Raw genomic sequence first — 72089 nt, 5'->3', positions numbered from 1 at the left:
GGGCTAAGAGGAGAAGTGAGGGAAACTGGAACCACAGTGTGAAGAAAGGCTTTGTGGAATGCTAAGGCCGTCTGGATGAAGCATGAGAGAGAGAAAATGAAAATATTTCACTTAAATCGCTTTTACTTTTCAACTACTAGAGTGTCTAAATATGCTCATGGGAAACTGGTAAAGGTGATCAATCCTGACTTACATGTTCACAGGGTTTACACCGATGCTTAAGTAGAACAAATACTATTACATATTTCTTCTTTTCATGCTGGGGAAAGGATAACATGCTCAAGTAATTTCTCTTCTAACACATAAGGAAATTCTCACTGAAGAATCTAACATGGACAAACTACTTTAAACCCAAGTATCTAAGTAACTGAAGTAACGATGTATAATGAGAACAAAATCATAGAAAATTGTAATATCTGCATTTTCTGTCACAAACACAAAAGGCTTCTGTAATGTAGACACCTACTTTTAAAAGCTAGTGTGTTTGTAATACAAAACAACTAAATATGCATTATTTTCCAATATGTAATTATTAAAGAGAAATTATCTATAAAATGTGTGCTTCTATCGGTGTCCACAAGCAATCAAAAATAAGCAGGTACACATAGACCGCAGCAACACGTAAGTCAATACTATCATTTTTTTATCAGCGCATACAGGAAAATATTTTTGATTAAAAGATTTGATGGGCTTTTTTCTTGCCGTATTTTTCATTTGCCATGAGTTTTTAAAATGTTTAATTATTATGGGTGTGTAATAGATGTATATATTTATGGGGTTTTGATTATTACATATTGTATGCCTGTATCAAAACATCACATGTACCCCTGGGTTTTTGTTTGTTTGCTTTGCTTTTTCTTTTTAATCTTTAGAAACAAGTAAAGCATTCCCAGTTACCAAAGTTGCGGAATTCTCTTTGCCTCCTGTTTCTATTCACAAGCGCAAAGAACCCATTTTTATTCGCTTGTATGAGTCTTCTCTGTAGCTCCTGACATCCTTTTAATGCATTTTCTCAGGGACAACAAGAATGACATTCCTCTTCAAATCTTTGTCATTGTTCTTTAAAGTCCAAGCTTTTGCCATAGCCTTTTGTAGAAAGAAGATTCCCTATCCCACAGCTACATTCCTTCAGTTCTACTTATTATCACTTGGAGGCGGCCTCAGTTCCTTAGTATATTCATCTTTCTTTGGTCCAGATCAATAGATCATTTTAAATCAGTGCACTGAAGACTGAAAAAACCACCTTTTATTGCAGGCTGGTAGTTCAGATGTAAGAGAGTGAATGATTTCTTGGAGTTTGTGGTCCATAATTATATTAACCTTGATCCCACACCAAGCTATTTGAAACTTCTCACACCTCATTACCAGTCAGTGCGTCCTTCTCTGTATAAGAATTGCATTGTCTGACTTTGAAAGACATGTTGTTAAAATCCCTTTACAGGTTGGTGATGTTTCTTTAGAAGAGTGGAACAAATTTCATGGTCAAAGCCAAAATTTTAGCACCCTTTTTATAACGAGGATATCTAATCCTGTGAATCCCAGAACAGCCCGTATTGTCACAAGTGAATCAGAGAAAAAGAAAGAAGTAAATTATTTTAACCATTGCCATATTAATAATGTGCTTTACATTTTAGAAAGTAATTCTAATATATATTTATGTTTGGCATTTTCTAAGTAAAAGGTATCACCTTAAATTGTAGAAATCAAGCTAGTAAACATAATAAATAATTTATGTTTTTTAACTACTTTGTGACCAAAGGCCTTAATCCTGCCTTGCGTTTAAAAAGACCAGTCATCTTGGGAGGGGAAAGAACAGTTACTAATGTGAATGAAATGGTTCTTTCTGGTATATTTTCTTGGGATTGTACTGAACATCTTTGAAATAAATGAAGGAGTTAAGAATCTATCCTAATAAAAATCTCATTAAACAAACCAAACTACATTATATGTATTTTACTAAGCCCTAGTGAAGTAGACAGCTTTTCCATAGTTTTAAAAATAATCTAGATGGGAGATTACATGTTTGATTTCATCTGAATGATTAAAAGGCCTAAAGCCTAAATGTTCTATTTGCTCCAAGAGGAAAGCTGGGAGACAAAAGAGGAACTATATAAAATCCCAACTGTTCCTTTTTACTAGAAAACAGTCAAACGAAGACTTGATGAGCAAAAAGGCAGTTGATTGTCAGGGGTATCACTCAGAGAATTAGTTTAAAATATAGTACATTCACTCGGCATATGAAAGAGAGAACTTTTGCTGTTCTACTAGATGGGGCTGATAATTCATCGTTGGAAGAAAAATGAGAAATTAATGCCAACAAAACCAATAATGGTATGACCAGTTAGAACTCACATAGTTTGAAATTTTCATTCGTGAACTATCCTGAGCATGTAAAAGGTAATCAATATGTTTTCCAAAACTTGGGGAAAAGGATACAAGTCTAATTAAACAAATTAATCATCAACTCAACATTTCACTATTTATCTAATCATCTCTCAGGCATATAGTTTTCCTAAGTAGTACAAACTAATCATTAGAAAAAATATTTTGGGACATAAATGCCTCTAACAAAATAAAGCTCATCTTAAATTATCACTAATACAGGTTTTCTAATTCACATAATTTTCTAGTTAACTCAAGTATTATTTGTGTTTTAATTGTTATTGCATTATAAATATCACTGTAAAGTGTATTGGGCCAACTTCATTCCCAAATAAGCATGGTATAATGATTTATATTTTTAAGCATCTTGTAGGTCTTGGGGTCATGAAAATAAACATAATTTTTCAAGCTACATCCCTACAACTTTAAAACACAGGTATCTTTTAGTATATATTTTAGGCCAAAGAAAGGTTCACTTCTATCATCATCAATACAAATTTGCAAACTGATTTAATATTTTAAGTTTCACTGTTCAATTCTGAATTGAATTTAGGGAATCTTTCCTTTTATAGACATCTTATGAAGCTCAGAGTTATTATAGATAAAATTATAGCTGAAATTGTCCTATTGAAGCTATTTTCATCTGTTTCTGTATTTAAATGTTTTCCTAAGTAGTATAGACTGGTTTCATTGGCAGTATAACTGAGATGTCTACATTAGTACAAATACCTGCTCCCTGGCCCTTTAACTTCTTCATACTGTTTATGGTGTTGTCTCAGAGAAATTAATTTTTTTTTATTTGCTTATGTCTATTGTGAAATTTTCTAGCGTCCATAATATTATATTTTCTAATCTCTGTTGGGGTCATATGATGTTTATACATGTTGAGAATTTTGATGCAGTCAGTAGTGCTTCAAGTAAAATAACACCTTCATTCAGTCACTTGCAAAGTAACATAAAGCATAGTGATTTGCCATGTAATGGTAAAACAGCCTAGTGCTCACACAGAATATAGTAAACATTTATTTTAAAAACATGAATAGATACTTTCAGCATAGCTTTCTTTTTTTTTTTTTTCTTTTGAGACAGAGTCTCGTTCTGTCACCCAGGCTAGGGTGCAGTGGCACAATCTTGGCTCACTGCAACCTTGGCCTATTGGGTTCAAGCGATTCTTCACCTCAGCTTCCCGAGTAGCTGAGACTACAGGTGCCCACCACCACGTTCAGCTAATGCTTTTGTGTGTGTGTGTGTGTGTGCGTATTTTTTAGTGGAGATGGGGTTTCACCATGTTGGCCAGACTGGTCTCAAATTCCTGACCTCAGGTGATGGGCCCCACTCGGCCTCACAAAGTGCTGGGATAACAGGTGTGAGTCACTGCTCTTGGCCTCAGCACAGTTTTCTGGAACACCCATTTATTATAAAGAACTATGTGTAAATTTTTCATTATATGCCTGTAGCACTTAGAAAATGAAAGAATAATAGTTACATGTTTACTCAGCTGCCCAATTATCCAATATTGCTTATATTTTTTGAAGTATTATCTATTGCCTAATGGTTCACACTAGTCATGTTTTTGGATTTAGCAAATAATTAATTTCAAGGACATTTAAGGGGTACTCTTCACTTTATTTTTCTTTACACCATCAGGAATTATGACGATTCAGATGTGATTGCTTCAATGCCCCTTCACCCTCAGTTACAGCAGAGGGCTGTGGAATGAGCAGTTTATGTGGAGTCAAGGCACCTGGCCTATATTCCAGTCTCACTCTCTGCCTTCAAGTGTAAACATAAACTAACATCATTCAGTACCCTGAGACCTCCCCAGCAAAAGTGAAATGTTAAGCTGCACGAACTCCCAAGTCTTTACTTTCGTTTTCAGAGGAATAACATATTTGCACACAATTGAGCAAAAATTTAATTCTGTAAAAGGTAAGTCACTATATTGCTTTAATAATTCCCTCTTTTTCTCTAAGAAAAGCATTTTTTATTAAGTAAAATAAACTTTTAATTCGTAACTTTTGATGTGTAGGAATTGCAGGATTTTACACTTTTATAATTTATTTTTTCCTTCAGATTACCATTTTCCCTGCTTCGAAGGAAACTTCACTCCCATGACTCCTGAAGTCAATTTCTTTTCTCATTTTGAGGTCTTATGTTACACCAATTCATTGGAAGGAGGTATTGGCTATATAGGTCCAACAAAATTACCACTGACACATGTTTTTGCAATTTCATGGAAAAGTATACATAAAATAGAGAAAGAAGAAAACAAACTAATGCAAGTAATAAAACACTTGTATTGCATCGATGTCAAAATTAAAGAGTAAGTGAAAAATAAAAATAATATGGCGTCATTTGAAATATAGATGTAAATACACAAAAATACTAATTCAGTGAACCTAACAATACATTTTTAATTGACAGATGTAAAAATTGCTTGTCTTTAATATCACACATTATTAATCATTATCAAATTAATCATAAAAGAAAAATTACTTCAAATATTAAAAGTATTTGAAAAATGTAAAACACTTGCATATGTGTGTGTGTATTAGTAATCAAAGCAACATTTCTTTAGCCAGAAAATGGTACCTATCAAACTATAAATAGCATTTTTATTAGTGAAGCTTTAGATTTATTTTCTTTAGTATCAGAATGAGTGTCTGCTAGCACCATTTCTTAGTCAATATTGTACTTGAATTCCTAGGCAATGCAATAAAGCAAGAAAAATATGACATATAAGGATTAGAAAGAAGGTAACAAATTTCATGATGTATTACCCATATTATTTCCAGAGAAACTATCCAAAAGTTGGTTAGCCAATCTACTGAAATTAGTAAAATTACAAATGAAATTTTGAAAAAGCTCAATATGTGAAACTAGTGACATCCCCATTCCCTAAAAAAAAAAAATTGAATATGTTATTAAAAAGTATTTAACTCCCAACAGCAAAAAAAAAAAAAAAAAAAAAAAAAAAAAAAAAAAAAAAAAAAACATTTGGAAAGTATTTTGGGATAAATTTTATGACACAAATGATTACAAAAGCAAAATCTCTATAAATCTTTTTTTGAAAAATTATTTTATTGGGATATATCACACATCAAGAAAAATGTATAAAACTTGGATACAGTTTTAAAAGTAATTACAGATAAATATGCATATAACCACTTCCCAGGTTAAGAAATAGAACATTTCGTACCTGAGCAGGCCCTCCCAAATAGCATCCTCCTCAATCCCCAAAATAACAACTACCTGGACTTTTGTGATCGTTGTTTTCTTGTCTTTATAGTTTTGCCAACTATGTGCAATCCCTAAGAACACATAGTTTAATATTGCCTGTATTTGACTTCTACATACCTGAAAGTATGTTGTGTGTATTCTTTAGTGAATACATACGTGTTCCTTTTTTTTAAATTTTTTTTATTATACTTTAAGTTCTAGGGTACATGTGCATAACGTGCAGGTTTGTTACATATGTATACTTGTGCCATGTTGGTGTGCTGCACCCATCAACTCGTCAGCACCCAGCAATTCGTCATTTATATCAGGTATAACTCCCAATGCAATCCTCCCCCTTCCCCTCCCCATGATAGGCCCCGATGTGGGATGTTCCCCTTCCCAAGTCCAAGTGATTTCATTGTTCAGGTCCCACCTATGAGTGAGAACATGCGGTGTTTGGTTTTCTGTTCTTGTGATAGTTTGCTAAGAATGATGGTTTCCAGCTGCATCCATGTCCCTACAAAGGATGCAAACTCATCCTTTTTTATGGCTGCATAGTATTCCATGGTGTATATGTGCCATATTTTCTTAATCCAGTCTGTCACTGATGGACATTTGGGTTGTTTCCAAGTCTTTGCTATTGTGAATAGTGCCGCAATAAACATATGTGTCCATGTGTCTTTATAGCAGCATGATTTATAATCCTTTGGGTATATACCCAGTAGTGGGATGGCTGGGTCATATGGTACATCTGGTTCTAGATCCTTGAGGAATCGCCATTCTGTTTTCCATAATGGTTGAACTAGTTTACAATCCCACCAACAGTGTAAAAGTGTTCCTATTTCTCCACATCCTCTCCAGCACGTGTTGTTTCCTGACTTTTTAACGATTGCCATTCTAACTGGTGTGAGATGGTATCTCATTGTGGTTTTGATTTGCATTTCTCTGATGGCGAGTGATGATGAGTATTTTTTCATGTGTCTGTTGGCTGTATGAATGTCTTCTTTTGAGAAATGTCTGTTCATATCCTTTGCCCACTTTTTGATGGGGTTGTTTATTTTTTTCTTGTAAATTTGTTTGAGTTCTTTGTAGATTCTGGATATTAGCCCTTTGTCAGATGAGTAGATTGCAAAAATTTTCTCCCATTTTGTAGGTTGCCTGTTCACTCTGATGGTGGTCTTTTGCTGTGCAGAAGCTCTTTAGTTTAATTAGATCCCATTTGTCAATTTTGGCTTTTGTTGCCATTGCTTTTGGTGTTTTAGACATGAAGTCCTTGCCCATGCCTATGTCCTGAATGGTACTACCTAAGTTTTCTTCTAGGATTTTTATGGTATTAGGTCTAACATTTAAGTCACTAATCCATCTTGAAATAATTTTCATATAAGGAGTAAGGAAAGGATCCAGTTTCAGCTTTCTACTTATGGCTAGCCAATTTTCCCAGCACCATTTATTAAATAGGGAGTCCTTTCCCCATTTCTTGTTTCTCTCAGGTTTGTCAAAGATCAGATGGCTGTAGATGTGTGGTATTATTTCTGAGGACTCTGTTCTGTTCCATTGGTCTATATCTCTGTTTTGTTACCAGTACCATGCTGTTTTGGTTACTGTAGCCTTGTAGTATAGTTTGAAGTCAGGTAGCGTGATGCCTCCAGCTTTGTTCTTTTGACTTAGGATTGTCTTGGCAATGCGGGCTCTTTTTTGGTTCCAGATGAACTTTAAAGCCGTTTTTTCCAGTTCTGTGAAGAAACTCATTGGTAGCTTGATGGGGATGGCATTGAATCTATAAATAACTTGGGTAGTATGACCATTTTCGCGATATTGATTCTTCCTATCCATGAGCATGGTATGTTCTTCCATTTGTTAGTGTCCTCTTTTATTTCACTGAGCAGTGGTTTGTAGCTCTCCTTGAAGAGTTCCTTTACATCCCTTGTAAGTTGGATTCCTAGGTATTTTATTCTTTTTGAAGCAATTGTGAATGGAAGTTCATTCATGATTTGGCTCTCTGTTTGTCTGTTACTGGTGTATAGAATGCTTGTGATTTTTGCACATTGATTTTGTATCCCGAGACTTTGTTGAAGTTGCTTATCAGCTTAAGGAGATTCTGGGCTGAGACAATGGGGTTTTCTAAATATACAATCATGTCATCTGCAAACAGGGACAATTTGACTTCTTCTTTTCCTAACTGGATACTCTTGATTTCTTTTCTTGCCTGATTGCCCTAGCCAGAGCTTCCAACACTATGTTGAATAGGAGTGGTGAGAGAGGGCATCCCTGTCTTGTGCCAGTTTTCAAAGGGAATTTTTCCAGTTTTTGCCCATTCAGTATGATATTAGCAGTGGGTTTGTCATAAATAGCTCTTATTATTTTGAGGAACATTCCATCAATACCGAATTTATTGAGTGTTTTTAGCATGAAGGGCTGTTGAATTTTGTCAAAAGCCTTTTCTGCATCTATTGAGATAATCATGTGGTTCTTGTCTTTGGTTCTGTTTATATGCTGGATTACATTTATTGATTTGCGAATGTTGAACCAGCCCTGCATCCCAGGGATGAAGCCCACTTGATCATGGTGGATAAGCTTTTTGATGTGCTGCTGAATCCGGTTTGCCAGTATTTTATTGAGGATTTTTGCATCGATGTTTTTCAGGGATATTGGTCTAAAATTTTCCTTTTTTCTTGTGTCTCTGCCAGGCTTTGGTATCAGCATGATGTTGGCCTCATAAAATGAGTTAGGGAGGATTCTCTCTTTTTCTGTTGATTGGAATAGTTTCAGAAGGAATAGTACCAGCTCCTCTTTGTACCTCTGGTAGAATTCAGCTGTAAATCCATCTGGTCCTGGACTTTTTTTGGTTGGTAGGCTATTAATTATTGCCTCAATTTCAGAGCCTGCTATTGGTCTATTCAGGGATTCAACTTCTTCCTCATTCAGTCTTGGAAGAGGGTAAGTGTCCAGAAAATTATCCATTTCTTCTAGATTTTCTAGTTGATTTGCATAGAGGTGTTTATAGTATTCTCTGATGGTAGTTTGTATTTCTGTGGGGTCCGTGGTGATATCCCCTTTATCATTTTTTATTGCATCTATTTGATTCCTCTCTCTTTTCTTCTTTATTAGTCTTGCTAGCGGTCTGTCAATTTTGTTGATCTTTTCAAAAAACCAACTCCTGGATTCATTGATTTTTTGGAGGGTTTTTGTGTCTCAATCTCCTTCAGTTCTGCGCTGATCTTAGTTATTTCTTGCCTTCTGCTAGTTTTGAATGTGTTTGCTCTTGCTTCTCCAGTTCTTTTAATTGTGATGTTAGAGTGTCCATTTTAGATCTTTCCTGCTTTCTCTTGTGGGCATTTAGTGCTATAAATTTCCCTCTACACACTGCTTTAAATGTGTCCCAGAGATTCTGGTGTTGTATCTTTGTTCTCATTGGTTTCAAAGAACATCTTTATTTCTGCCTTCATTTCGTTATGTACCCAGTAGTCATTCAGGAGCAGGTTGTTCAGTTTCCATGTAGTTGAGCAGTTTTGATTGAATTTCTTATTCCTGAGTTCTAGTTTGATTGCGCTGTGGTCTGAGAGACAGTTTGTTATAATTTCTGTTCTTTTACATTTGCTAAGGAGTGCTTTACTTCCAATTATGTCGTCAATTTTGGAATAAGTGCGATGTGGTGCTGAGAAGAATGTATATTCTGTTGATTTGGGGTGGAGAGTTCTATAGATGTCTATTAGGTCCGCTTGGTGCAGAGACGAGTTCAATTCCTGGATATCCTTGTTAACTTTCTGTCTCGTTGATCTGTCTAATGTTGACAGTGGAGTGTTGGAATCTCCCATTATTATTGTATGGGAGTCTAAGTCTCTTTGTAAGTCTCTAAGGACTTGCTTTATGAATCTGGGTGCTCCTGTATTGGGTGCATATATATTTAGGAGAGTTAGCTCTTCCTGTTGAATTGATCCCTTTACCATTATGTAATGGCCTTCTTTGTCTCTTTTGATCTTTGATGGTTGAAAGTCTCTTTTATCCGAGACTAGGATTGCAACCCCTGCTTTTTTTTTGTCTCCATTTGCTTGGTAGATCTTCCTCCATCCCTTTATTTTGAGCCTATGTATGTCTCTGCATGTGAGATGGGTCTCCTGAATACAGCAGACTGATGGGTCTTGACTCTTTATCCAGTTTGCCAGTCTGTGTCTTTTAATTGGAGCATTTAGTCTGTTTACATTGAAGGTTAATATTGTTATGTGTGAACTTGATCCTGCCATTAGGATATTAACTAGTTATTTTGCTCGTTAGTTGATGCAGTTTCTTCCTAGCCTTGATGGTCTTTACATTTTGGCATGTTTTTGCAATCTGGTACCGGTTTTTCCTTTCCATGTTTAGGGCTTCCTTCAGGGTCTCTTGTAAGGCAGGTCTGGTGGTGACAAAATCTCTAAGCATTTGCTTATCTGTAAAGGATTTTATTTCTCCTTCACTGATGAAACTTAGTTTGGCTGGATATGAAATTCTGGGTTAAAATTCTTTTCTTTAAGAATGTTGAATATTGGCCCCCACTCTCTTCTGGCTTGTAGAGTTTCTGCCGAGAGGTCTGCTGTTATTCTGATGGGCTTCCCTTTGTGGGTAACCCGACCTTTCTCTCTGGCTGCCCTTAAGATTTTTTCCTTCATTTCAACTTTGGTGAACCTGGCAATTATGTGTCTTGGAGTTGCTCTTCTGGAGGAGTATCTTTGTGGCGTTCTCTGTATTTCCTGAATTTGAATGTTGGCCTGCCCTACTAGGTTGGGGAAGTTCTCCTGGATGATATCCTGAAGAGTGTTTTCCAACTTGGTTCCATTTTCCCCCTCACTTTCAGGCACCCCAATCAGACGTAGATTTGGTCTTTTTACATAATCCCATACTTCTTGCAGGCTTTGTTCATTTCTTTTTCTTCTTTTTTCTTTTGGTTTCTCTTCTTGCTTCATTTCAGTCATTTGATCCTCAATCGCTGATACTCTTTCTTCCAGTTGATCGAGTCGGTTACTGAAGCTTGTGGATTTGTCATGTATTTCTCATGTCATGGTTTTCATCTCTGTCATTTCATTTATTACCTTCTCTGCATTAATTATTCTAGCTATCAATTCTTCCACTCTTTTTTCAAGATTTTTAGTTTCTTTGCACTTGGTACGTAATTCCTCCTTTAGCTCTGAGAAGTTTGATGGACTGAAGCCTTCTCTCATCTCGTCAAAGTCATTTTCTGAGCAGCTTTGATCCACTGCTGTCGATGAGTTGTGCTCCTTTGCAGGGGGAGATGCGCTCTTATTTTTTGAATTTCCAGCTTTTCTGCCCTGCTTCTTCCCCATCTTTGTGGTTTTATCTGTCTCTGGTCTTTGATGATGGTGACGTACTGATGGGGTTTTGGTATAGGTGTTCTTCCTGTTTGATAGTTTTCCTTCTAATAGTCAGGACCCTCAGCTGTAGGTCTGTTGGAGATTGCTTGAGGTCCACTCCATACCCTGTTTGCCTGGGTATCAGTAACAGAGGTTGCAGAAGATAGAATATTGCTGAACAGCGAGTTTACCTGTCTGATTCTTACTTTGGAAGCTTCTTCTCAGGGGTGTACTACACCCTGTGAGGTGTGAGGTGTCAGACTGCCCCTAGTGGGGGAAGTCTCCCAGTTAGGCTACTCAGGGGTCAGGGACCCACTTGAGCAGGCAGTCTGTCCGTTCTCAGATCTCAACGTCCATGTTGGGAGATCCACTGCTCTCTTCAAAGCTGTCAGACAGAGTCGTTTGGGTCTGCACAGGCCTCTGCTGCTTTCCCTGTTGTTTTTTAGCTGTGCCCTGTCCCCCAGAGGTGGAGTCTACAGAGACAGGCAGGTTTCCTTGAGCTGCTGTGAGCTCCACCCAGTTCGAGCTTCCCAGCAGCTTTGTTTACCTACTTAAGCTTCAGCAATGGCGGGCGCCCCTCCCCCAGCCTCTCTGCTGCCTTGCGGTTAGATTGCAGACTGCTGTGCTAGCAATGAGGGAGGCTTCATGGCCATGGCCCTCCCGGCCAGGTGTGGGTATAATCTCCTGGTGTGCCCGTTTGCTTAAAGTGCAGTATTGGGGTGGGAATTACCCAATTTTCCAGGTGTTGTGTGTCTCAGTTTGCCTGGCTAGGAAAAGGGATTCCCTTCCTCCTTGCACTTCCCAGGTGAAGCAATGCCTCGCCCTGCTTCAGTTCTCGCTGGTCGGGCTGCAGCAGCTGACCAGCACCGATTGTCCGGCACTCCCCTGTGAGATGACCCCAGTACCTCAGTTGAAAATGCGGAAATCACCGGTCTTCTGTGTCACTCGCGCCGGGAATTGGAGACTGGAGCTGTTCCTATTCTGCCATCTTGCTCCGCCCCCTCTATAAATCTTTGAAAACATGAAAATGCTTTTAATAACTACGCAGATATTTTATGTTCTTAAATAGGAAGATTTATTTTTTTAATTATTTCTTCCCAATTTAATCTCAGAAAAATATGAAGAATATTTAATAACTTAAACTGATTGCCAAATGTATATGGATGAGTATGCAGCAATAATGGCCAAGATAATTTTGAGGAAGGAGAGTCAAGAAGGAGATAGTGGAGAAGGAATAAAAAAAAGAAAGTGGAGAAAAAGGTGAAGGAGGGAAGAGAATATGAAAGAAGAAATGAAAAGAGAAAAGGGGAAGAGAAAAATAACACATAGGAGGAGAAAAAAAGGAAGAGAGTACAAAGTGGTAGTAGTAATATTGAACATCTGTCTACTAATTGTGCATACAAATTATAATACTACCACAGATTAAGGAAAGTATTGATACCAGGAAAAACAAATAAAATAATAGAAGTTATTGGAATATCCTTATATACAGTTGTTTATTTATATATAGATAGTTGTTTATATATGTATAGTTGTTATATGCTAAAGTGGTATTACAACTAAGTAAGGAAGGATGTTTTGTTTAATAAGTTGGAATGGGAAAATTGATAATTCATTAAAAAAATAATAAAAAATACTCAGAAAAAAACACACATAACTTCCTGATAGACATAAAGCACACTGAAAAAATTTAAAAAGAAAAAAAACTTATTAGAATATATAGAAAAATCAATTTCACAAATAGCATATAAAAATTTTATAACAAGACATTTTAGCAATATCTAGTGTTAAAATGTAAATATCTGGTATGCCTTATACCTCCTACAGAAAGCTAACATCGGCACAAGGATATTTGACCAAGATAGTTTACTGTAGCAATGTTTTAGCAAAAGAAAAACGGTGAACAATTTAAAATGCCTCTCAAAAGGAGAATGAATGAGTAAATTGTAGAATCATTGAAATATTAAGCAATAAATGTAAGATACTAGTTGTACAAAAATTAATATGACAAATTTATATTTTTGTGTGAGAAAAACAAGGTAGAAGGGATATAGTAAGAAATTGTTTCTATAAATTAAAGATATAAAAAATAATGTTTTATAGCGATATGTGATTTTATGGTAATACTTTAGTAATATTAAAGAGAAGAATGCATATCTAATGTGAGATATTTGTTTTCTCTTAAGAATGGATGATGGAGAATGAAATAAAAAGGATGACTTCAGGTGTGTCTCTAAAATTTATTTCACAAAAACCTAAATTCTGAAACAATATGACAAATTATTAATGTATAGGGAGGGTACCTAGGTGCTTCTGTACTTTTATATATATTTGATATATTACCTAATGAGAATATTTAAAAAGATTTATGTTTCCACATGCATCAAGAAGAATATTAAACAAGTTTTTCAAAGAGTTTTCAAGAATTATTAGACCATGAAAGTTATATTTTGTTCTTCAAATGTTCATTGACCCAAATTAAATTACAAATGCCATTGCTTCAGCTTTCCATTCAACCATACTCTTTTAGTGTTCTAGTAATCAGCAGGTTAAAAGAAGACAACCTTCTTCCTGCAACAAGTATTCTCAGGGTTCCAACAAAATGTAACTTGTTATAAAACCCAAACTGACAGGAAATGTGAACAGAGTGCACCAAATTTATTTTAGGCACTGAGCATATGGGTCAATGCTTATTTACATGACTGTCAACAAAACCGTTCTTTGTTGCTACTTGTAACTTTCATGTATTCATTGTCTTTTAATCAAATTGAATCTACCCTTAGTCAATCACCTTTCTTCTTTATCATTATCAATTAATATTTTTGAGCTCTTTGAACTATTTCACTTCATGTTGAATGTTTTGATAATGAGTAACAAATTAAGTCCTCAGTATTCCTTTTAGAACTTGATTTCACATTCTCATTTGTCTTCAAGAGCAGTCCAAATCTTGTCAGTCTGCCTGTTTTGTTTTGTTTTTTTCAAAATTAATTCAAAACTTGTCCATGCATAAGTTGTTCTACAGCTGATCTGAGGACATGAGCTGTCATTGTAGATGAGTTTAATACCTGTCTTTAAGTTTACCTCGGTTTAAGGATATTTTTTGCCACTGTAAGTAAGCAAACAATGAGAAGAGGGGGGAGTTTGGAAGCTGATCATTGGAACATGCATGGGGAATTTCATGGAAGATGAGGTCTATGGATAATTTTGTAAAAGTTATTTCTACATGTAATCTTAAATGTCTATGGAAAATTTTCTTCAGTATATCCTTTTTTGCATTCTAAAGAAGACTGTTGCCTACCTGTCAAATTATACTCAGCCATGATATAATAGCAGAAATCATATATTTCCTTCCTCCCATAAGAGGAAGGAATTTTCAGAGCTCTCATTCCTGAGCACAGATTCTCAATGCTAGTTTTTGGCTCCATTTTTGCACATATATATTTAGCAGAATGCCAAAGTATACAATAGATCCCGTCTCTAGAGACGATAATCTAAAATGCGGTTACATTTGCTTTTGGAAAAGTGTCTAGTACATAGTAAGCACTTAATCCAGGTTAGCTGTGGCTGTTGTTGCTAGTCAGTGATTAGTCAGTCTTGAGCACATCATAAGACCCCGACTTGTCTATGATAAGTAATTTCCAATTATAGTTTTAAGGAAATTGATATATAAATGGTTTATTATGTGTTGTATTTTAAAAAAATTCAAAACCACATTTACTCCCTATAATGAATGACTCAAGAATAAAAGTAATGACATTCACAAGCAGGTCTTAATGCTTTCTCTGTTAAACAAAATCCAAAGATATTCATCATAGATCTCTATGAAGAGGAACCCACCACAATTGTGGCAAAATGAATACTCCTTTAGCCTAACCTGAACAGTCCTTATACAGAAATGCAAAGAAATCTAGAACCCCCTTAAATATGGTCTAAAAGCGAGGACTAGTCAAGGCTCACCTCAAGAAATAAGAGCTAGACATTTTATTTGAGTTATCTCCAATAATGTTCTGTAAACTATGAATATGAGAAATTTGTAATCTCTCCTGAGCCTTGCAAATACTTCCATTTAAAATGTTACCTATTTTACTATTGAAATAAAAGTTAAAAGCTTTAAGACAAAAAAGGTGTACAGATATGTTTTTAAGATAGCAAGGACAAAGTTGTTGAGAAAGCTGTGTGACTAGTCTTCCAGGAAAATAACATCAAGGAGATGCGAGTGGTTCCTAGAGAGAGAAAAGCAGTCTGATTATCTGGGGTGGTGGTAAAGAAAGGAAAAAATTAGTCAGGTGTTCTAACTTGTACTTAACTTGGAACAGCCCCAATATGTTGCATTTATGTTGTAACTAAAATAAGTTGATATGGTCCCAATGGGCAGATGGTGTGTACTGTTTGGATTCCATGAATACCCCATATTTCTTAGGTATTTTCATATATTTATGTAAATATTTCTTATGTAAAAATAAGACTAATGCAATAGTGCACATGTTATTTTAATACCTTACTTTTATTTAACTTTATTTTGTCTGTCATTGAAACAGCATTTTAATGCCTGCGTTAATACTATGTAGATAAAGCTTAATTTATTAAAGCTATGTATTATTAATTAAATAAGCATTTAAGTTAAGGTTGGCAGAACACAGGGTGTTAGTTTAATTTGAATTTCAGATGATCAAGGAATAATATTTTTAATATAAGTATGTGCCAAATATCACATTGAACATTCTCATGACAAAGTTGTGACAATATATTGTGCAAAAGTCTGAACATTTCTCTTAAATCTTTGGAAAACATCTATAAAAATTATTTCCATTTTTTTTTTTTTTACAATTTCTTTCATTACTGCCAAAATGTAAGTAAAATGATGGCAAGATTTCTGTCTACTTTCTTCACTGCTATATCCCACTGCCTGTCACAGAGGAGACACTCATGAATATCTGTTGCCTGAATGACATGGATTGGGTTGAACTGTTTTTAGGTGCTTCATATTCATTTGTATTGTTTTCTTTAAAATGTCTCAAACACCTTAAACACATTCCTCCATCAAAAACAAATTAAAGTATTTGATATTTATTCATAACCAGGGAATCAAAAAATGACCAAGGCAAGTCTCAAATAGTAGAGAGCTTTACCATGTGTTTTTAGGGAAAAAAAATCATTAACAATTACTAAAGAAGGCCACCATAACCACCTCAAAGAATTATAAGAAACGTGATGTTGAAATTTAGAAGAAAGAACATTTAATTCTGATTGGAGAATGGCAGAGGTTTCACAAGTCTGAATTTGTAAGTGGATCTTAAAACAATGACAAATTCACAAGTTAAAAATTTTCCAATAGGTTAAAGAAAGGCAAAAACTCCTGACAGGGCAAGTTCTATTCAGGGAATGGAGACTCAACTTACCTGAGATGTAAAACAAAAGGACAGAGTTATTGAAACATGAGGCTGGAGGAAAGGATGTGACTAGACTAAAGAAATGTATTACTAGTGTGAAGACAATCACATGTCAAAAAATAACATTGGTAGAAGGAATGAAATTCTCTCTATATTCACAAGCCATTAACACCTTGATAGTCAAACTAGAAACCTTTAGCAAAATTAGCTATTACTAAGGGCAACATCTTCCATTGGGGTGCTCCATTTTTAAATCATGTCCCCAACTCCCATAGTAATGATATCCTTACCATGATGCTTCAATGCCTATATTTCAGTGGAAGCTACTTGGAAAGTGTTTCCCTCAGCAACTTAAGCTTAGGAAAAGTATAAGGATTGATGTATTTAATTTGCATTCCACTTGTAACACAATATGGCCCTCTGCTTTTAAAGAAGCAATGACAGTGTGAAACATAATATTACTTTGTGTTATGGAAGCTAGTGATGGAGTAGGGCACTTTTAATTCAGAATTCCAGAGCTTTTGTTAACACATGGTTCATACTTCGCCTCATTTTGATATACAGGATGGAAATAAAATTATATGTCAGTATTAGAGTTTTGCATTAAATTGTATATATATTTTTTGCCCCCATCATATCTTTCTGCAAGGGGGATAGACTTGTAGAGGACAGCATTTTTCTCACTTGTGGCATATCTGCACAAAAACAATATATAATTTTGCGCAAGAATATTGTCCTATGTGAAGAAAAAAAATGCCCTGGGTTATTATTTCAACTCACAAGTCTGGATGCTGTACTTTGATATTATTTATTTGAAGTTTATGTAGCATATATTACTTGAAATTTGAAAGCGGCTTTATTAATTCTAACAGTCAAAGCATTCTAAGCTAAGAAAAGCTGTCCTTACACTTAGTTGAATGCTCAAGCACAAAATTATTAAAAAACATCATGTGCACAAAATGCAGCAGTAAGCTGATTTGTGTGCACAAGAGGGCTGTTTGTCCTCAAAAGTACATTCTTAAATAAGATGAGAGTTGGAAAGAAAAGGCAAACAGCACCTTGAAGTAAAAGAACAGGAGCAGATGTCCTTTAACTGTGTGTTTTATTGATTTATAAACACTCAGTCAGGGCCCCTCATCTCTGCAGAGTAATTTAGATATGGGAAAATATCTGTGAAATATATTGATTGTGTTATTGATTGAAAAGCCCATTGCTGTTGCACTCCTGTTTTACCATTTAAGTCCTGACACATTTTGACATAGGAGCCAGCTGTGACTACTGCCTCGATTCTGCAATAAGATAATGTGAAAGCTGTCATAACCACTTCTCTGTCAGCCTTGAGTATTTACAGCCTGGTGGTGCTGCTATTTAGCTTGCTCTGTAACTACCTGAATAATGAGGGTTTGTTAAAGCTCTTACTCTAGCACTGTGCGTGTTTGCATCGGGCATGTCTTTACATACACACAAAACCTTGCTAGCTTTTGTTTCATCTGGTAATCTGCTGCTTGATGACATTTTAAAAAATACACAAGGATTCACCTTCTTAGCATCTTCATATTTAAATCTATGCACACAGGAATGAATGAATCTGGGCAAACAATTTTCTCTTTTTCCATGGGAAGTTTTGATTTTGAAACATTTATCAGGGTAATTTGTGCTTGTTTAGGAGATTATTTTCTACCCAGTAGCAATACAGAAAGAATGGGGAAAATCCACTTATTTTAATTCACAGATTTGTTATTTATTTGGGATATTTGGTAAGGGAAAAGGAAGATAATTTACATGAAAATTCTCAATACCCCTGACTTAAAAAAAAAAAAAAAAAAAAAAAAAAACTAGTTTCTGAACCTTATCTATACAAGCTCATAAAAATTCATATAAACATTTCTCCAAAAAGTATGCTTTAAAAGATCTACATTTTAAAAAGGAACTCATTAGATGATTGAAATGGCAAATACTGTTTCCTGCTTCTAGTCACATAATCATATTGTGCAAGAAAAACTCCTCTAAATCACCCTTTCAATGCATATAGTCAATATGGATCTTTTCCAAATCAGGCTGTTTAAATGTATACTATACATTATTAAAGTTGGTGTCCATAATATTCCTCTTACATTCCAATGCATCTTCTCATTGTCACACAACTTCTGATTAATCACAAGCAGCATGTTGATATGTTCTTTCCTAGTTTATTTAAAAGCATCCCTCAATTTATGTAAACCGGTGAAACAGGTCCATTGTAAGGGAGCAGTGCTGATGGAAATAGCCTGGGAACAATGCTCCATATGATAAGGATGGACAGCAGATCACTCCTCTGGGAAATGAAAATGTTCATTTAACAGTATGAATGGCACAGCATTCTGGCAAATGACTGACATATCAGCAGTGTTAAGCCTTAGACTTGAGATTGATTTGGATCCAACTTCAAGAAATTCAACATTTCTTTTCAATGTACAGTCTTGCTGTAATGTGAAATCCTTCAGAAGTATATTTTTCAGTCTCAATATCATACTCTAAAATAGATTTCATCTCAATATAAAATTATGGGCAAGCTTTTATGTAAGTTAAAAAAAAACAAACAACAAAAAAAAAACAAATACATTCCGAAAAGTTAAAATCTTTTGTCCAAAGGTGCAAGAGACTGCTTTACAATCTGGCACCAGTTAAAAGTAGGTGAGAGACAGACAAACTGGCTGTCATGTCAGGGTTGCACATTACCTGCAGTGTGGAAAACCAAACTGTGATGCTGGAGTAGCCATTCCTGCTGAGGCCTTATATCTGTAACTACACACTTTCTTTCCATCTTGTAGGTAGGATTAACATGAGACCCATTGAGAGACTCTGTGTTGTATAAGTTTCTCCTGAACCTTAGTGTGCAATGTAATTACCTGGAAATAGGTTGAATATGCACATTCCTGGCCTAACCTCAAACGATTTTGATTTAATAGGTCTAGAATAGGCACCAGAATAGGGTCTTATTAAAACTAAACTTTTAAATTTTGAACTTATTTTACTCTTGCAGGAAATTCATAAAATTGTACAGAGTCCTTTTATTTCCCTCACTTTATTTCCCCTAGTACTAACATTTTGCATAAACTTGGTACAATTTTTTAGATTAGAAAATTGCCAGTGGTACAGTATTACTAATCTACAGAGTTCACATGAATTTCACCAGTTTTTCTATTTATACCTTTCTCTGTGCCAAGCTCCCTTTTTAGACATTTCTCCTTTTCTCCAATCTGCAACAGTTTCTTGGTAATCTCTTAATTAAGCATTTTAGGTTTATCTGATATCAGCTGATTTGCAATAAAGTTGGAGAAGATTGAATTAGAGGATCTTTGTCTATCATATGCAGAGGCTGAGAGGGGAAATTCCCTGGAATACCTCTGAATTACTATAGATACTATTATTTCTAAGGATTGATTACAGTTGTCTTGGATACATATAACTTCTCCTTTTTCCTTTTGATTATCTTTTGGTATAAATTCTACAATATGCTTTTATTTGAACAGGAATTGTACTCCATAGGTACAGCTTTACTGAGTGGGCTGTCATTATGCTGACTTGGCTTATTCAGGTGGTTCATATGAAAATGATTTTATAGAAAACATTTTTGTGCACTTTGCCTGTGTCTCACTGCTCTAGACCTGTGTTCATGTCTCAAACGTATCAGTCAATTTTTGGATAAGCTTGGATAAATATCTATCCTTTCTACTTCTTATTTCCTAACTATAAAATGGAGAGCCTGCAGTGGGATCACACCTGTGAATAGCCGTTGCACTCCATCTTGAAAGACTGCGAGATGCACTCCAGCAAGACAGCATCTTGAAAAAAAAAAAAAAGGGGAGCCTAACATTGCCGTGGAATGGTAGCTGTGGTCAAGGAGACCACAGGCAGTGTTGAGTGCAAAGCACGAATTTAACATGTAAAAAAATTGAGACACAGTAAGGGTATGAACATACTAAGGTCAGCCATCCATTATTGAGAAGAAAAAAAGTGAAACCCCAGGTCTCCCTACCGATATGAACTTTTTCCATAATCCCTATGCTCTAACGTACCCGCAGCATTATTACTCTTTCAACATTTTCTCAGAGGAAAGGGATCCCTCCTTCCAAGGTTTGTCTCTGCCTCTACAAGAGATCCTCATTCCTCTAACTTTGATCTCTTTATGCCTTCTTCTCTATCTCCAAGTATGTCAAGTTTTGTTGTTTTCCTTTAGCAAATGACAGTAATAATGAAAAAGAAATATTTTCTACCATCAATTATTCATACCATTGCATTTTCCATTTGTCCCCAAATCTCTTGAATATCTCTGCTTCCTTAAAATTTGATTACTCATTATTCCATTTTATTCTGTCTCCTTCCTTAAACTATTTACTGAAACATCACTTATTCATACCACTGGTGACCTACACATTTACACATTCAAAGGTTCTTTTTGTTTTGTTTTGTTTTTTGTTTTTGGCTCTTCATCTTTTTTCACCTCTCCAAGGTAGTTAAACTGTTAACCACATACTACTTCTTGAAACTGTGGTCTCTCGGCTTTTCTAGTATTCCTCTTTCCCTGGTTATCTGTACTTTCCAGCTGTCTTTCACACTGATACTTCACCATTTTTTAAATATCATCATCCATCTGGTTACATTATTTTATAGTCACTGGTAATACACTTACTAGATGTTTGTCTTAGTTTCTGTGCCAGAAATTCAGCTCCTTCACCCTTTTTTGTCTGCTCGGTGAAAATGGATTTGAGACTTTTAAATATTTTCTTTGCCAATTGGTGTGACATTAAGCTGTGTCAGTAGAGGGCACTGGAGTGACATTTCAGAAGAAAAGGGTTTTTTCTTACTGGCTCAGTGCTTGCTGAGAAGACTCCTGCAATCAAGTTGGCTTCTCCAGTGTCCAGCTTCTGTGGTGTCCTCAAGTTTCCCAGGGCCCAGGGCCTAGGTGTGGCTTTTGTATTTTGGCAACAGGCTCCTGCAGTCCACACAGATTTTTCGCACCCTGCACCCACAGCACTGACTTCTTTGGTAACCAGTTTCCTGTGGTGAACAGTGGTCAGCAACATCCATCAGTCAGCAATGTCCCCTAGCAACTCTCTAAGGTGATTTTTGTAGTGGGGTACCGTTAATAAAATACCTCCCTGTGAACAGCTTTTCCCAGGACTCTAGATGGCTGACTTCTCTTTCATTCAGTGAGCCAGGGTTGTACCCTCTCTAACAAGATCTTGTCAGCCTGGGGAACTTCTGCTTGGGTGCTCTAACTTAGTCCTATGGGTTGTGACTCTTTACACCTATGCCTATAAATTTTACATTTCAGTGTACTTCTTCCTCAATTCTTTATTACTCTAATTCCTATTATAATTAATAATTCTTTACATTAAATATTTTCTGTTTAAATTACTGAGTGGTTTCTCTCTCCCATTTGCACTCAGTATGATACAGCTTTCCCATTGTCATACAATCTGGTTTTCCCAGAGAGTACTACCTTAGATAATGTTTCAAGTGCTACTACTTCTATTAGGAAGTAGAATTCTAAGGAAATAACAGTGAGGGGAAGGGGAAGTGAAATAAAGAAGGAGAAAGAAGATGGATTTGTAATTAAGCTGGAGATAGCCATTGTTAACACATGTGCCTTTGATGGATTAGTAGATTAGTTTGGGCCATGTTTTGAAAGTCTGTGTGAACTAATGGAAGTCTATTTTGAGAAAGAAGAGAAAATAATTTATATGCTGGCTCTTGAGTTTCACCGACCACTGTTTCCCTTCACAGTGCGTTAGGTTCCCTGTACTGTTTGTGCCTGCAAGGGTGCCAAGAAGATCCCTTCTGTTGTCTCACACACAGTGCCAAAAGGGATGTCTCGAAGCAAGAAGGTAAAGATACAAGGTGCGGGCACTAGGAGCAGTGCCTGCATAATGATGCTCAGTGCCCCTGCAGCCGTTATGATTTTAGTGGTGATTTGGGTGAATCAAGTAGCCGGGGTCCCAACAAATAAGAATAAAAGTATGTGAGGAGGCACATAAAATCCAGTGTACTTCACATAGAATTTTATTAATGTCTGTGACTTGAACTACATTCTACAAGTAAATGAATCTCAAGTCTCTATCCTACCTGTACTTTCCCTCCTGAGAACCAGGCTATAGCTGTCCTCACAAATGCTTAAACAACAAACATGCATGAATGTCTCACAAGTGCTATCTTACAAATGCTGTAGCTTGGGCATGTGTAAAACTGAATTCAGGCCCAGCGTGGTGACTCACACCTGTAATCCTAGCACTTTGGGAGGCCAAGGCGGGAGGATTGTCTGAGCTCAGGAGTTCAAGACCAGCCTGGGCAACACGGTGAAACTCCATCTCTACTAAAATACAAAAACATTAGCCAGGCGTGGCAGTGTGCACCTGTAGTCCCAGCTACTCGGGAGGCTGAGGCAGGAGAATTGCTTGAACCTGGGAGGTGGAGATTGCAGTGAGCCAAGATCGTGCCACTGCACTCCAGCCTGGGTGACAGAGCAAGACTCCATCTCCCCCACCCACCGCACCCCCCCCAGAAAAACTGAATTCAATTCAATATTTTCAAAACATACTGTGCCTAATATCTTCACTCTTAGTCAGGAGGGTTACCATCCATTTTTTGTTCTTCTAAGATGGAAACTTTGATTTTCCTTGAGATATCACTGTCTTACTGATTCAAATTTAATTGTTCACTAAACCTTTTTTCATTTTCCTTTAGAAATGTCTCTCAAACTGGTTTCTATTTTTGTTGTGACTGCCATGATCTTATCCCAGGTTTATTCTCCTAACTCTCTCAAATTTTTGCAGCAATGTCTACCACAGCCCCTCTCTAACCCCTTCAATGTGATTATTATCTTTAAAAAATGACTCTGTTACTTCTGTACTTTAAAACTCACCTTGGCTGCCCATTGACCATAGACCAAAATCCAAATTCTTGGCATACAAAGTCATTCATTGTACACCCCCAAATATCTATTCCTAAAGCCACGATTTCTTCTTCCACTCACTCTCCTCTCCACCCGGCTTCTTTTCCTATATGATGTTTTCATGCTTCTGCCTTACTGAACTTTCCAACATATGATGAATATTCCCACATTTTCAAGTTTTAGGACTATGCAAATGTTTTTCTTATTGCTTAGAACAGGAAAAGAATCTCTGCTTCTCATAAAACACAGGCTAAATGGCACCTCTTCAGTAACTTTCCTACAAGTTAAGTGTTCTCTTCTCTCAGCTCCCACAACACATTTCTTTATCATCCTAAAAGGATTTTCATATTTTATTGTAATTTATTTGTTTTTACACCTGTATTTCCTACTATATTGTGGTATTCTCAAGAGCAGTGACCATGTATTATTCATTCTTGTATATCCAGCACTCAGAGTAGCACTTGTGCATAAACCTCCCGATAAATATGTGTTGAATTGAATTTAAAAGAAATCATAGATGTAAAAGTATGTATGGATAGTATTATCAGCAAAGCAGCATTTCACTATGGCATGATATACATCTAATTTTGTACTTGCAAGATTCTGTGTTGATGCCATAGACACTTTGTCAACCATCCAAAAAGCAGCAGAGCTTTTTGCCAATGAGCAACAGCAGTGTATGTTGACAGTTTATTTCAGTACATTATATGGCACTCAACCAAAATTGAACAGCAAGAAAAGATGGAAAGAAAATGACTATTTTCTAGGCCTCCATCACTGCAGGTAGGACTAAATGGATTTCCTGATGTTCATGTGCCTTGGTTTGCATCAACCCTTATGTGTAAATCAAATTGATCGTCCTAAGTTGTTTGGCCTGGGACTGTCATTCTAAGGCCCACAGTCATACAATGTTATATTGTACTCTATTATTGTATACTACATCACAGCACACTGTATCTATTACAGTCATCTCATGTGGAATTACCTCTTTCAAAGGGATGGAACATACCCTAAATTATAATGGCCTCATCACTTGTACTAGCTTTAGTAGAAGAAGCCCTTTTAGCAACCATGTTATTACCTCTGGTATGATTAGAGGAAAGGTAGTATTTCATTCCAAGACTAAAATGTGTTTCAAGAAAAAAATATAGATGTTTTAAGATATGTAAGATTAGCTTTAAAATTTACAGAGCCATGTTCAGAAGTGGTTTTTTCTGTCTTGGAATTATATGATTATATATACGATGCTAAACTTGAAGTTAACTTTCCGGCTAATTTGTAGGAAAAAGAGACTTGATTTTTCTGATCTTTGCACTGTAGATAAGGACACAAAGCTTTCTATTTTTCTAGAAATTTTCTATTTTCCAGGCTCAAATATGACAGTCAAAATCTGCCCAATTATTTGGACCTTTTGTCAAAGAAATTGTAGAAGTTTATTACTGGTCTCTCAGAAATAATAGTGCTTCCTCATCCATTGGCTAATTGTTAACTTATGGTTTATGTAAACACTAAAAATGCTCATTTTTCTTTCCTTGCTTTGGCTGGACGAAGCTTAGAGCAAACATTTCAAATTGTGGCCTGTATTTAGCAAGTACATAAGTCTTTATACATTGAACATTTCATATGAAGTTTCATCTCAAATTCACCTTAATTTCCTACTGTTTTTTTGTTATTCTCTCTCCACCTTCATTTAGTTTAATCTATTTTAAGATGCCGAAATACCCACCTTTTAAAAACTGGATTGATTTAATTTTAGGAACAAGATGAAACATAATAAATACATGCAAGAATAAAACTACTTCCTCTAATGAACTGCATAAGTTTTACTCTTTGTCTCTGGTTATTTGCTTGGCTTAATGTAACAGCAGAACCACATAAAAAAAATCAAATATTCTACTGCAGTGGCTTTTAATGTACCAGTATAACCTGGGAAAGTGTCTTTTTAAATTTTAAAGTAATCATTCCTTTATGTGCCACCCCTGGGAATTTTGACTCAAGTCTAGTATGGGACCCAGTTATTTATACCTTTTGGACAGCTTCACAGATGAATCTAACATAGATATAGATACAGATATAGATATATATAGCCCAATTTTCAAAACAGAGTATTTGAAGAAAATAGGGTGAATCACCGTTTGAAAATTAAAAAGAAGGTATAAACTTATATACATGTATATTTATGAGAGGTATAGATGATGATAATGAAGATGGATAGATGGAAAGTCAATTATTAATATAAGGAAAAGTAAAAAAGAAAAAACAGATGATAGATTATATTAATTTAAATTGATAAAGGACTAGCAAAAGTTGTTGTATGTTGGAAACACATTAGGTGTATACAATAGTTTGAAAGATTTCTGAAGAACAACCACTCCACCCTTCTATTTACAGACCATCATGATAGTTCAGTAAATACCATATTGGAGCACTCAGCAGGTGCTAAGGACTGTAAGAAGTATTTTATAACTTGTACCGCATTTCATGCTAGGATAACCCTTTGAGGTAAGTATGATCATCATCACTTTTTGGATTAGCAAATTGAGAACTTTGAACCTCTGTTCATAGTTACACATAGGTAGGAGGTGACAGACCCTGAATGTAGGTCCACATCTCTCACTCCCAAACTTGCAGGCCTGGTTACCATGATCACAGTGTTCCTTCAATATATCTGTTCTTTCACCTGATAGAATTCTTAGTAATTCCAAATGAGCTCCTTTATCCTTTCTTAACTTCAAATATGGCAGGAGTCATCACTTAGAAATATGTAATAATTTACAATTACTATTTCTTGAAGTTGGGAAAATCTAGGTAAACAGTAGACTACTAATGAGGTCAGTCACCACTAAGGTTTTTAAGTTTTAAATATTCTAACATGTTATTTGAATAAATGGCACCGTAGCTTTTTTAAGATTAACAGAGCATAGGCCCGGATTCCTTTGATCCTAGATTCATTAACCCATGCCTCACTGATTTTTACTCAACATTTCTATCCAGAGAGAATTAGACCTTTAAAACAATGATGCAAGTAAACTGATATTCCACAGAGTAAAAAGGCTACACTGGAATTTGTTGTTGTTTTTGTTATTCTCAAATGTTCTTTCCACCTGAATTATGGTATGCATTTGGTCTCACATATTTTTGTAATATTAGAGTTGGTTTATGTTATTTTTAAAATATTGAACCAGGAATAAAAATGTATCTAGAACATTCAATATGTTACATGTTTGGTAAAAATGGTTTGTAGTACTTTTAATTCTATGGCTAGCATATATGTCTTTTTTTTTAGAAACGCAGTAGCTAGTTTTGTTTACTATATGTGATAATTTAATATAATTATTTACTATATTTACTTTGCTAATTTTGAACTGAGTTATATATAATTTGGTAACGTATACCTTTTAAATATTGTCTTTAAACTGAAAAAAATTAGCTTGTAAAATAAAGTCTTAAATGTTGAAACTAAAACTGTGTGTACACGTGTGCCTGAATTGAATAGATCCCAGATTTTCTATTCAGCCAGCTTTCCTTGAACATGTGGGACAATTTTATTGTCAAATTTGGGCTGCTTGGATGTATTCACTTTAAATAGGAAATCAACTGAGTTTTGAATTTCATAAAACATGTTGGGTCTCTGAATATTCTACTTATGCTGGAAAGATCGCCATAAAAGCAGACCATGGTAACCATGTTCAATGGGAATTATGAAAAAGGCAGAGCTGTCATTATGGGGAACCAAAACAAGTAGCTAATACCAGACACTCGTTGTATTTCCAAATACTCCCTATTAAATGTAAATATGCTAAAGGGATTTGAAAGAGTACTTTGGCTAGTACTCGTTAATGCATTAGGAGGGAATCTTTTATCAATTTTACTGACTTTAGAAAGTGTGTCCTGTGGTCCAAGTATCTCTGTGAATCTCCATTCTCTACTCTTACTACCAGTAGAAAAAAATAGGTACAATTAGTTTGAGTACTCACCTGGGCTAAATATTGTGCTTCAAATTCTTAGCATACATTATATTGTATAATTTCCATAACTATCTTATGAGACAAGTGCTGTTTCCCTGTTACAATAATGAAGAACCTGAGGCTCAAAGACGTAAACCTAAGTGCCCTAAGTTAAAAAGCTGGTAAATGACAGAATCGTGGGTTTGAACGTAGGATTCAGATTCCAAAGTCTGTGCCCTTCATCACTCCTGCAATATTATCTTATTCTCCTTCCCCAACAGAATTCCTCCGTTGCCAATGGATTTATTAGAAGCCAGCACACTTATATTTCTGCATTCTTCTTTCTATTTATTTTATCAAAGAAATATTATTTTAAGAATATCAACTATTGCAGATAAATCTCTTCTGGAGTTTAGAACTAGTTCATCAAGTCTTGCTTATTCCATTAGCTAAAAAGTAGGCTTGTTTTGTGGTCCTGTGTTAAGATTACCTTGAAATATGGAAGATCTCTATTTCTCACACAGGTGTAGAAATTTATGGAAAGGCAGTAATGTCATTTTGGCAGTGTATCATCCTGAATCAGAAACTAAAGCATGCAAACTGAAATTGATTTGTAACAGGTACCTTATTAGAAGCAAACATCAAGAAAACTAGAATCAATGTTGAAACAAAAATTTGTCTTGTAAGCAATCCTGAGTGAAATGTGTTGACACAGCATCACATTCTGTAGCCCCATTTTTGCATGCTTTTCAAAGCACAGCTATCTCAGGCTGAGGGAGATGAATAATTGACTGATCACTGCATAATTCAACATAGTGTTGTAAAAATTCAAGGTCTGGCAAATTTGAAGCTTTTCTTTTTTATTGAGACTGAGGTTAAAGTTTCAATCAACCTTGAAGAAATATTTAAATAGCACAAGGATATATGATTTATTAAAGTGCATATTATTCTTTCTTATATTCCCTCCTTCTTCATTAAGCTTTCTCACATAATGCATATATAAAGTTAAAAGAGTATCTATAAGGTTTAGTAGAGCTCCATCTGTAGTGAATTCAAAAGCAGTAATATCATCGTCTGAACACACTTATCAAGCAAAGAAGCTCAAATAAATTGCTTTCTATATGTCCCATTATATTTTTATTTGTGATATATGCTGAGCTTAAACTAGTATATTCTAAAATTTCTGCACAAACATCATCATCAACAACAAAGCATGGAGTTATTTTTCATTCAATCCATTTTCCTAGGAATTATTATTACTGCAACCCAGGCACTCTCTTCAAACCCAGAATATAAGTCGAAAAAGATAAAAACAGAGGCCTTGCCAAAAAAGGAGAAAGCAATCAACTTTGACAGGGAAGTACCAAAAGAAGAAAAAGCTGCTTCTGTTTAATGAAGTGGAAGAGATGTTAAGAATAATTGGGGATCACTTTAAATTGAATTATATTTATTTTCAAATAAAGATTACATTTTTAATTTTCAAGATTATTAGAATTCTGTTTATCTTAAAAAAATCTGAAAAAATCCTTTATATTATACTTCATATTAACATTTAATAATTATTTCATTACATGAATTGACAATTTTATAGCTATTCTAAGAAACGTTTAGAAATCATTTACCTTTGGATATTTCTAAGGGAGATATAAATTAAAAATCTGTCTTTGCACAAAAATTTGGTTTGGGTACAATAAGATGTTTCTGATATGTGAAAGATACATTTTATTAATTTGCATATATTAAGAAAGGGTTTTTTTAAATTATACTCAATGTAAATCGGAGAAAACAGGATGAATGGCAAATTTTCTGTGAAACAGAAGCAATTGATTTTTGCATCACAAGTAGACTTCATCATAAAATAACCAACTTTAAACTAAAGTATTTGAGAACATTTAGTTCAACCTTGTACACTTAAATAGTATAAGTTCAACATAATTATACTAGCATGCAACCAGACTGTAATAACTGTGCATTGTATAACCATGATATGACATAAAATAAGCATAAAACAGGCACATTGTTTTAGAAAATCTGACAGTCTCACTGGGGAGCAAAATGTTGGTATGTAAAGCAATTAACTAACAAACATAATGATTTTCTATTTCTCCTTTCTAAACAGTTTTTCCAAATCCTAAACAAACACTATTATGGCATAATGTCAAAGAAAAATTATAAAATAAAGTGAACAAAACAGCTTAATAAATTTTCATGTTTCAGAAGTGATTTAGGAGATAAGACACTGTCATTAAGAATTATGAATCTCTTTTAAATATCATGATGAAGTTAGATAGAAACTGAAACACTCTTCTTTTTCTGGAGTAACTTAAATGCTGAAATCAGTTGAACATATAATGTCTAAATCAGAAAGTCACATACCCCAGCTACTGTTTTTCAACTTCTTCAGTCACATAGATTGCCCTGAATTGCATAAAACATTTTTCTCTTGCAACTTACTTAGCAGCTCCTTGGGCTGTCTAATGAACTAAAAGATTATCATTATTGTTAGGTACACAGGAGTGTAGGCTGCATGGCACACACTGCTGATTTGATACCCTCTATGATGACAGTATATGGTTCACTGGCTTGGTTAAATAGCACATCAGCAGCAGTGATGGGTGATCAATCTCATTCCCCATAGCATTGCTCCCCAAAGAGTCATTATTGAGAATAAAATGAGAAAAGGCTATCAGAGGGAATCATTGGGTCTATGGCTTAAAAAAAAAAGAAAAAAATAAGAAAATAAATGAACAAGAAGAGTCTCGGAAAAATGCATTTTTTAAAACCTTGTTATAAAAAGAGAGGCAAAGGGACTGATTAATATTGTGAAAAATGGCAACTTTATTTTCATACTTAACACAAGTACGCATCCTTGTCAAGTACTCAGTAGTAGCTTATGCTAGCATGTTCAAATGAAACTTCCATTTCATTATTATATTATATTCATTTAAAAAAATAAATTAAAAGATGCACACAAGATATCAGAATCTCAACTACCAATGGCCAATACCCGGTACAAATTGAAAACTAAGTTTAATTTTCTAAATTTAAGATTAACTTTCTTAATATTAACATCATATGAATTTTTGTTTTGCTGTTCTGTATCAAAGAATGAAAAATCAACAGTGTAACTAGAATAAAAAGCCAATTCTAAAATATAAACTTATTTCTAAAGTGATTTAGTTGAAAAAAATCTAATTCTTATTTCTTCCTTTACAACTATACAGGTTGAGAATGTTAATAAGCATTCCTAGTAAGGTACAATAATTGGAACTAATCTTTTTCCCATGTGAATTTCCCTTATAGGAACTTGATTATCTTGTAAGGCAGAGAAAAATTGGTAAAGAATGTTGTAATTCAGAAAATGAAAATGTTCATTATAATACCTCACATTTATTTAGTTCTTATGATGTCTCAGGTACTTGCTACGAACTTTACATAGATTCTCTTATTTAATCCTCATAGTATCTCTGAGGTAGTTTCTGTTAGTTATCTGTTTTACACATGAAGAAACTGAGGCCTAGAAAAGGATTAAATAGCTTGTTTAAGGCTATAACACTTGTAAGAGTTGCAATAACAAGTTGAAACAAGAGAGTTTGATTTTAATTTCTACCTTATTCAATACCATGCATTTTTACTTATCTTGAAAGTTTGCAGAACATTGCTTTTATTTCTAGGAACCAAATTGTCTGAATCTTATAGTAGGAAATACCATTTGGTAAATGAAAGACATAACTTCAAAAAATATTTTAAGTTTTACTCACCTTCCCTGCTTTTTTTTTTCTATCAAGTTAGTTACTCTTGGTACCCTTAAGAAATCCCTTATCAAAATGTCTTACAATCAGGAAATCTTCATGTTTTACATAAAAACAATTCACAAAGCTAGCTCCAGGGCAATGTTAGTGTTTTACATAAAAACAGTTCACAAAGCTAGCTCCAAGGCTAGGTAAATTTAGCAGCTTCATGACATAACCAGGAGCTCAGGTACTTTCTATGTTATCCCATTTATTTGTTTATTAGAGGAGAATCTCTCACCCTGTTGCCCAGGGTGGAGTGCAGTGGTACAATCATAGCTCACTGCAGTCTTGAACATCTAGGTTCAAGCAATCCTCCCTCCTCAGCCTCCCAAGTTGCTGGGACTACAGTTGTGAGCCATGCCAACGAGCTTCTTTATTATTTATCTTCCCAGTTTTCCCAGCTTGATCTCCTTAGATTCACAAGATGGCTCCAGAAGTTCCAGATATAATATCCAGACATGATAGTGTGCAGCAAAAACAAAAACAAAAACAAAACAAAACAAAAACTTTCAAATGGTCTCCTGGAACTTCCTTCATGTCTCTTTGAGCAGAATTTTGTTGTATGTCTGTGCCTATACCGGTTCTAAAGGAAGAGAATGGAACCACCATAATCAGTTAGCCCTGCATGATTCAGCTCTTGCTAGGAATGGATGAGACCTCTTCTTCCAAAGGAGAAGGTCAACTTAAGACAGGTGGATTCCAGAACTAAATTAGGCTACTTTATAAAGAAGAAAGGGCAGAAAGAATGTAAATAGTTGTAGTGTCCAGTGAACAATAGCATCTAGATTAAGAGCACAGATTGGATTTAAACAGGTTGGATTCATATTCTTGTGCCATCATTTGTAAGTTATGAAGCTATGTGGCCTCTAGAAAATGTATTAATTGCTCTGTGCCTGTCTCCTCTCCTGTAAAGTAGAATCCATAACAGTGACTATTTCCTATAGTAGTTTTAAGGTTGAAATGTGCTAAAATGTGGACAGCACTGAGAACAGTACCTGGCCCATATGATAACATCTATGTCTGAAATTTCCAAAAGTATTTCAAAGCTCACATTATAGGAGATTCTAGTTTCTGGTCCAGCATGTAGGTAGCTTGGAAGACAGCATTCCATTCTCACAATAAGTAAAAAGTTGAACAAACCGAAAAATCAACAACTCATCTTAGATCCTTCTAAGAAGTGAAGTTGCAGGGCAATCTGATGATCCCCAAATTGAAGAGGCAGACAGACTGATATTGAGAATCACAACTTACCAGAGCTGAAACCCATAAGCAGAAACTTCTGTGGTAACCAGTGCAGAGGTCGGAAAATCTGAATCCTAATTCATGAATTGATGGAGGCTCCGTATAGACAAATCTGATGATTTAAAACTCTAGGGGACCCAGTCATGGGGTTGGGTGGGGGCGGCTCACATTTTTGTTACTCTACTACATTTCCAATGCAATGTAATATAAGGACTTATTCTGAGGACTTTTAGGTGATAAAACGAATGAAGATTCAATCATCCAGAAAGCTATTGTGTGCTATAATCAGATTTATTATCCTTTATAAATTTCATTGTAACGTCAGAAAAGATCATTGGAGTTACTAGATTTGGTTGTGTAACAAATGTACTGAAAATTCTCATGACATTTGCTTTAAATTATATAGTTTCTACTTGTTTTCATTGTCTTAAAACACTAGAGTGGTGAATGAAATAGATCTAATACCTGCCTATAAAAATTACATAATAGCAAGATGACAGACTAGAAATAGCTAATTATTATACACAATTGATTACTGGCTTGTCATTGTGCGAATTACTATGAAGAAATATAAGATGTAATTGGAGCTTATAGCTGAGGAACCAGGTCTAGTCTTAAGAAGGCAGGGTCCCGATAACTACCCAGTTAGCTATGAAGAGTTAGGAATAATGTATTAGGTGAAAGTACATTGGAAAATCATTTAGAGGCCAGCATGTCTGAGGCCACTCAGTGGAGATTAATAAAACCAAGATCTGGAAAAGTTGAACTTTCACAACAAAAGAAAGAGTTTCAAAAGATGAGACTGGCAAGTCAGAATAAATGACATATGAAGAGTCTTGTCAAGCATGGTGAGAAGTGTAGTTCTTATTCTACAAGCAATAGCAATGTATTAAAGTTTTGTTGTTGTTGTTGTTGTTGTTGTTTTGAGACGGAGTCTCGCTCTGTCACTCAGGCTGGAGTGCTGTGGCCGGATCTCAGCTCACTGCAAGCTCTGCCTCCTGGATTCACGCCATTCTCCTGCCTCAGCCTCCCGGGTAGCTAGGACTACAGGCGCCGCCACGTCGCCCGGCTAGTTTTTTGTAGATTTTAGTAGAGACGGGGTTTCACCGTGTTAGCCAGGATGGTCTCGATCTCCTGACCTCGTGATCCGCCCGTCTCGGCCTCCCAAAGTGCTGGGATTACAGGCTTGAGCCACCGCGCCTGGCTTTTTTTTTTTTTTTTTTTTTTTTTTAACACTGGTAGGATGTGTTCTTCAGTGAACACTCGCTATTATGGGAAGACAATACTTCCCATACTATATGGAAGTACTACATATCATCCTGCATGGACTTGCATCACTTCAATCTAGTCTTTGAATAATAGGTGAGGGATGATAGGATTTTGGACTAAGGTTTTAAGAGAAGACATAAAAACATACCTGAAAGTACAATCAAGAGGATATGTTGACTAAATGTCTGTGGAATATAGATATATAGCACAAAAAGCTCTCTCTTTTACTCTCCCTCTCTCTCTCTCTTTTTTTTTTAAATAGGCCCTTATTGATGTTTGAAGAGATGGTAGGCTGCCTCTTACCTGGCTATGATACTTTTGTCAAGCAGCTTTAAACCTCCCCTTACAGCTGAAGCAACATAATCATTTCACATCTATGTCATGAAGAATGCACCAATACGATCTGCACTTAGAGTTTATGGAAATGAGGAGAGAGAAGTCTTTTCAAATTTTAGCTGAACTAAAAAGCCTCAATATTTCTAAGACATATGAATAAGTAAATAGATAGCTATATATTGTCAACATATTTGGTCAAAATCCTACATCTACCTAATTTAAAATTAATACTTTTGTCCCATTGTATAGTATCAGTTGTATTAATTTGATAAATTCTGAGAACAATAGTATAATTTCAAACAAATTAAAGGGAAATAATAAAAGTAATAGAAGAAAATAATAAAATAATCCACAAAGACATAATATTGAGGATTAAACAGGCTAAAAGTTATTTTTTTGAAAAGTCTAATGAAATGGATAAACTTCTGGAAACACTGATCAAGATAGTAAAAAGAGCCAAGAAACAATAACATTAGAGTAATAATAAAAACAGGGATACTACTATAGATGCAAGTGAGCTTAAACAATGCTTCTCAATATTAAATGTGCTTACAAATGACTTGATGACTATATTAGTTTGCTAGGGCTGCTATAACAAAAAGAGACTAGGTGACTCATAGAAAGAAATTTATTTACTTAAAGAGGCTAGAAGTTCAAGATCAAGGTGTCAACAGAGTTGGTTTCCACGTAAGGTCCCTTTCCTTGCCTTGTAGATGACTTTCATCTGTGTCCTTACATGGCCTCTCCTCAGTGCTCTCACACATCCCTGGGGTCTCTTCTTCTTCCTATTTTTTCTTTTATTTTTTAGTTGGCACATAACAATTGTACATATTTATGGGATACAAACTGATATTTCAATACATGTGTACAATGTGTAATGATCAAATCAGGGTAATTAGCATATCCACCACCTCAAGCATGTACCGTTTCTTGGTGTTGTGAACATTCAAAATCCTCCCTTCCAGTTTTGAAAATACACCCTTAATTATTGTTAACCATATTCACTCTATAGTGCTGCAGAACACCAGCACACATCTCTCCTATCTCGTTGTAATTTTGTATCTGTTACTTTCTACCATGCCCTTCCTTCAGTGCTTCCAAGCCTCTCTTACCTGCAGTTCTACTCTCTACTTCCTCTTTTTATAAAATCACCAGCCATATTGAATTAGGGCCTACCCGTAAAACTGTATTTAATCTTAATTATCTATATAAAGGTCCTATCTCCAAATATAAGTCAGATTCTGAGTAATTGGGAGTTAGGACTTTGATATAGAGCCTTGAAGAAGACACACTTCAATCCATCACTGGGACTTCCTTCAGTAGCTCTGAGATGGGACTCAAGATTGAGCATTTCTTAAAAGCTCCCAAACAATGCCAATGCTGCCTAAATGCAGAACATACCTTGAGTTGCAAGGAATAAAATGGATTAACAGAAAATATTTCAATAACTGTAAGTTGTTATAGTGAAAAACTTAGATTAAAAGACGAAATTCCTAGTAAAATGTAGATTAATAAAATTGATTCAAGAAAATAATGAGCTTTACATGGTCTTGTAATTATAAAAAACTTACATCAATATTTTTAAAGTAAAAAAAAAAATGTGGCAGAGAAATAAACCAAGACAGCTTTAGAAATAATGTACTTTCAACATTCACAGGGAGAAATTTTGAGTCCTATAAAAACATTTCATGGGAAGTAAGAGGTAACATTTCCCGACTAGTTTTATGAGGCTGGTGTAAACTTGACACTATTCAGACAAAGGAAGTACAAGAACGAAAACATAAAATCTAATTTCACACGATGCTTACTCAAATGCTAAATACTAGCCAAATAAAGCTAGCAATATATAAAAGGAATACTTATATATTACCCCCATTATATGTATTCCATGCATGCAAAGATTGTTTTTAAAAGTGTTTTCAAAAAGCTATGTTAACCTAGTTTTTAAAATCTTAAAACTCATCTCCCATAAAGGGAGAACAGTAATTTGATGAAATTCAAATTCCATTCATGAGACATATTCTTGGTAAACTAGAAACAGAAGAGTGATATGGTAGGTCTGATGTGGGAGCTGAGAAACTGTCCTTCTTAGCACTTCCCAGGTGTTACTGAAGCTGCTGATGAGGGAACCACACCCTGAGACCATGGTATGTGCTATAATAAGGCCCACATTGCCGTTTAATTCTTTCTGGGTTCAGTTAGCATTGAAAAGTAGCAAAAACCCCCATATACTCTCAAAGCCATCAAATTTATGTGTACTGTTAGATGCACAGATTATAAGTTAAAGGTATAATTTTATTGCTTTGAAAATTAATAATGATGCAATCATTATTTTCTCAGATATCAGCCTAAGAGTTACAACAGTACAGTAGGGTTACTATTAAAATTTAAATTCAATAAAACCATTTCATGAGACTAGAATAAAGAGAAGTAGCATGCATATGTGTGTGTATGTCTACATATCGCTTTCTAAAACTACAGAAAACAAACATACATATATAAGTACACGTATGCTTTTTCAAGGAAGTCGTCAGGAACTGTCTCACATGATGTATCTTTGATAATAGTCCTGTATCTGATAGCCTTCTCTTGAATCCAGCGGGAATCATGAGGTCCACTAATGTTGCTGGTAATTTGTATGAAATTTATTCTCATCACATGTCTATGTACACTTTCTACTCCTCATACTGGTTGAATTGATTGGGGTGCAGAGCAGGTAGAGCCAGAGGGCCATTTGCACAAAAATCTGCTATCTCATACTCAAAACCTTTTTCCCTTCCATCAGTGGTTCTCAATTAGGAGTGGATTTGTCCCAGGGTATATTTATCAATGTCTGAAGACATTTCGAGTTGTCACAACTAGGAGTGGGGTACAGGGAGTGGTACTTGAATCTTGTGGATAGAGGCCTGGGCTACTGCTTAAAATTCTACAATGCACAGGATAGCTCCCCACTATCCTGATCTCTCTCTTTTCCTTTGTCCTTCCTTGCCTTTTACTGTCCTTCTCCCTCTCTCCCTTAATGGTGTATTTCATCCCAGGAGAATACACCCTAACGGTATATTTGTTTTATCCCATCAGATACCCACCACATTGATCCTCCAAATATTTCCAGAATGTCTGAATTGGGAATTACAGCACTTCATTTTAAGCTCCTTGACAACATGGGTATTGTTTCAAAGGATATTTCCTGAACCTTCACCCTGCCCCACCTCTAGCACAACAATCTGTATGCAGATGATACTCAATAGATGCCAACGGATATAATGAAATGACATTTTTCTGCAAAGAATGGGTCTTTCTAATACTATTAGAAATGAAGATATTTATATGATGAATAGCTCACATAAATATAGAAAAAATATTAATTTTCCCCTAATTTGTATTTGTGCATAGTACCTCAGAGAAATATAAATGTAGAGGTTGTTTTTACTATGATTATAAAATATTTTGTTGCTCTTTCATAGCTCCTTCTAATTTGATTATATCTGTTTACAGAGTGAACAGGGTACATTTTTATTTTTATTTATTTTTATCTTTTTATTATTTTTTTAAAATGATACTTTTATTTTAACATTAAATAGTCCAAATAAAGTGCTTTATCTCTGTTCATATAGTTTGAAAATTCAGTGCAAATATTCAAGTCATATCCAAGGTGAATAGTCTTAGCCGATGCTGATATTAGGAATACATAAATCTCAATGCTAAGGGAATAAAACACAGAGAAGAAACTAGGCCATGTTACCGTCCTTGACAATCAAAGCCTAAAACAAAATAAAACTAAAAATTCCCGTGTGACTCTGAAGACAAGCACAACTTCATTTGCAATGGGGAGCAAACTTCCATAGTGCACATATCTGTGTTATGGGAAAAACAGACAAGATTTACAAATGATACAAAAGATCACTCAAGTTTTTGCCCTAGACCAACAAAACAATCAGAGTAATTTCAAATTGCTACCTAGTAACTTTAGAATTTGCCAAAGTTTGAAGTTTTTTGTTCTCTTTTTTTTTTTTAACTTCTGAACTATTTTATTTTATTTTATTTTATTTTATTTTATTTTATTTTATTTTATTTTATTTTATTTTATTTTATTTTATTTGAGACGGAGTCTCGCTCTATCGTTCAGGCTGGAGTGCAGTGGCTGGATCTCAGCTCACTGCAAGATCCGCCTCCCGGTTTACGCCATTCTCCTGCCTCAGCCTCCCGAGTAGCTGGGACTACAGGCGTCCGCCACCTCGCCCGGCTAGTTTTTTGTATTTTTTAGTAGAGATGGGGTTTCACAGTGTTAGCCAGGATGGTCTCGATCTCCTGACCTCGTGATCCACCCGTCTCGGCCTCCAAAGTGCTGGGATTACAGGCTTGAGCCACCCCGCCCGGCTTATTTTTTTTTCTTATTTTTTTTTTTTATTACACTTTAAGTTCTAGGGTACATGTGCATAACGTGCAGGTTTGTTACATATGTATACTTGTGCCATGTTGGTGTGCTGCACCCATCAACTTGTCAGCACCCATCAATTCGTCATTTGTATCAGGTATAACTCCCAATGCAATCCCTCCCCCCTCCCCTCTCCCCATGATACGTCCCGATGTGGGATGTTCCCCTTCCCGAGTCCAAGTGATCTCATTGTTCAGTTCCCACCTATGAGCGAGAACATGCGGTGTTTGGTTTTCTGTTCTTGTGATAGTTTGCTAAGAATGATGGTTTCCAGCTGCATCCACGTCCCTACAAAGGACGCAAACTCATCCTTTTTTATGGTTGCATAATATTCCATGGTGTATATGTGCCACATTTTCTTAATCCAGTCTGTCACAGATGGACTTTTGGGTTGATTCCAAGTCTTTGCTATTGTGAATAGTGCCGCAATAAACATACATGTGCTTGTGTCTTTATAGCAGCATGATTTATAATCCTTTGGGTATATACCCAGTAGTGGGATGGCTGGGTCATATGGTACATCTGGTTGTAGATCCTTGAGGAATCGCCATACTGTTTTCCATAATGGTTGAACTAGTTTACAATCCCACCAACAGTGTAAAAGTGTTCCTATTTCTCCACATCCTCTCCAGCACCTGTTGTTTCCTGACATTTAACGATTGCCATTCTAACTGGTGTGAGATGGTATCTCATTGTGGTTTTGATTTGCATTTCTCTGATGGCCAGTGATGATGAGCATTTTTTCATGTGTCTGTTGGCTGTATGAATGTCTTCTTTTGAGAAATGCCTGTTCATATCCTTTGCCCACTTTTTGATGGGGTTGTTTATTTTTTTCTTGTAAATTTGTTTGAGTTCTTTGTAGATTCTGGATATTAGCCCTTTGTCAGATGAGTAGATTGCAAAAAGTTTCTCCCATTTTGTAGGTTGCCTGTTCACTCTGATGGTGGTTTCTTTTGCTGTGCAGAAGCTCTTTAGTTTAATTAGATCCCACTTGTCAATTTTGGCTTTTGTTGCCATTGCTTTTGGTGTTTTAGGCATGAAGTCCTTGCCCATGCCTATGTCCTGAATGGTACTACCTAAGTTTTCTTCTAGGATTTTTATGGTATTAGGTCTAACATTTAAGTCACTAATCCATCTTGAAATAATTTTCATATAAGGAGTAAGGAAAGGATCCAGTTTCAGCTTTCTACTTATGGCTAGCCAATTTTCCCAGCACCATTTATTAAATAGGGAGTCCTTTCCCCATTTCTTGTTTCTCTCAGGTTTGTCAAAGATCATATGGCTGTAGATGTGTGGTATTATTTCTGAGGACTCTGTTCTGTTCCATTGGTCTATATCTCTGTTTTGGTACCAGTACCATGCTGTTTTGGTTACTGTAGCCTTGTAGTATAGTTTGAAGTCAGGTAGCGTGATGCCTCCAGCTTTGTTCTTTTGACTTAGGATTGTCTTGGCAATGCGGGCTCTTTTTTGGTTCCAGATGAACTTTAAAGCAGTTTTTTCCAGTTCTGTGAAGAACTCATTGGTAGCTTGATGGGGATGGCATTGAATCTATAAATAACCTTGGGCAGTATGGCCATTTTCACGATATTGATTCTTCCTATCCATGAGCATGGTATGTTCTTCCATTTGTTTGTGTCCTCTTTGATTTCACTGAGCAGTGGTTTGTAGTTCTCCTTGAAGAGATCCTTTACATCCCTTGTAAGTTGGATTCCGAGGTATTTTATTCTATTTGAAGCAATTGTGAATGGAAGCTCATTCCTGATTTGGCTCTCTGTTTGTCTATTACTGGTGTATAAGAATGCTTGTGATTTTTGCACATTGATGTTGTATCCTGAGACTTTGCTGAAGTTGCTTATCAGCTTAATGAGATTTTGGGCTGAGACAATGGGGTTTTCTAAATATACAATCATGTCATCTGCAAACAGGGACAATTTGACTTCTTCTTTTCATAACTGGATACCCTTGATTTCTTTCTCTTGCCTGATTGCTCTAGTCAGAACTTCCAACACTATGTTGAATAGGAATGGTGAGAGAGGGTATCCCTGTCTTGTGCCAGTTTTCAAAGGGAATTTTTCCAGTTTTTGCCCATTCAGTATGATATTGGCTGTGGGTTTGTCATAAATAGCTCTTATTATTTTGAGGTACGTTCTATCAATACCGAATTTATTGAGCATTTTTAGCATGAAGGGCTGTTGAATTTTGTCAATAGCCTTTTCTGCATCTATTGAGATACTCATGTGGTTCTTGTCTTTGGTTCTGTTTATATGCTGGATTACGTTTATTGATTTGCGTATATTGAACCAGCCTTGCATCCCAGGGATGAAGCCAACTTGATCATGGTGGATAAGCTTTTTGATGTGCTGCTGAATCCGGTTTGCCAGTATTTTATTGAGGATTTTTTCATCGATGTTCATCAGGGATATTGGTCTAAAATTTTCTTTTTTTGTTGTGTCTCTGCGAGGCTTTGGTATCAGGATGATGTTGGCCTCATAAAATGAGTTAGGGAGGATTCCTCTATTTCAATTGATTGGAATAGTTTCAGAAGGAATGGTACCAGCTCCTCTTTGTACCTCTGGTAGAATTCAGCTGTGAATCCATCTGGTCTTGGGCTTTTTTTGATTGGTAGGCTATTAATTATTGCCTCAATTGCCTCAGAGCCTGCTATTGGTCTATTCAGGGATTCAACTTCTTCCTGGTTTAGTCTTGGAAGAGTGTAAGAGTCCAGGAAATTATCCATTTCTTCTAGATTTTCTAGTTGATTTACGTAGAGGTGTTTATAGTATTCTCTGATGGTAGTTTGTATTTCTGTGGGGTCCGTGGTGATATCCCCTTTATCATTTTTTATTGTGTCTATTTGATTCCTCTCTCTTTTCTTCTTTATTAGTCTTGCTAGCAGTCTGTCAATTTTGTTGATCTTTTCAAAAAACCAGCTCCTGGATTCATTGATTTTTTGGAGGGTTTTTTGTGTCTCTATCTCCTTCAGTTCTGCTCTGATCTTGCCTTCTGCTAGTTTTGAATGTGTTTGCTCTTGCTTCTCCAGTTCTTTTAATTGTGATGTTAGAGTGTTCATTTTAGATCTTTCCAGCTTTCTCTAGTGGGCATTTAGTGCTATAAATTTCCCTCTACACACTGCTTTAAATGTGTCACAGAGATTCTGGTATGTTGCGTCTTTGTTCTCATTTGTTTCAAAGAACATCTTTATTTCTGCCTTCATTTCGTTATGTACCCAGTAGTCATTCAGGAGCAGGTTGTTCAGTTTCCATGTAGTTGAGCGGTTTTGATTGAGTTTCTTAGTCCTGAGTTCTAGTTTGATTGCACTGTGGTCTGAGAGACAGTTTGTTATAATTTCTGTTATTTTACATTTGCTGAGGAGTGCTTTACTTCCAATCATGTGGTCAATTTTGGAATAAGTGCGATGTGGTGCTGTGAAGAATGTATATTCTGTTGATTTGGGGTGGAGAGTTCTATAGATGTCTATTAGGTCCTCTTGGTGCAGAGACGAGTTCAATTCCTGGATATCCTTGTTAACTTTCTGTCTCGTTGATCTGTCTAATGTTGACAGTGGAGTGTTGAAGTCTCCCATTATTATTGTATGGGAGTCTAAGTCTCTTTTTAATCTCTAAGGACTTGATTTATGAATTTGGGTGCTCCTGTATTGGGTGCATATATATTTAGGATAGTTAGCTCTTCCTGCTGAATTGATCCCTTTACCATTATGTAATGGCCTTCTTTGTCTCTTTTGATCTTTGATGGTTTAAAGTCTATTTTATCAGAGACTAGGATTGCAACCCCTGCTTTTTTTTGTTCTCCATTTGCTTGGTAGATCTTCCTCCATCCCTTTATTTTGAGCCTATGTATGTCTCTGCATGTGAGATGGGTCTCCTGAATACAGCACACTGATGGATGTTGACTCTTTATCCAGTTTGCCAGTCTGTGTCTTTTAATTGGAGCATTTAGTCCATTGACATTTAAGGTTAATATTGTTATGTGTGAACTTGATCCTACCATTATGATATTAACTGGTTATTTTGCTTGTTAGTTGATGCAGTTTCTTCCTAGCCTCGATGGTCTTTACATTTTGGCATGTTTTTGCAATCTGGTACCGGTTGTTCCTTTCCATGTTTAGGGCTTCCTTCAGGGTCTCTTGTAAGGTAGGTCTGGTGGTGACAAAATCTCTAAGCATTTGCTTATCTGTAAAGGATTTTATTTCTCCTTCACTGATGAAACTTAGTTTGGCTGGATATGAAATTCTGGGTTTAAAATTCTTTTCTTTAAGAATGTTGAATATTGGCCCCCACTCTCTTCTGGCTTGTAGAGTTTCGGCCAAGAGATCTGCTGTTAGTCTGATGGGCTTCCCTTTGTGGGTAACCCGACCTTTCTCTCTGACTGCCCTTAACATTTTTTCCTTCATTTCAACTTTGGTGAATCTGGCAATTATGTGTCTTGGAGTTGCTCTTCTCGAGGAGTATCTTTGTGGTGTTCTCTGTATTTCCTGAATTTGAATGTTGGCCTGCCCTACTAGGTTGGGGAAGTTCTCCTGGATGATATCCTGAAGAGTGTTTTCCAACTTGGTTCCATTTTCCCCCTCACTTTCCCGCACCCCAATCAGATGTAGATTTGGTCTTTTTACATAATCCCATACTTCTTGCAGGCTTTGTTCATTTCTTTTTCTTCTTTTTTCTTTTGGTTTCTCTTCTCACTTCATTTCATTCATTTGATCCTCAATCGCTGATACTCTTTCTTCCAGTTGATCGAGTCGCTTACTGAAGCTTGTGGATTTGTTACGTATTTCTCGTGTCATGGTTTTCATCTCTGTCATTTCATTTATGACCTTCTCTGCATTAATTATTCTAGCTATCAATTCTTCCACTCTTTTTTCAAGATTTTTAGTTTCTTAGCGCTGGGTACGTAATTCCTCCTTTAGCTCTGAGAAGTTTGATGGACTGAAGCCTTCTCTCATCTCATCAAAGTCATTCTCTGACCAGCTTGATCCGTTGCTGGTGATGAGCTGCGCTCCTTTGCAGGGGGAGATGCACTCTTGTTGAATTTCCAGCTTTTCTGCCCTGCTTCTTCCCCATCTTTGTGGTTTTATCTGTCTCTGGTCTTTGATGATGGTGACGTACTGATGGGGTTTTGGTATAGGTGTTCTTCCTGTTTGATAGTTTTCCTTCTAATAGTCAGGACCCTCAGCTGTAGGTCTGTTGGAGATTGCTTGAGGTCCACTCCATAGCCTGTTTGCCTGGGTATCAGTAACAGAGGTTGCAGAAGATAGAATATTGCTGAACAGCGAGTGTACCTGTCTGATTCTTACTTTGGAAGCTTCCTCTCAGGGGTGTACTCCACCCTGTGAGGTGTGGGGTGTCACACTGCCCCTAGTGGGGGAAGTCTCCCAGTTAGGCTACTCAGGGGTCAGGGACCCACTTGAGCAGGCAGTCTGTCCGTTCTCAGATCTCAACCTCCGTGTTGGGAGATCAACTGCTCTCTTCAAAGCTGTCAGACAGAGTCGTTTGCATCTGCACAGGTGTCTGCTGCTTTTTTTGTTGTTGTTGTTTAGCTGTGCCCTGTCCCCAGAGGTGGAGTCTACAGAGACAGGCAGGTTTCCTTGAGCTGCTGTGATCTCCACCCAGTTCGGGCTTCCCAGCAGCTTTGTTTACCTACTTAAGCCTCAGCAATGGCGGGCGCCCCTCCCCCAGCTTCGCTGCTGCCTTGCGATTAGATCGCAGACTGCTTGTGCTAGCAATGAGGGAGGCTTCGTGGCCATGGCCCTCCCGGCCAGGTGTGGGTATAATCTCCTGGCGTACCTGTTTTCTTAAAGCGCAGTATTGGGGTAGGAATTACCTGATTTTCCAAGTGTTGTGTGTCTCAGTTCCTCTGGCTAGGAAAAGGGATTCCCTTCCCCCTTGCGCTTCCCAGGTGAGGCAACGCCTCGCCCTGCTTCAGCTCTCGCTGGTCAGGCTGCAGCAGCTGACCAGCACCGATTGTCCGGCACTCCCTGGTCAGATGACCCCAGTACCTCCGTTGAAAATGCAGAAATAGCCGGTCTTCTGTGTCGCTCGTGCTGGGAGTTTGAGACAGGAGCTCTTCCTATTTGGCCATCTTGCTCCACCCCCCCAAACAGGGTACGTTTTTAAAGTGAAAAACTAAACATATTGAGGACTTGAATTCTATAATTTTAAATTACAGAGCAAATACTAATTGAAATGTTCCAAATATATTCTTAATTTAGTATTTAAATTTCTTTTTATTTTTTCTTCTTTTTTTTTTCCTTTTTGTGGAGAATGAGGTCTCACTATATTACCCAGGCAGGTCTCAAACTCCTGGGCTCATGCTATTCTCCCACCTCTTCCTCCCTGAGAGCTGGGATTACAGGCGTAAGCCACCACGCCTGGCTAGTATTTAAATTTCTGAAGTATGCACCTTGTCCTTATCCATCACCTATTCCAATTCTTAGAGAATATACAAGTAAAATAGTATTCATTTTGATGGACCTTGTTTGATGGACTTGTTTGGGCAGGAGGAAGCAGAAAACAAAGTGGACAGTAAAACATCTCCTTTGATGATAACCTAAGACTATATAAAAATCCATCAGAAGAACAAATTTAGGTTTCTTAGGGCTAGCTGTTCCACCTAAGCACTAGTGTTTACCAGATAGAATAGATGAGGCAACACAAATTTACAAATTAATTAATGACACTGACTTATTTACAATCCTTTAACAAATTAGACAACTGAGGAATGCCCAAGAATATTTGAGCTTATATTTCAGTGTTATTCTTTTTATTTACTAGCCAAATCTATGATCCCTTTAAAAGTTAGCTTCATTTTTCACGAACTACTCCACATAATTTTGTCTACAATGAAGTAAAAAGTTAAATAACGGGTCATTCTGGCCTTAGTTTTTACTTACTTGGTTTTCATGTAGCATTTTCAATATGGTATTATTAACACGACAAGACCCAATGCCTGCATCCATTGGGAGAGGTACTTATCCTGTTCAGTCTTAATGAAGTCCCTGAATATACCGGATTGTATTCCAACTGCATTCTTGATCTGCCTCACTCTTTTGATTACAAAATGGTAAGCACTGACCATCTTCCCCCACCAAAACTAATCTCTTTCTCCTGAAATACTTCTGACTTATCTGTTTGTAAATATTCTATTTTTAATAGCTGGAGAAATTCCAATATACTATACTTTATGTATTAAGAGTTGGACAAATTCTAATATACTATATGTTCTAATATACTATATTTGTTCACATTAAATAAAATCAACAATCTCCTTTATACAGATTTTTAAAATATTTTTTCTTCTTATAGAAAGAAGTCCACCTTTTCATTTTCCCATATACTCACCAGCTAATTATAACTTTTAATAAAACATTCTTTGTAATATAATTTATTCTATTTAATTTCATCCATGAAAACCAGTTCCAAATCCCAGTTAACTTTCAAAGTAACAGCTACATTATTTCTTTCATCTGGCTAAAGTGGCAAGATAATTGGTTTTAGGCAACAAGTGGTAGAAAAAGTCTATTTAGTAAGGGTATAACAGAGTAGAATCTCATTTCCCAAGTTCGAATGAAATTTAAATGAGTATGTTTTTGTTTTTCACAGAGTATAAAATTTAAATTATGACTTTTCATATGGACTTATCATAAATTTCTTCAAATTCTAATGAATCTGATGATTCATTGATCAATGTATCTATAAATGAAGAAAAATTATTTAAGCCTAGTTTTCCTTGGATATATGTTTTGAATTAAAAGTAAAAGACATTTCTTAGGATCTGAAGAGTGAATATAACTGGAAGACAGTGCTCTCATTGTAAGAACATATGCACAGCTCTCCATGTGAAGAATCTGGTGTAAAATATCTCCGATTGGGCATTAGAAGTAAAGGACAGTGTAGAAAAAATAGCTCTACTCTTCCATGGATGATTCAGCATTGCTTCGTATTCAGGAACTGTGAATTGCATGCCAAACAAAGTGCCTGAAGGAGCAGATGCTGGAATGTTCATGTCCTAAACATGTAACCCTGTTAGTATCAAAGTAGCTTACTGGAAGATACATCAACCCCAAGGGCCATTTGACCACATTCCCAGAGCTTTCTGATATGAAGGACTTTAGGAAATGAAAGATAATCTACCACGGCTTTCATCCCTGTCCCCTCAGACTGTATTATAATCACCTTGTGAGAAAGCACACTTCATTACAAAATCAAATTGCTTGCCTCCCAAGAGCTACTTTTTTAGTCTGGGTGGATTTTAGTTATCCTCCAAACAACCAAAAATAATCAAGATGATTGTCTTAGTTTGACAATGTCTGATGGCTTTTGCATAATCACATCAGAAAGCTTTTCTTTTCTTTTCTGGAAATTCCTTTGGATAAACCAAGACAGTGTATAATTGATGTACATTAAAAGCAACATTATTAATTTATGTCAAATAAAAGCTAATAAAACAGTTGTATTTGAAAAGTAGAGTTTCATTCTATCTGAATTTAGATGTCTTAATGGCATTGCTAGGAAATTACCCAGAAATGTCTACGCTTCTTACGTTATTTTCTACCATTTGTCCTTGAAATATTTTTCTTTGATATAGGTCTGCCTAAAATCAATAGCAAAAAAATAATTTAAAAATAACAAACTCGGCCGGGCGCGGTGGCTCAAGCCTGTAATCCCAGCACTTTGGGAGGCCGAGACGGGCGGATCACGAGGTCAGGAGATCGAGACCATCCTGGCTAACACGGTGAAACCCCGTCTCTACTAAAAATACAAAAACTAGCCGGGCGAGGTGGCGGGCGCCTGTAGTCCCAGCTACTCGGGAGGCTGAGGCAGGAGAATGGCGTAACCTGGGAGACGGAGCTTGCAGTGAGCTGAGATCCGGCCACTGCACTCCAGTCCGGGCGACAGAGCGAGACTCCGCCTCAAAAAAAAAAAAAAAAACAAACTCACTAATTAAACATATAAAATTATTTAAAAGCAGTAAAGTAAATGATAATTCAAAGTGTTTCTCTCTAAATATAATAAGTTACCAGGTATGAGGGAGAATCTCAATCAACTTTTAGTGAGATTCCCAGGAGAAAGAGTGAGCATAAATTTAATGTAGAATTAAATTTGAAATTACACAGATCAAATGAGTCACTGCTTTTGTATATTCTTATCTCTCATGGCTTTGGTCAGTCTTCAGAGCTGCACTGTCTCTAGAATCCTAGTATGAACTTATCTGTGATGATGAACAGGGTTATAAAATACAGTCAGCTCTATCTAGTCCTACCTGAGACCAGTGGCAACACGTGTTTTTCCAAGAATCATTACCTCTTCTTCAATCAGATTTATATCTTTCTGAATATGCACAGGTACTGGTACTCTAGATTGAAACTCTAACCTAAGTGACTGGTTAGATAAATTCATATAAATATAAAATTATACATTTCTGAAAAATGAATATAAGTAACAAGGGGAAATGAGGAATTCTCTTACTCATTGTTACAACTGAAAGTTAAAAACTAAAAGTTGACCAGAAAATGTGTATGTCTAGAGTCAGGATTACAAGGAATCCCTAAGAATATGAAAATTACACAAATATTTGAAAACCAACTAACCATTTCTGAAAAACCAACAGTAAATGAAGAAACAAAACAGAAATTATAAAATGCTTTGAACTGAAAACAATCTAAATAAATTATTCTAAAACCAGATCCAGAAATATAAAAAAAAATATAGCATAAAAACTTGGTTTCATTCTCTAAATGCAAGATTCAAAAGTCAATCAATGTGATTTATGATATTAACAATCTATAAAAGAAAAATCAAATGACCATCTCAATAGAGACAGAAAAGAATATTTTACAGAATTCAACAACTCAGCCAGAAAAAACACTCATCAAACTAAAAAAAAAAAAAAATTCTACAAACTGATAAGGGACATATAAAAACTTACCAATGACATCATATTTAATAGTAAAAGACTAAATATTTTTCCCTTAAGATCAGGAACAAGACAGGGATGTCCACTCTCACCATTTCTATTCAATATCGTACTAGAAATTATAGACAATAAAATAAAGAAAATATATAATAAAAGTAGCTTTATGAGAAAAGAAGGTATAAAACTTTTGGTATAAAATTTTGCCTTTTGTTCAAAGGCAAAATTAGTCTATGTAGAAAATGTCAAAGCATCTACAAAAAAAGCTACTAGAAGTAATAAGTGAATTTAGCAAGGCTGAGGGGTACAATATCACTGTAAAAAAGACTATATTCTATACAGAAGTAATGAACAATCAGTGATTGTATTAGACAGGAACACTGGAAATTAATTTAAAAAATTAAAATTTTTAAAACAGAAATAAATGGAAAATGCACTGTAGTCATAGATCAAAAGATTCAATATTATTAAGACATCAGAAATAGACTCACATATTTGTGGATGACAAATTTCTGATTGAGATACAATTGCATACCAATGAAAAAATATAGTCTTTTCAATACATGATGCAAGAAAAATTAGATATCCATATTTTAAAGACAAATTTCAATTCATATTTAATGCAGATGTGAAAAATATATTAAAACAAATAAGAAAAACTAAAATTATATATCTTCCTGAAGAAAATATAAGAAAAAATTTGGTGACCTTGATTAGGCAAATAATTTTTATTGGGGGCACCCAAGATACAATATATTAAATAAAATATTTAGTATATTAGACTAATCAAAGTTAATAATTTCTACTCTTTGAACAACACTGTTAAGAGATGAAAAGTAAAACCACAAAGTCAAAAATATTTGCAAATTATATACCCGATAAAAAAACTTTTATCTAGAATATATAAAGAGCTCTACAAACATAAGAAGGAAACACTTCCAGAATGATAGAGTAAGGACCTCCAAAAATCTTCTCCTTCAGAAAAGCAGTGAGATATATGGCAAAAAAAAAAAAAGTCAAAGTTAATTTTTTGAAAACTCTAAGAATTAATTAAAGGCTTGCAACAACCTGAGGTGTGTTTTGTTTCTTTTTTAAAGTTGACTTTTATTAAGGACAGTAAGATTTGCCACCTTTTAAAATGTCCTATTTCCAAATTTCTGTCTCCGTATTTCTCTCTCCACTCCAATAGCTTTGAAGATCAGCAGAATTAGAATAACAGTAACTATGAAAACAACAGTTTCTACATTGGGGCAGAATAGAATTGAAGCTCCACAACAACAACAACAAAATGATTGCCATTCTAACTGGTGTGAGATGGTATCTCATTGTGGTTTTGATTTGCATTTCTCTGAGAGGATGTGGAGAAATAGGAACACTTTTAGACTGTCGGTGGGATTGTAAACTAGTTCAACCATTATGGAAAACAGTATGGCGATTCCTCAAGGATCTAGAACCAGATGTACCATATGACCCAGCCATCCCACTACTGGGTATATACCCAAAGGATTATAAATCATTTAAAGTTTATAAAAACTATAAAATGCTGCTATAAAGACACATGCACACGCATGTTTATTGCAGCACTATTCACAATAGCAAAGACTTGGAATCAACCCAAATGTCCATCAGTGACAGACTGGATTAAGAAAATGTGGCAGAGATGGGCGGATCACAAGGTCAGGAGATCGAGACCATCCTGGCTAATACGGTGAAACCCTGTCTCTACTTAAAAAAATACAAAAAACTAGCGGGCGACGAGGCGGGCGCCTGTAGTCCCAGCTACTCGGGAGGCTGAGGCAGGAGAATGGCGTGAACCCGGAGGCGGAGCTTGCAGTGAGCTAGTGAGCTGAGATCCGGCCACTGCACTCCATCCAGCCTGGGTGGAAGAGCGAGACTCCGTCTCAAAAAAAAAAAAAAAAAAAAAAAAAGAAAATGTGGCACATATACACCATGGAATACTATGTAGCCATAAAAAAGGATGAGTTCGTGTCCTTCGTAAGGACATGGATGCGGCTGGAAACCATCATTCTCAGCAAACTATCGCAAGAACGGAAAACCAAACACCGCATGTTCTCACTCATAGGTGGGAATTGAACAATGAGATCACTTGGACACAGGAAGGGGAACATCACACACCAGGGCCTATTGTGGGGAGGGGGAGGGGGAAGGGATAGCATTAGAAGATATACCTAATGTAAATGACGAGTTGATGGGTACAGCACACCAACATGGCACATCTATACATATGTAACAAACCTGCACGTTGTGCACATGTACCCTAGAACTTAAAGTATAATAATAAAAAAAATCTATTTTCAGAAAATTATTACTATTTGACCTGAAAACTCCTAAAATTCACATTCACACAGCTTGACATTATTTTACCTGACAGAACTCATTCAGTGAGTAAAGCCCTATGACCAGAGTGTGTGTTAAAAAAAAATAAAAAGTAGTGATTTGTTACATTGCTACTGCCTGATACAGTGATGTTTGTTGGAGCAAACAGAAGGTTAGACAGAAAGATGAAAAGAAAAATCAGAGAATAAGATATGCCTAGTAGGTTTTGAAAAGTTCCAACATTTCCTGGGGAACCGGAAAGCCGTGGCTTGTGTAGGGCTATGTGCATAAGACAAAAGAAGGCCCAAGTTTTTACTCCTGGCTGACCACAGGGCTATGCACCAGCTGGGAGTGAAGGTGAAGGCAAAGTTGTGAACAGCCAGAGTGTAGAAGGTATGTTCCAACCAATATTCACAGAGAAAGAAGAGAGGCAAAATGTAGAGCAGTTTGGAGATTTATTGGTTGAAGGCATTTAGGGAACTCTCTGTTCAATCACTGGTTGACGACTAAGCAAGCTACCTAGAAGTTTTTCCAGCAGCTGGACATTTTAGAGAATTAGTCCAAAAAGTTTGCTAAATAAATAAATAGCAACAAGAGCAACAATAAACAGCAACAAAAACAAATATGACAAGCAGAGAGGCTGACTGCCATTGTTGCCCAATGATATTATTTAACATGTCCGGTTTTCAACAAAATAATGATTAGAAAAATGCAAAAAAAAAAAAAAAAAAAACCCAGCAAAGTGTGGCTGATACTCAGGAAAACAGAATAGAAATTGTCCCTGAGGAAGCCGAGATGATGGATTTACTAGATAAAGACTTTAATTTTTTTTTTTTTTTTTTGAGATGGAGTCTCGCTCTGTCACCCAGGCTGGAGTGCTGGGCCAGATCTCAGCTCACTGCAAGCTCCGCTTCCTGGGTTCACGCCATTCTCCTGTCTCAGCCTCCCGGGTAGCTGGGACTACAGGCGCTGCCACGTCGCCCCGCTAGTTTTTTGTAGTTTTCAGTAGAGACGGGGTTTCACCGTGTTAGCCAGGATGGTCTCGATCTCCTGACCTCGTGATCCGCCCGTCTTGGCCTCCCAAAGTGCTGGGATTACAGGCTTGAGCCATCGCGCCCCGGCAAGACTTTAACTATTACAGATATTTTGAAAAAACTAAAGGAAACAATTTCTAAAGCATAACAGGAAAGTATGAGAAAGTTTCTCACAAATGGAGAATATCGATAAAAAATAGAAATGATTTTTTAAAAGACCAAATAGAAATCTGAGAACTGAAAACTATAATAATTGAAATTTTAAAATTCACCAGAGGTGCTAAAAACATATTTGAGCTGGAAGATAAAAGAATCAATGAACGTGAAGGTAGGTCAATTTACATTTTCTGGCCTGAGGGGAGTAAAATAAAAAAGAATGAAGTAAAAAGATTAGAGATCTCTGGGAAACTATCAGTGTATTAACAAATGCATAATGGGAGTCCCGGGAGAGGGGAAAAAGGAACATAAAGTTTATTTATAGAAATAATCGCTTCCAATTCCTGAGATATAATGAAAAGCATTCTATCCAAGTTCAACAAACTTCAAGTAGAATAAACTCAAAAAAATTAATATCTTTGCCATGGGAAGACACCTTACCCAAGTAAGAACAAAGTTTATTTCTTATCAAAATTAAATTGATTCACTTTAATACAAACTTTCTGGACAGTTGCACATTTTTGCCAACATCAGGCAGTGTATCCTATGTAGAAAAAAGTAAAGTTGACTCTTTTAAGGGTTCCCTGGTTCTGGTGACGTAAATAGCAAGCAAAAGAAGCATTAGCAAAGACTATAAAAGAACAATTGAGTTAATTGAAAAAGAAATACGAGATAGAAGTTTCACGGAAAGGGAGGAAAAGACTTTCAACTTGTTGTAATAGTCAAAGGTTCCAAGTGCTATGAAATCTGTTTAATCTGTCCACCTTTTATTAAGGAGAAATGTGGTCCTATTTATAGATGTGTTTATAACAGAGTTTTATGATGGTTTATACACTCCAGAAGTAACGAAATGGTGTCTTCACTGGCAGAAATTTTGCCTGCATGTAATTTCATGATAGTTTGCATTTTCTTGAAATATATAGCTTGCCTAACTAGTTTTTAGTTAATAAAAATAAGAAATCTGCTGCATGACAATGACATCCTCTAAAATCATTGTAAATACTTAGAAATCATAAACCCAAAAGTGAAGAACAATGATTGTATTAGGGTTCTCTAGAGGGACTGAACTATATATAAATATATATAGAGAGAGTCACATAACTATATATATAGTTACATGGTTATGCATAGTTATATAGTTATATATGGTTATATATGTATATAACTTAGCAAAGACTATAAAATATATAAAATATAATATATAGTTATATAGCTATATGTAGTTCAGACTATATATATATTCCATTAGTTCTGTCCCTCTAGATTATATATATATATAAACTCCCATATGTATATATATGTGTGTGTATATATATATGAGTTTATTCAGTATTAACTCACATGATCATAAAGTCCCACAATAGGCTATCCACACACTGAAGAGAAAGGTGAGCCAGTCCAAGTCTCAAAGTTGAAGAACTTGGAGTCCAGTGTTCTAGAACAGGAAGCATCCAGCATGGGAGAAAGATATAGGCTGGGAAGCTAGGTAAATCCAGCCTTTTCACTTTTTTTTTTGTTTGTTTGTTTTGACTGCTTTATATTCTAGCCACTCTGGCAGCTGATTAGATGATGCCCACCCAGATTAAGAGTGGGCTGCCTTTCCCACCCCACTGACTCAAATGTTACTCTCCTTTGGCAAAACCCTCACTGACACACCCAGAATCAATACTTTGCATCATTCAATCCTATCAAGTTGACACTCAGTATTAACCATCGCAAAGATCATCCAAGTACATGAGCATTTGGAAATCTTTTATAATTTGTGCATTTTGTAAAAATTATGTTAGATATAAAAATATTTGCTGTCATAGTTCTTTAATTCTACCTAGAATATATTCACTTTACCCTTAATTGGATTGTTAAATTGAGCACAATTTATTGTCCACAGAAAGCACTAACATTTCTTCAGTTCATGACATTTATGTGTAAGCTCTACTCCCTCTTAAATTTAACCCAAATTGTATTGCCAAATATAAAATTTATATTTTTCTATAGCTTTCCTGGGAGTAATGCTATTTTGATTTCACTGACTCCTGTTGTGAAAAACAAGAATTGACGTTGTGGTTATGTCTGAATGAAAAGTTCGATTATTGTAGTCCATTTTATTAAGTTGAAAAACAATCGTTTCGTTAGTTTTGTTTAGTTAGTTTAATTTTTGCCCGTTTTTACTAAGAACACATTAACTTTAGGAAAAATAATATGCAAATTTAAAAGATATTCAAATATCAGATCAGAAAACAAAAGATAAAAAGGCCAATATTCTTTTTCTTCTTTTTTTTATTTTTTTTATTTTTCTGTGAAAAGTGGTCTCAATTCATTGCCTAGACTGTAGTGCACTGGTGTGTTCCTGTGTCACTGCAGCCTGATCTCCCTAGACTTAGGTGATCCTCCCACCTCAATCTCCTGAGTAGCTGGGACTACAGGCACATGGCACCACACCTGGCTAATTTCTGTGTATTTTAAATAGAGACAGGGTTTGCCATGCTGCCCAGGCTGGTCTTGAACCTCTGGACTCAAGCAATTCACCCACCTCAGCATCCCAAAGTGCTGGGATTACAGGTGTGAGTCAATGTGCCCAGACAAAAGGATAATATTCTGTGCCATGTCTGTTTTCACATGGCTGATAAAGACATACCTGAGACTGGGAAGAAAAAGAGGTTTAATTGGACTTACAGTTCCACATGGCTGGGGAGGCCTCAGAATCATGGGGGAAGGTGAAAGGCACTTATTACATGGCAGTGGCAAGAGAAAATGAGCAAGATGCAAGAGCAGAAACCCCCTGATAAAACCATCAGATTTCATGAGACTTTTTTACCAGCATGAGAACAATATGGGGGAAACTACCCCATGATTCAAATAATCTCCTACCAGGTTCCTCCCACAACATGTGGTAATTATGGGAGTACAATTCACGGTAAGATTTGGGTGGGGACACAGAGCCAAACCATATCATTTTTCCCCTGGTCCCTCCAAATCTTGTGTCCTCACATTTCAAAACCAGTCAAAACCATAAGTCAAATCTCATGTCCACACATATCCAAACCTTCCCAACAGTCTCCTAAAGTCTTAACTCATTTCAAAATTAACTCCAAAGTCCATAGCCCAAAGTCTTATCTCAGACAAAGTAAGTTCCTTCCACCTATGAGCCTGTAAAATCAAAAGCAAGTGAGTTACTTCCTAGATATAATGGGGGTACAGGCATTGGGTAAAAACAGCCATTCCAAATGGCAGAAATTGGCCAAAACAAAGGGTCTACCAGCCCCATGCAAGTCAGAAATTCAGCAGGGCAGCCAAATCTTAAAGATCCAAAATGATCACCTTTGATGCCATGTCTCACATCTGGGTCACACTGATGCAGGAGGTGGGTACCCATGGTCTTGGGCAGCTCCACCCCTGTGGCTTTGCAGGATACTGACCCTCTCCTGGCCGCTTTCACAGGCTGGCATTGAGTGTCTGCAACTTTTCCAGGTGCATGGTGCAATCTATTGGTGGATCTACCATTCTGGGATCTGGAGGATGGTGACTGTCTTCTCACAGCTCCACCAGATGGTCCCCCAGTAGAGACTCTGTGTTGGGGCTCCAAACCTACATTTCTCTTCTTCCCTGCCCTAACAGAGGTTCTCCATGAGTGCCCCACCCCTGCAGCAAACTTCTGTCTGGGCATACAGGCATTTCCATATATCTTCTGAAATCTAGGCAGAGGTTCCCAAATCTCAATTCTTGACTTCTGTGCACTTGCCAGCTCAACACCACATGGAAGCTGCCAAGGCTTGGGGCTTGCACTCTCTGAAGCCATGTCTCAAGCTCTATATTAGCCCCTTTCAGCCATGGCTAGAGTGGCTGGGATGCAGGGTACCAAGTCCCTAGGCTGCATACTGCACAGGGACCCTGAGCCTGGCCCACAAAATCATTTTCTCCTAGGCCTTCAGGCCTGTGATGGGAGGAGCTGCCGTGAAGACCTCTGACATGCCCTGGAGACATGTTCCTCATTGTCTTGGGGATTAACCTTCAGCTCCTCATTTACACAAATTTCTGCAGCTGGCTGGAATTTCTCCTCAGAAAATGGGATTTTCTTTTCTATCACATTGTCAGGCTGCACATTTTCTGAACTTTTATTCTGTGTTTCCCTTTTAAAACTGAATGCTTTTAACAGCACCCAAGTCACCTCTTGAATGCTTTGCTGCTTAGAAATTTTTTCCTCCGTATTCCGTAAATCATCTCTCTCAATTCGAAGTTTCACAAATCTCTAGGGCAGAAGTAAAATGCTGCCAGTCTCTTTGCTGAAACATAACAAGAATCACCTTTTCTCCAGTTCCCAGCAAGTTCTTTATCTCCATGTGAGATTACCTCAGGCTGGACCTTATTGTTCATATCGCTATCAGCATTTTTGTCAAAGCCATTCAACAGGTCTCTAGGAAGTTCCAAATTTTCCCACTTTTTCCTGTCTTCTTCTGAGCCCTCCAATCAGTTCCAGCCTCTGCCTGTTACCCAGTTTCAAAGTTGCCTCCACAGTTTAAAGTATCTTTTCAACAACACCCCACTCTACTGCTACCGATTTACTGTATTAGTCCGTTTTCATGCTGCTGATAAAGACATACCTGAGACAGGGAAGAAAAAGAGGTTTAATTGGATTTACAGTTTCACATGGCTGGGGAGGCCTCAGGATCATGGTAGAAGATGAAAGGCACTTCTTGCATGGTGGCAGCAAGAGAAAATGAGCAAGATGCAAAAGCAGAAATCCCTGATAAAACCATCAGATTTCTTGAGACTTATTCACTACCATGGAAACAATATGGGGGAAATTGCCCCCATGATTCAAATAATCTCCCACTGTGTCCCTCCCATAACATGTGGGAATTATGGGACTGTCATTCAATATGAGATTTGGGTGGAGACACAGAGCCAAACCATATCAAGGAGTGCTGTATACCCTAGACAAGGTTAGGACTTGTGAAAAAATAAAAATAAAAACCTATACAAAAATAGAAACACCTGACAAATAAATTACTGATGCATTGGTTTTGTTTAATTTTCCTCTTGGGTTTAAAAATAAAATACAGTGTTATTTTAAGAATTTAAAATGCACAGATTAGCAGATAGAATACAATGTTGCCTTTTTATGACAAAATTACTTAGATGTTAATGCAGTTAAAATACATAAAATATCCTATGATTTCCAGGAATGGAGAAGTCACTATAGAATTTAAGAGTTTATTTTCTTAAACATTCTAGTGCCTTAGTCTGTGTTTATATATTTGGCATAGTTTTAAGTCAAAAAATTAGGCCAATCATAAAGTCCAATATGTGACTGTTAATCTATTGTATACCCTTAAATGTAAGAACTATTTGCTAACTGGTTTTTTTTTTTTTTCTTGAATTAAATCTGCTATAGAAATGTGTTAGTTCATTTAGGCCACCGAAGTACTTTTAAAAATAAATAAAAATAAAAAACTGCTGGTTCAGTGCTGGGGGACTTTAAACACTTTCCCTAAAAGATATAGTAAACATTTCTACTTGTTTAATTCAGATCCATTCTTATATATAGTGAAATCAATACCTCTGTACTACCAAATATTCTCTAGTTCTCTCTAGCCCATAATATCCTACATGTCCAAATCCCTTAATCGCAACCAACTTCTTCACAGTTATTTTGGTCATTTCCCTCCAACGTTTTCTACCAGTCAAACTGAAATTGTTATTCTCTGGGTGCATGTTGACTTTCACACTATCCTTGACATAATCCACGCTGTTTTTTTTTTTTTGTCCAGGATGCCTTCTCCCTATTCCATCTTTGTCAAACAACCATTTGAGTTTCAAGAACTAGCTTATGTAATTCTCCTTAAATATCTCAGGTAGGGTTAGTTGCCCTCTTCTGAATATGTCTACAACTTTTCTAAATGGCTGCAATCACAGCAGTCAGAAAAAATAGTCCAAAATTTTAAGTAACTTTAGAGTACTAAGGTGGAGGGCAAGAGACAAGGGCTGAGACCTAACAGCCCCTGTGTCATCATAAGTCCATACCTAAGGGCATGTTTTCAGGGTGATAATTGTCTTCAGCAACCCCTGATTCTTTCACTCTCTTTCCCTCACGGATAAGAGTCTTCATGCTGTCTTTTGGATATTTTGCATCTTCTACCACCAAGCTCTAACCCAAACCTCTCTTGCCTTTCATACATCTGACTTATGTCTCTTCTGACATTAACATTTACTTAAAGTCGTAAGTTTCTCGGAGTCTTGCATTGTGCTAGGTGATTGTCAGCTAGCTCATTTAAGACACTCCCTGCTAATATGTTAATGATACTAAATTAGAAATTAGATTTTCAGTCGTTTGCACTTTTGCTTGATTTTTTTTAAAAGGCTAAAAATATAATAAGTTTTGTTTTATAAAGAAAATGAAAATGTCACAGACACAATAATGTTCATGTGAAATTACCATATACAAAGGAAAATAAAAGTTATCTATCCATGACCTATTTGACAAAACATCCATTTTATTACAGATACTCCACCCTCAAAAAGATGGAGCACAACTTTTCACTCCTTAATTGTGTGTTTTACAGAATCACTTTTTGCCAAAAAGGACACTATCAAAGGAGAGAGAAGGGAAAGTAACTTTACAGTGGAGAAACCTTACAAATACTACTTCAATCAGGAGATCTGGGGTCAACCTCAACAGGGATCCATCCTGTTGATAGCAAGAACCCTGACAGGATGTGAAAAAAATGGAAATTTACTTCTTGTAGTCTTCCCCTCAACAGCAAATAATCAGAGTCTAATAATCAGAAAAACATCAGACAAATCCCAACTGAAGGACATTCCACAAAATACCTAATCAGTAATCCTCTAAGACTGTCAAGATTATCAAAACAGAAGTCTAAGAAACTGTCATAGCTAGGACGAGCCTAAGAAGACAAGAGGATGAAATTTACTACGGCCTTCTGGACGAGATCCCGGAACAGGAATAAGAAATTCGGTACAAAACTAAGGAAATCTGGATAAAGTATGCACTAGTGCTGACACAGTGTGTCAATATTCATTATTTGTAACAAATTTAGTATACGAATAGATGTTAATAATAGATAAAATAGTGTAAAATCTGTACAAAATCTCTTTCACTATCTTTTCAATGTTTCTGTAAATCTAAAACTGAGAATTGTGCATTTGACCAAACCAAACATACAAACAAAAACAAACAAGTTAAAAAAAAATCATTCCAATCATGATTCGCAGATCTTCAATAAACTATTAATGTAACGTCAAATTTCTTTGTGTAGCTGTATTCTTTAGAATAATTGTGAAGGTATATAACAATTGATATCAATAGTTCATACGAATTATGCCTACAAATGAAAGTTAAACTCCATCTACAATGTTTACAATTAGAGACATTGGAATTGAAAATTATATGCAGTAATACCAAGCAATTATAGATGAATGAATAGATAGATAAATGGACAGTTGATGGAAGGAAAGGAAGAGAATATAATGAGGTTAAAAATCATCATAAAAACAGGATTCCATTTGTTTCAAATAGTAATTTTTACAAAAATATCAGATGTTGTTTAAGAAAGAAACTTTGATATATATTCAAAGTGATGCATTTAAGGAGAAATCCAGAAGAGAAGCCAACAACCTACCAAATACACAATCACATACAAACTTCCATTAAAAAGAAAAAGAATAGAATTTTAATACATTTTTAGCTTATCCTAGTAGCTTCCAAGGTTTTATTATTTTAGCACCTTATTTTCGTCACAGTATTCTGTCCAAATTTTTAAAATAAACCCTCATTAATCTTACAAAAGTAATCTCTTGTATACACAGGTCAAAGAATAAAAGTCTACACTTTACTGGACATCCAAATTATACCTCAAATAAAGACTTTGTGATTTTCTTGCAGAGAAAGAATAATAAAAGATCTTTCTTTGATTGATAATAAATTAGGTTAATTAAAACTGTACTTAAAGTTATAGCTATAATATAATGACACCAGTCTTATAATAAAATAACAAAATTTTAAATCTAAAGTATTATTGTTTCTTTTTAATATATTGAAGCTTTGGCCTTAATCCAAAAATATCACCTTTGCTAAAAACAATTTCAACACTCCTCTTTGAGAATTCTCTTCAGACCCTTTTTCTAACTGATTTGAGTATTTTTAGACTCACAGAATTTTCTCCTTGAGAAGTTGGACTTAATTCTAGAACTGTCAAAATATTCTTTAAAGTTTTGTCGCAAATTTGAAAATTTAAATAAATAATTTTGTTGAAAAAATATTGAGATTGATACGTATGTTTGCACACATGTGTGTTTCACTCATTAATTTCAAAAGCTTTTGACATTTTTATCTAGTTATATCATAAATGAAGAAAGGGAATTTCTTCCCAAGATTACACCTTTAAAATCTGTCACTGTTGTTATTTATATTATCAACCACTTTAATATGTTCTTTACCTAGATGTAGTATTGTTGAAATACTCAGCCAAGTTGATATATTATGTTTAGAATCACTATAAAATTTCACATTCTGATTATTTCTAGATTTCTGGTCATTTGTATCTTTCTTGTGGTCTATTAAGCTGACCACAGTTTTGAACATGTTCTACTTGACTGCATTTGTATTGAACTGAAGAAGAAAATATTGATGAACCTTTAGAAAGTCATGAAACATAAAAATGACAAAGAGTATAGTGAGAGATTTATAGGCAGAATCTATTTAATAAGTGAAATACAAGGAAGATAGATGCTTAACAATGATTATTGTAATTTAAGGAATGAATCAAGTAGAATAAAGAGGATCATCTCAAAAACAAAATGCTAAGGAACAATAACTGCATCATAGTCATCCTTAAAATTCTGTTTAAATGGACTTAACATAAACGACATAATTTTACAGTTGTACATTATCTCTCACATATAGACTTTATTTATTCCAAGCAGCAGGGACATACCTGATGAAGTAAGGAGCCACACTAGTGGGAACTAGTCACTGCTGTTCCAGAACCCTCTTAGCATTATCTGAGCCTTTTGATTAATGGATTCTTGAAATGGTTAGTAATATTCGATATTGAATATGATCTCTGATTTGTGTGAATCGGATTTGCCAATCCAATTTAGTATATTTGCTCAAGTGAAAAAGAAACAAGCAAACAAAAAAAAATGGGAAAAAAAAGTGATTGAAAAGGAGAAGTAAAAATAATTTTAAAATACAGAAAAAATAGTGTAAAAAGCATCTGGGACATGGTGAAATGGCCTAATACAAATATGCGAAATTGAGCGGGGATAGAGAAAATGCATCAATTCAATATTTGAAGTGATAATGAATAATAACTTTTCAAAACTGACAAAAGGCATCAAGCCACAGATACCAAAAGCAGTATGAACACCAGTCTCTATAAAACCAAGAATGTCTGAAAAACACAAAAAAGCAAATATCCCCAAAATAGAGAAAACAGGAACATTGCCTTCAAAGTAGCAACGGTAATACCAGCAGCTATAACATCCACAAAAACAAAGACACTAAAATGACACTTTTAAATGTGAAAACAAAATAACTGTCTTAGAAATTTATATATTCAGTAAAAAAAAAAAAAAAAAAAAAAAATCCTTCCAAAAATGAAAGCCAGATTCATCCTTAGACAAAGAACTGAAAAAGCTGGTCACCATAGACTACACTGTAAGTTATACTAATGAAGTACTTTAAGCAAAAGAAAGAAATTCTCAGATTAAATAAACACAGAAAGAAACAAATAATGAATTTACAGATATATATAAAAATATTCAATATACAAAACAATAATGATGTCTTTCTTATCTAAAATATGTGTATACTGAAAATACATGAAAATAATCTAACTTACAGAAGGGAATATAGGCTTTTAACTATTCTAAGGTCCTTGAATTACCCATAGAGTTAGGAAAATTCTAAGAATTTTAGTTTTAATTAGTCAAGTTTTAAAATTACAGTTTTCTGGTGATATCATGTATAAATAAAATAGTATAATGTAATTTTCAAAATTTTATAGCAGCAAAAAGAAGATAAGATGAATGATATATTTAAACTCAAATGTGTTAGAAATAATACTGCATTTAAATGTGCCACATACTGCAATTAACAGATAGAGGTTGTTATATGAATTTTATACATGAAATTGTTTTGTCTAGAAGTGTATACCTTAAATTTAAGGACACAGAAATGTTGAAATAAAAATATTTTAAAAAATAATAACTGGCTATTAATAACCAAAACAACACAAAAAAAGTTTATAATTTTTCCAATATCAGGCAAAGCTTTAAAGAGCAAACTTTTAGAGATAATAGGATAGAATCAAAGCACAAAAAAGATAAAACAGCTGTAAATTTTTATACATCTATTAATCACAAAATACAAAAATATACACACACAGTGTGTAAATTAAGCAGGTTTTAAAATTTACATAGAAATGCAAATGACCTATGCTATCCAATACAATGTTAGAACAGATTTTTATTATTAAACTGCAGAATTGATACAGTGTGGCTTTTCCTCAAATATACAGACAAATCAGTCAAAAAACAGCCACATGTATAGTCACTTGCTTAAGAAAAGGATGACACTACTAAACAAAGAAGAAAAGCTTGTCCTTGTTTTGTAATTAGAGTACATTAAAATTAAGAACTCTGTCTATTAAAAAGAAACTTTAAGCCGGGCAAAGCCGGGCACAGTGGCTCATGCCTATAATCCCAGCACTTTGGGAGGCCGAGGCGAGTGGATTACCTGAGGTCGGAAGTTTGAGACCAGCCTGACGAACATGGAGAAGCCCCGCCTATACTAAAAATATAAAATTAGTCGGGCGTGGTGGAACATGCCTGTAAACCCAGGTACTCCGGAGGCTGAGGTGGGAGAATCGCTTGAATTCGGGAGGTGGAGGTTGCGGTGAGCTGAGATCGTGCCATTTTCCTCCAGCCTGGGCAACAAGAGTGAAACACTGTCTAAAAAAAAAAAAAAAAAAAAAAAAAAAAAAGAAGAAGAAGAAAAAAAAGCATTAAGTAACTCAGAAAAGGCAAGATCAAATAAAATAAGATATTCGTGATCATTATATTCTATAAAGGACTCATGTTAAGAATATAAAAAGAAGTCCTCAATTTAAGAAGCGAAAGACAGGTAACCCAAATGAGAAAGAAAAAAGAGACACGAATGGGCCATTCACAAAAAAAGAATAACTGTAGGTTTGCTCCACCTCATTATTCATTTTTAAAAAGTTAATACTGCAATGACAAAAATCACATATTCACCAGAAGGATAAAATACAAGATTCCGAAAATAGTAAGGGCTATCAAATATGTGAAGCCACTATACTACTTATCCACCACTGATGGGAAGTGTACATTGGTATATGCACTGTAGGACACTTTGGCAGTGTCTCATAAGGCTGGAAATACATACACCCTTCGTAAAGGACTGTTTGTGCTCCTCCCTGGAAATTCATGTTAAAATTCTAGCACCCAGTGGTATGGCAAAAGGAGCCGGGGACTCTGGGAGTTAATTATGATTAGAGAAAGTCATGAGGGTGGAGCTCTCATGAATGGACATAGAGACCTTATGAGAGTCCTGAGAGATTTGCTTCCTCTCACTGCTGTCAGCAAAATGAGGATACAGGAAGTCATCAGCCTGCAACCGGAAGAGGGCCTCTTCAAAAACCTGATCACATGAGCACCCTGATCTTGGACTTTTAGCCTCCAGAACTGTGAGAAAAAAATTTCTGTTGTTTATAAACCATCCTGTCTGTGGTATTTTTGTTATAGCATTTTTGTTATAGCATTTTTGTCAGACCAGACTAAGGCATCCCTGTAATTTCACCAATGGTATACATACAAAAGAAATGTGTACAAACACGTGCCTGAAGACGTGCGCATAATCATTCATGGAAACATTATTTAAAATAGGCCAAAGTTAGAAACAATCCATATGTTCTCAAATGTAGGAGGAATAAACAGATTTTGGAATATTCACACGATGAAACACTAAATATCAATGGAAATAAACAGCAACACAAACAACATACAACAATATGGATAAATCATATTGAGCGAAAGACACTAGAACAAGGGAGTGTATTATATGTATATTTACACAGAGACAAAAACTAATCTATGGTGCTAGAATTCAAGAAAATTTTTCCTTTTGGAGAGGAAAGGATTATGATAGAGGTGGAGCACTAGGTGGTGTGGAAAACTGATTATAATAAAATGGCCCTGAATCTCGTTTTAATAATAAAAAAGTCTAAATTAGTGTATACTGCTATGTGGAATAACATATATCTTTAAAGTACCTGAAGGAAAACTAAGATGCATTTAAAAAATAAAACATACTACTGAGACAAAGAGATATGGTAGAATGAAACAGAATTTGCCATTATATAGTTATAAGGCATGCAAGACGATGCTGTACATTATTTGTTATGTACAGAAAATATACAAACATGCATGGTGATATAGTTTGGGTGTGTGTGCCCACTCAAATCCACATCCAATTGCAATCACCAGTGTTGGAGATGGGGCCTGGAGGGAGGGGATTAGATCGTCAGGGTAGATTTTCCCTTTGGGGCTGTTCTCCTGACATTGAGTGAGTTATCATGAGATCTGGTAGTTGAAAAGTGTGTCACACCTTCCCCTCTCTCTTTTCTCCCTGCTTCAGCCTTATAAGGTAAGCCTGATTTTCCTTTGCCTTCTGCCATGATTGAAAGGTTCCTGAGGCCTCCCCAGAAGCCATCATGCTTCCTGTAATGCCTGTGGAACCATGAGCCAATTAAGCCTCTATTCTTTATAAATTACTCAGTCTCAGGTGTTTCTATATAGTAACGCAAGAATAGACTGATAGACATGGGAATAACAATTCAGAATAGTATAGAAGAAGGAGAAATGAAATATGAAAAGGTAAAAAGGATGCCAGAGAGTTTAAATTCATTTAATAAATTGGCAAATGATATAAAAAAATTAATACTGCTGGAAAGTGGGAGCCATGTTGTAATAGTCCATTCTTACATTTTATAAAGAAATACCTGAGATTGGGCAATTTATAAAGAAAAGGGGTTTAATTGGTTCAGGGCTCAGCAGGATGTACAGGAAGCATGGCAGCATCTGCTTGGCTTCTGGGTTAGGCCTCAGAAAACTTGCAATTACAGAAGGCAAAGTGGGACCAAGCATCTTACATGGAGGAGCAGGAGCAATGGAGAGAGGCGAGAAGTGCTCCACACATTTAAACAACCAGATCTCATGAGAACTCACTCATTGACTATCACGAGAACAGCACCAAGGTGATGGTACTAACCTGTTCATGAGAACTCCATCCCATAATCCAATCATCTCCCATCAGGCCCCTCCTTCCACTTTGGAGATTACAATCAGACATGAGATTTGGTGAAAACACAGATCCAAACCATATTACATGTATTTTAAAATATTATCCTCCATGATTTAAGGAGACATCAATTAGTAAGTGAGCTTTAGAAACATCAGGGAATCATAGATCCGGAGATTCACCCCACTTTCAAGTGTCCTCGACATTCACTTTCTGGATGTCTACTGAGTAACTGCAGAAAATCACTTCTGCTGCGGAAGATCAGTCCACATATATATTGCTTTAATTTGTAATTATGAAAGCAGATATTACTGTCTGTCTCTTTATTGCTCTTTTCCAGCTAGTCAAACAGTTCCTGTCACATAGTTGACACTCAAATATTGCGAAATGTTGTTGCACAAATGAATACTTGTAGAGATAGCGGGTATTGCACCCAGCCAGGCTTCCTACCATGCTTTTCGACTTATTTCCTCACCTCAAATATATTTCTCCCCCCATTCTTAGCCAATATTCAAATATATTTCTTCCCTCATTCTTAGCCAATATTCCATGTTAAATCTCCAAACATACCCACCCTTGCTTTCAATATTTCCTTCTTTACTTCTGTTCTAATGGAAGAAGTATTTCTTTCAAAGTCCAATCATCGTACCTGAGCTGTGAATCCTATTTCCTTTTACTTTCTCATGGACTTAATTCGTTTTGGTAACATTTCTCTCTCCTGCATCAGAAATTTTCTCATCTTTAATACATCATTCTCATTATTTTAGAAAAATGGCCCAGTATCTCCAGAATTTGAAAACAAAGTCCCATAACCTCTTCAAGTTTCCCCAGTGACACCCTACTTTTTAGTTATTCTTTGTAGACAAACTTCCAAGAACCATTGTCTATACTCACCTCCTCTTCCCTTTTACCTACATTCACACTTTGCCCCATTCAAGTCTAATTTGATACTTGCCACTCAATTTAAACTGCTCTTTTTGCAGTGTCCAAATTTTTGCCATGTTCGTAGAATGTTTCTCTGTATTCATCTATTCTTAATCATTATGTTACTTAATTCAGTTCATTATTCTTATATTCCACTCTCCAACAGGTAATAGATCGCTTTTCTTCTCTACCTAGACTCTAAATATCAACATTCCTCTTCTTTTTTTAATTCTCAGCTTGTCTCTCTCATTATATACACATACATATACGTTTCTTTTTTCTTTTTTCTTTTCTTTTCTTTTTTTTTTTTTTGAGGCAGAGTCTCACTTTTGTTGCCCAGACTGGAGTGCAATGGCATGATCTCGGCTCACTGCAAACTCTGCCTCCTAGGTTCAAGCAATTATCCTGCCTCAGACTCCCAAGTAGCTGGGATTACAGGCCACCATGCCAAGTTAATTTTTGTATTTTTTAGTAGAGGTAGAATTTCACCATGTTGGCCAGGCTGATCTCAAACTCCCGACCTCAGGTGATCCACCTGCCTCGGTCTTCTAAAATGTTGGGATTACAGGCATGAACCACTGTACCTGGCCAGATCACTGCACTTTTTTAAACAAAACTCAGTGCCCATGTCTTTCAAATTGTTATCTATTCCAGTTTTCTTCTTTGTGTTAGAAAAGTGTATATCAACCTGGTTCAGTTTGACCTTCTCTATTGGATAGAACACTTTTCAAATTTAAAATATTCAAAATTAAATTATTTATTCTACAATATTTTGGCTCCCCTGCTTAAGAACTTCCAAATTCAATTCTAGACTCCCCAGTAAGTTGGCCTTCCCTTCTCAGTAAACGGATACCACTATCCACCAAATTGCTTAAATCAGCAACCAGGGAATCTTTTTTACTCATCCCTTTTATTTACTCTTCTTATAGCCCATTAATACAAATAAAAATTAATAAAATAATAAAAATTAATACTCTTCTTAAAGCCCATTATCTTTTGTAATTTCTGTCTCATAATTTATCTTCAATCTTTCTGTTTCATCATGAGTCTTTTTAACCTAATTGTATCCATCATCTTCCCAGAGTTACTATATCTTTTTTCTAACCCTAACTGGCCCTCCCACTTTCACTTGTTTCCTCTACCATTTCCTTCTTCGAAAGCAGAAAGAACAACCTTTAGATTTTCAAATAAACATCAATAAAGCATCATTTTTCTGCTAAAAATGTATTTCAGTGTTATTAGGATGAATTATATATTTTTTTGAAAATCTGACTGCAACCTATATTCCATTCTCATTTCAAATATTTGCCACCTTTGATATCTAGGCACACCATTCTCTTTCCAGTTCCTTTAAAATAAAAATTATTTTCCAACTCAGGACCATTACATATGCTATTTCTGCATCCAAGATTACTGATATCCTCAGTCTTCACTTAGCTGGCTTCTTATTATCTGTTCCTTTTTTATCTTAAATATTATCTCTTCAATGAAGCTTTTGAAAATTATTCTATAAAAAGATAATTTTTATTTGTGTCCAAAGCATTCAAATATGCATTGTTTCTACTTACCTAAATTTACAATTTCTGTTTCTTATATATATCATATATCATATGGTATATGATATATTATACATGATATATATGATATATTATATATGATATATATGCTATATGATATATTATTTTATATATTATTGTATATTATATATTATACATATATGATATATATCTATCTATCTATATATATATATACATCAATGACCTGGAAGAGGAAGTAAATGATATAACAACATTCACAATCAGCTACTGATATACAATTAAACAGTTATGGACATACAATTACTCAAGTTAAGTAAAACAAGTCAGACTTTTGCATAACCCTGGCAAGAGCAAACAAAGCTAGGCAATTGGTACTAGGTGGCAGATGATTGATGGTAGACTCATTCAAGATATCACACATTTAACAGAACAACGTAAATTGTGTGTACATACTAATGGGTTCTAAATTAGTTGTAATCAACAAAGAAAATATTCGGGTATTGTTGTGAACAACTCAATGAGGATGTCAACTCAATGTTTCATTGTAGGCAGAAAAGACAAGTACAATGTTAAGTTGGGTTAAGATTATAGAAACTTATCGTGGAAAACATTCATTTATTAAATAAACCAATAACCATAGACTACCCTGGGTAATGTATACTTTGGAGGTAATATCGTGACAAAATCATCTGAAATTTCTTCTTAAAATAATGTTAGTTCTTTGAATTTATGTCAGTAATTTTTAACAACATGATTATTTAAGAAGCTATAAATTGTTTGATAAAACCAGAAAATAAATAAGGATTTTTATTTATGCACTGCAAATTAGAAAAAAATATAAGGGATTGTGGTATATCATGCAAAATATATATTCACAGGTACACCTAAATATTGTAAACAGTTCCTTGATGATCTGCTAGTGTCAGAAAAAAAAAAGAAAAACTTACTGTATCTGAGATCAGGTAATGAAGTAAAGAATAATATTCCTACTATTTATGGGGAGGAAATGCAATCAGATGATGAAGGCAGTTGTTAAGCATGATGTGAGTTTGATGAACATGGCATGAGGCAAGCAAATCCAGTTTGGAGTGTTATGTATCTCAGGCTATCTTTCTTTAATTTTTTTATAATTGTTTACCCATGTTTTCAATAAAATGCGAGCAAAAAGAGAGCTGTGAGGCTGTAGCTACATCATTCTGAAACAACTGATGGAAAGTTAAAGTGGTCCCATAACAACCATATTTTCTTTTATTCAAGAAATGATAAAATTATTCAGTAATTATTTGCTACTGACTCATCTTTTCTACTGTACAATTAGCTATTCAAAAGAAAAACTCAATATTCAGCAATGCATACCTCAGGCTCCAGGGTTTGGCATTTGATGATCAATAAATATTAGCTGGATGGATGAATGAATGAATGAAATCACTTGCAAATGAATGAATTGGTTTATGTGCATTGGAGCAAGGAAAAAGTATTGCTGCTTCCTGGGGAAAGAAACTGCATTCTTCAATGGATGAATTAAATAACTTGGAATTAAATAGCTATATTATAGCTATGTTAAATATAAAAGTATTAGGTAAAAGTATTTTGATAACCAAACAAATTATTAAGCTCTCTACTTGCTTGTTTTTTATCAGTATGTGATTTCCTTGAAATATTTGTTCTATAACTGTTGCATACATAGCCATACTAAGTTATAGAAGCTACGGATTAATGAGTGAAGGGAACATACCCAGCCCTCCCAGCATGAATCGTAAAAGCAAGCAGTAGAAACTGAGTGAGTCATTAGAAATGTGATAACTCTTGCCAGGAGAGAAATACAGGTTAATCTATAAACATATAGCAAAATCTACCCTAGTTTAGGGAGTCAGGAAAGGTTTCTCTTACACTCATTAAAGTATGGGATTCAAAAATAGGCAAAGTTAGGTGAGCTGAAGGTTTAGGAAACAGAATGTCCCAAGACTCTTTTAGGAAGACTGGCACATTGGTAAAATTGGAGTCTTGTAAGAAATAACGTGGGGTGGTACCGCAAAACAGAGCACAGGCAGAATTCTGAATATACACAGAATTGTAGACCACTTTGACATTTTTGAACTTGATCTTTTCGATGGAACATTGAACACTCTGATAAGGAGAGTTAACATTTTCTGGTTTGTATTTATATAAAAGATGATTTTAAATGACTCATGCAGAATGGACTTGAATAAAAGTGACACAAATTAGAGGGTTATCGCATTCACACCACACAAAATAGAGCATAACAGACGTAGGTGCAATGTAAACTGCATAATAATCACAGTGGAATATAGGCTCTATCCTCTTTTAATGCTGAGTACATAATAATTATTATGAAGCATTCTGGAAGATATACTTAATATAATAATCCGTTGGCTTGATGAGATGATTAAGTGGCACCTAAAAATTACCATTTTTTACACACTTTATCCAGAGTTCTGCCATTTACCTGTTGATTATATCCCTTCTCTATAAAGCTACCATTATATTGATTCATCAGTTCTGTCAAGTCACCTGTCAATTCAGACAATCATGTAACATTTTTCACTAATTTGTCTGGTTGTTAATCAAATTGATTTGCTATCATGGCTTTTTGGTGGTATTTTATTTGTTTGTTTGTTTATTTTATTTTCTTTCATTTTGACAAAGACTTAGAGTGGCTATGCTCTTATACAAAAGGGATTAAAACAAACATGTGAAATGTGTCCCTATTCTTAGATACATGAACCGGAAAACATTGGGGCATCAACAAGCCCAGTTTCCCCTTCAGGTTGCATCCTCTTCTGCCATTCTTCTACACCCTAATATTTTCCACCATTTCAATACCCTCAATTATGGTAATGGCTACCAGGAATGTAAACTTATGGTAAGACATGTTATTTGCTTTCCATTATAGATATGATAACAAATTTGCTTCACAGATAGAGAGAAGCATATTACTTTCTAAAAAGCAAGCATTGCCCTGTTCCCTCATGAATAAAAATATGTTCTAGTAGTAGGCTGCCAAGAGTTACACTATATTTCCTTAGGATTAGAGGCATTTCATTTTTGATAATGTACTTGGAAGATAAAATGCATCAGAAAACTCTATTCCTTAAATTTATCATCCACACGGTTGGCCTATCATGATTAGTCACATAATTCATAGACTGATTAAGTGCAAAGTGAATGAATCATGTAACTAAATATTTTCAAGGAAGTGTGTGAACAATAGAGTTAATCAATAATGTACCCAAACTTACTTTACTAGCTATTAGCATGGTATTTTTATTATGGCAAATGGTAAAAAAATCTATATTTGGAGGTCATTCAAAATCATAGATCCAGGACCAGTCTTAGGCCAAAACTGTGAGGAAAATCCTTTTTTCTTTACAAATTTCTAGAATTTCTAGATTTGTTCCAAATACTCTTGGCCCTTTTAAACTGACTTGTAAGTCCCTAGAACCTAATTTTAAAAGACTAATGGAAATTTATTGTATTTCGGGAAAAGGTATGTCTTTCTTTTTCTTTTATAAAATTAACAATAAAAATGTTTTCTAAAAACTCATTTGTTATTTAAAATTTTACAAAAGATTTGTCACAAAAGGGACCCACGAAATTCAAGATTATTTAAGAAACTGTGAAATGTTAAAAAGTCTACAAAGAAACCAACATCAATATTGTCTTGTTCATAACCCTTTAGCACTGTGAAGATTTAGCAGTCTTCTTCATTAATACTGTTCTGTCTGAATTGCTTTGTCTGTCATTTAAATCAAAAGCCTTCCGAGATATAAAACCATCTTATTCTGCCTATTGAAAAATGCCAAATGGGCTGCCAGTTCTTGAAAATAAATAAATAATCATGAATGTCTGCAGGAGACAGTCTCATCTAGTACTACCCATGCTTTTAAAGAAAGAAAAATTCAAAGGCATTTATTTCAATTATTCAAATCAATTTCATCAGTGAAATTTGACCAATTTCCACATTTCTAGAGAAAGATAGCATTTATATGTTAAACATAAGTCAACCAAACAGAAAACAAATTGGAATAAAGCAAAACATAGATAAATAAGAAACAATAATCCTTGTTCTCATCATGTTCAGGAACTGCATTATTCGGGTATTTTACCTGTAGAATAACTAAAGTTGCCTTCCAAGAGTCCTTGTAGATATTATCCAAGACAGAAAGATATTCCATATCCCAGTAACCATAACACCTCAGCAATGTTAGTCAATTTCTATTTATTCTATTCTGAATACTCCAAGGTCTCTTAACGTGGTGCTTCACCTATTGCCTGAGTTTGCATTGCAAGAGTGCCAGCCATCTTTGAACTGATTCACATCACAAGCATGACCTTGAAAAGCTCTCATTCTTAATTATATCATTGCTTTGAAGCTATAAATACGGTCAATTGTAAATAAAATTGTGACACAGGTAAACTCAACTTACCAAAGATTTCTATGCCATTTCACTTCTTGGTTTTTTAAAACCGTCCATGGTGTAGATTATGGCTGGTCTACTCTTCCTTGTGGAGTTAAAAGCTAC

This window comes from Trachypithecus francoisi, unplaced genomic scaffold, assembly GCF_009764315.1.
Source record: "Trachypithecus francoisi isolate TF-2019V2 unplaced genomic scaffold, Tfra_2.0 Lachesis_group18, whole genome shotgun sequence".
NCBI classification, from domain to species: Eukaryota; Metazoa; Chordata; class Mammalia; order Primates; family Cercopithecidae; genus Trachypithecus; species Trachypithecus francoisi.
The sequence above is the reverse complement of the archived record's forward strand: the minus strand, read 5'-3'. Positions refer to the sequence as shown.